Source organism: Lathamus discolor, chromosome 1 (assembly GCF_037157495.1).
Source record: "Lathamus discolor isolate bLatDis1 chromosome 1, bLatDis1.hap1, whole genome shotgun sequence".
Lineage (NCBI taxonomy): Eukaryota > Metazoa > Chordata > Aves > Psittaciformes > Psittacidae > Lathamus > Lathamus discolor.
The window spans coordinates 23,923,847-23,994,534 of record NC_088884.1 but is presented as its reverse complement, the minus strand read 5'-3'; the positions used below and the strand labels follow the sequence as shown (position 1 = coordinate 23,994,534).

The window sequence follows — 70,688 nt, the reverse complement described above, 5'->3', positions numbered from 1 at the left end:
CCTCATTGCACCACCTACCACGGGCACAGTCTCACTGAACCCCACTAAATCCCTTTTTGGTTCTGTATGGAGGTGCAAGCAGAAGACTGCTTTGCAGTAGGTGCAGGCAGCTGTGCTGAGGATGTCAGGGGATATGCAATGAAGTATCTAGCATTTGCTGAGAACAAAGAATACAGTGTGCTTCTGCGGAATGATTATTACAAGAGGTAAACTACTCTTGCAATTTTTAAGAAGCTATACCTAGAGAAACCACACAACAAACTCTGTACCTGGCCTCAGTATTTTAAAGGCTTTTTGTTTTAAAGGCTACGGTTGACAATGTGGCAAATATCTCTAATTAGGGAATACAAGAAAAAAAAAAAGAGAATGAAAAAAGAAAATGAAAAAGAAAAAAAAAGAAAATAAGAAGAAATTTTGAGCTTGATTTTTTTCTCTTGTTGATGTTTGTACTCCAACTAATCATTACAGAAGTATGAAAAAAACAATAGCATTTAACCTATCTGAAACTTATTCTTCATGTGCAGACAAAAAAGAATTGATTTACAGCTTCTTTAAATGAGATATAATAAAACAAGGTATATCTGAAAAAAAATGTAGTTTTACCTAGTAAATGATCTGACAAATATAATTGCTTACAGAGTGACATAAAGTATCTTTGAATCATTTTGAGTAATAGCAAGCACAAATTTATTCCTCATGACCTAGTACTTTTGTCCAGAAGCAGTAGTAATTAAAACAGTGTTCACATCTTTTAAGTGATACAAAACCAGTACATATGAGGGATTTGGGACATAGAGGTGGGAATATGCTTCCAGGGAAACTATTGTTAGAGGTAATAGCTCTATTCATACAAACAATATAATCATACAGAGATCTCGCGTATTATTAGAGCCTTTGAGCACAACCTTGTACCTCCTAAAACTACTGTTGACTTTCATGAAGACAAGATGTGGCTCTGTATTTTTTAAAGCTCAAAGCAGACCTTCTGTCATGGCTGTTTGCCATGTGCAGTGACACATGATAGTAAAAAATTTGCCTACTTCCTCTTCATCTATGTTTGCATAGCAAGCTAGGCTTAGCTGAGCATGTGTGATGCATTTGATGTTAGGGATGCTGGATGGATAAGAAACATGACTGCTAAGTACTGAAAGAAGATTTGTCACATTGTATTTTAAGCTTGAAACTCCCTTTATTCAGAAAAAACAATTAATACAATTAATAAAATTCCTTATTTTTAAGGCTGCTAATATTTTCCTAGCAGCAAGTAGAAATAAGGAATGATATAAAATATATATGTTCACAGAACAAGAACATTGGTTGCTAATTAACCTGACTGGACTAGATGCGATGAACTTGTGAGGATCAGGGCAATTTCTGCTAGTATTTTGAGAAGTATCTCAGATCTGGTTCAGTCATTGCAGACTCACTTATTCAGGCTCAAGACGGACACATTGTCCCTGAGTGGATGAAATTGGTATCATCTCATTTGCATGTGACACATAAATCCTTAATTCATGATGTTCTTCATTTCACGTCTTTCTTTTCTTAGAAAAATGGAAAATGTTGCCGTGAAGTTGGTGAACTGAAGGACCTAATTGCAATGAATCAGGAATAAATGTACTTAAAGTGCATGTCTCATCACTGGCTTGACGTACAGCATTTAAAGAAGATGGCTATTCTACATTTCTTAGTAAAATGTTCTGCCATCCTACTTCTGCCGTGCAGGACCTTCAGCACCAGCAGTGTGTGATGCACTACAGAGAGAGCAGGACAGCTGAAGCTACTCAGAAGAAAGGATTCAGCTGAAAAAGCTGAATTGACTTCTTCATCTTTCTTCAGGAAAATCACACTGTGAATAGGCATTAGGAAGGTATAACATTGGTCAGCTTAGGGCAGTTTTAGCTTTTGCTGTTTACAAAGTGTGCCACGGAGCAGCTAGGACTGCTTTCCGCAGACATAAGCCTGACAGTATCTTTTGCATTGGCTCTCCTGCCAGTGTCTTGTATCTTTAAAGCTTGTCTGTTTAAAAAGGGACAGCCATACTGCTAGAGCTGTGCAATCCCTCCTGTGCAGAGACAGTTTATACAAGAACACAAGTTCCTTTGCCAGTACTGTTCTTAAGTTAAGCCGCATAGACAAAGCAACTGCTTACATGTTTAATGGACTCTGTTTGGGTTTTCTTTGGTTTGTTTGTTTGTTTGTTGTTTGGGTTTGTTTGTTTCTTTTCTAAGCATACTTATGTTGGTTAAAGCCAGATTTCTCTACTCCTAAAATACTTATGCCTGTAGAGATTCAAAATGAAGGTCTGCCCTGGGTATATAATTCAATGGCTTAATTCAGCAATAGCAAGAAAAGTTCTGTGGGCCTTTTTCTTTTCCTTAATGCCTAACACTTTTTAATCAAAAACCCATATCATAGTAACAAGGACTACCAAAAAAATTCCCAAATGAGTTATTCCTTGCTTTTATGTGGCCTGCAGCCATACTTCTCTTTTTTTTTCATGTTATTATTGAAAGATGATGTAGGTTGCCAAAAGTATATGAAAGGCTTTCTTGGCCCTCAGTATTGAAATTGCTTCTTTTACCTATTCTAGATAGCATAATTATGTCAACTCTATGCACTATTACAAACCTTTTACATGACCTTTGAAAAGTCAGATAGGTTCAAAAGATTGATTTCGGGGAAGTTAGATGCAGAATTGCTTTCAAGGATAAGCCTCTGCTGTAGTTCCACAAATACCATAAAGCTCCTCTGGTGCACCCTGCACGCCCGCAGCTCAGCCGTCTGCTCCTGCCCATAAGCCCTCTCTTCACTTTTGGTTACTCTAGAGTTCCTGCAACTCTATAGTGAACTGGAGCAGGAAAGTCATCAGAGTAAAACTAACTTGCCAGGAAAGTAGTTAATTTTAACCTGAATTAACTCCTGGACAGAGCTGACTGTGGCTGCACAGAGCAAGTGTGGCTGTGACAGGCAGGGAATAAGGCCCTGGTGAGATGGCGTCTTCTGGCAGAGTCCCTCACTTGTGCTTGCTTGGTGGTTTGGGAACTGCCTTGTAGGCATGTGTGTATGCCTCAGTTTCTCCTCCACAATATGGGGAAGATGATTCTTTTTCACCTCTCACCGATGCTGTGAAGGTAAACTTTTGCAGGCTTTGTGATCTTCAGTTTTAACAGCTATCAAGGTATATGTATTCCATAGGTAAATTAAAGTTGTAACTCCAAAAAGAAATCTTCAGAAATACAGCAAAAATTTCTTTCATTCACTTTAAGGTTTAAGAGTCACCCTGCTACTCTGTTCCTGATCCTGAACATAAACACCTCAGGATTCTCAGTGTGTGCAAAGCCCTGGGACCTGAATAGAAGTCATGTCTTTATGCATTCATCAAATCAGTTTGTATAACTCCACTGGCAAAAAATGTTGATTGTGTCTGTTACTTCTCAGAATAACTCACAATTATGCTAAAAATGTCCTAATATTGATTTTATGAGAAGAAAAACATGTCTTTTAGAACACTCTTTCCAGAGACACCTGAATCTTTGTGAAGTCTAATGTAAAATGGCCTTTGGGCAATCAGACAGTCACTGCTTATATATATCAATAACTGGCTTCTGTAGCTATGTCCTATAAAGTAGGTCCTCTAAAACTGACATGGTAAAAAATGCTGCCATTTTAAAATTGTAATTGATTTTGGAATGATTCTCAAGAGATGCTGTAAATATGCATTTCAGTTAAACATCGATCAGACCCATACTGAGTTGCTCGTAACTCAAATGTGTGATTATCAGAGAATGTACCCCTTTTATTAAGCACAGAGAGAGCACAGGCTTAAAACCAAAGGACTCAGTGGATCCTCTAAATTCTCTGGGGCTATCCCATCAGTAGTGAACATCAGATGTTCCACCCTGCTAGTCAAGATCCCAGAGGGTAGGGCATGGTCTGCTTCATGCATTAGGCATTTGAAGGAGCATTTAATAGCAGTTACCAAGCTGCTCAGGTTTTCAGATAACAAAATTATTGTTAAAAACTGCTTCATGGCAGTCTTTCACAACCAGTCAATAGGTAGTCAAAACTTTCTCAAACACGTGTACCCATAGAATGCAAATTTTAGTGGCTTATTTTACCTGAAGATCAAGTATGTGAGATTGGCTTTAACAGCTGTGAAGGTTATTAGCGATTTTGGAGAAGCAATAATCATTATATCAGTTCTGATGGAAAATTATAAAGAACATGAAATATTTCAGTACTTGATGAAAATTTTAAGTTCAGCACTGCATCGTAATCGTGCCTCCCTTCTTTGGAGGAAAAGAATGGCCTGTTTTTAGCAAGCATACTTTGCATTTTCAGTGACTGACTAGATAGACAACAGAAAGTCTCTGTTTTTCAGTACCAAGAAAAGGACTGAAAAGTTTTATGAAGGGAAAGAATTCAGGACTACTTTTTACGCAGGTCTAAATTCCTGGTCTATAACAATATCTTTTCTTCCTCGATTTCAGCCTGTGATGGTGAGTCAGTTTCATAGAAGTATCAAGCCCTCATTTTTGTAAAATCAAGCCAGCTGAAGCCATACCAATAAGAATTATTGAAAAAAAGTCTTAATTTTAAAATATTGTCAGACAGCTGTACACTGATGAATTAATTGCATTATAATACAGGCTTTATATTTTATGGATAATCTCAGAATCAATTAAAACACTTGCATAACAGAAAGGATGTTCACAGACGCCCTTTTCATCTCTTTATTAAAATACTGAAGAAGTGCAGGTGTGAGTATATAGAATCATAGAATCATAGAATAAGTAGGGTTGGAAAGCACCTCAAGACCATAAAGTTCCAACCCACCTGCCATGGGCAAGGGCACTTCACACTAAACCATCCCACCCAAGGCTCTGCCCAACCTGGCCTTGAACACCGCCAGGGATGGAGCATCTACAGCTTCTTTGGGAAACCCATTCCAGTGCCTCACCACCCTAACAGGAAAGAATTTCCTCCTTATATCCAATCTAAACTTCCCCTGTTTAAGTTTTAACCCGTTACCCCTTCTCTTGTCACTACAGTCCCTAGTGAATAGTCCATCCCCAGAATCCTTATAGGCCCTCTTCAGATACTGGAAGGCTGCTGTGTGGTCCCCACGCAGCCTTCTCTTCTCCAGGCTGAACAGCCCCAACTTTCTCAGCCTGTCTTCATGCAGGAGGTGCTCCAGTCCCCTGATCATCCTCGTGGCCCTCCTCTGCACTTGTTCCAACAGTTCCATGTCCTTTTTATGTTGAGGACACCAGAACTCTACACAATACTTCAAGTGAGGTCTCATGAGAGCAGGGTAGAGGGGCAGGATCACCTTCTTCGACCTGCTGGTCACGCTGCTTTTGATGCAGCCGAGGAGACATCTGAGCAAACTTCTGTTTTATGTTGTTAGTAAGGCTTGATTACATGCCAGCTGAAATCATTGGAAAGACTAACATTTACCTGAAAACCCTTTGGATAAGCCATCTGTGTTGCAGAATTCCCCTGCAATAGGGAATGGATTTATCATCTTGCGCCAGAGGCAGTTGAACTAAAGCGGGTAACAGGTTTCCTTTCTGCAGGAAACACATTTGGGTAAGGTTAGGTGGTGGAGAACTATCTAATCAGTATGAAATTTTTGTTCTTAAAGGAACATCTAACAAAAGGTGTTTGGCTGATGATTTAGCGATGCAGTCATATAAACCACATAGATCATTATGCACCTGCCCATGGGCTTCCTGTTAGATATTCCCTTTTAGATTGCTTCTACTCTTTTTGTTAAGCCACCTGCCAAGCTGTCATAAGGAAGTCCATCTTTTGAAGGAGCCATGGGTAATCCAGAAACCTCCAATGGTTATGGTGATAGTTTTGAATTGCTATATTCTTGATGCATTTGTTTGTACATGTGCAGACTGATTTTCACGTTTTGGTAGTAGTCTTTGGAAGTGAAAACATAATATCTAAGTTAGTGATTATTGCTTGAAGAATTAACTGTACAAATATTGGATACATTATCGCATGTTGTTTCGTTTGAAATGTATTATAAAAATTTGATTTTACAATGTTGTTTAATAATCTGAGAAGGAACAGATTCTATTTCCATACTACTTTCTTTACTAGTCCCATTGAAATAAAGAGTATGGATATTGTGAGCCTGGAAATCAGAATCTAATGCTACAGTCTTATGTTGCTGTTATATGATGTTTAATTCAGAAATTAAAATTATAGGTTTTGTGTTTTTGTTGTTTTTTTGTTTTTTTTTTTGTCAAGTAGCATTTTCACTATTTGTGTAACATAGAATCATAGAATCATACAATAGTTAGGGCTGGAAAGGACCTCAAGATCATCTAGTTCCAACCCCCCTTCCATGGGCAGGGACACCTCACACTAAACCATCCCACACAAGGCCTCATCCAACCTGGCCTTGAACACCGCCAGGGATGGAGCACTCACAACCTCCCTGGGCAACCCATTCCCGTGCTTCACCACCCTAACAGGAAAGAATTTCCTCCTTATATCCAATCTAAACTTCCCCTGTTTAAGTTTTAACCCATGTATAATACCACCCCAAAACTCAGGGAACAGAAAAATTAAGCTTCCTAAAAAAGTCAAGACTTCTAGTTTTCTATTCACTGCTTCATGACAGCTAATGTGTTTTTAATTTATCACTCAAAATTCATTTCAGAATTCAAACTCAACACTGAAATCACCAGCTGCTATATTAAGCATATCATGTCATGTAATATCAGTCCCTAGCTTTGTCCTGCTAAAACTCAGTATTAAATATTATTGAAGATCTTTGGTACACATACATTACCAAGCTTTGTGCTCATTACTGAAATGGATTCTAGAGTGTTAAATGATGATGCATATTATATGATACATATTACAGCTCATCTTTCCACAGACCAGCATCTGGTTATTTGTTTGCATTTTCATATTTGCTATCATTTTAATAAATACTAACTTTAATAAATCCTGCATTTAAATTATTTTTAACTGAATTGTTTTTCTAAATAGCTTACACATCTTTACACGCAACCTGAATTTGATACATCTATTTCATTCCAACTGATAGAGTAAAATGATCATTAGGATGTCTATGAGAAATTGACATGACTCCTAAAAGCTGAAAATCCTGACTCCTGATCGTTTGGTTAGAAAACACTAGTACATTCTCTCCTTCACCAAAACACATATTTGTTCATAATGGACAATGAAGCTAATTATACAGTATCTCCTTGCATGCTGACTGAAGCTGGTGTGCATGTTAATGTGGAGAAGAAACAGCATTAAGACTGTCAGTGCTGGACATGCTTCAATGTTGCCTTTTAATTAGAAGTTCAAATTTCTGAAAGAATAGATGGAAAAGAATGTACCGGAATCTTACACAAGAGCTCGACTTACAAAACACAGCAGTCACATGGGTTTGTTTCCTGTCACACACTGTTAGCATCAATGACATTGCTGCTGCCAAGTTCACTTGATCTATGCATAAAAGAGATGCTTACTTTTCAAGAGTTATTTGCCCAGCAATAATGAAAACATCCCAAATTCCTTCATAGTTAACATGCCCCACCCCCAACCAGTATTAATATGTGTCCATAGAGTTCAAGGAAAACAAAGTGTTGAGTTGCTGACCTCACAACTTTTCCTGTGGGGTGGGGGTTGCTTTGATTTGGGATGTTTTGCTGTTTCTCATGAGAAGTGTTTTCTTTTTATGGGTGTTGCATGAATGCACATTTTCTGTACTTACTGTCTTATCTGCAGCACTTTGCATGGATTTCTAGATTGAAGTTCCTCTCAATTAATGGAAATTGAGGTAGTTGGCAGTTCTTTCAAAGCCAGATTTATGTCCTGAAAGTGCAACAGCCCAAGGAAACTAATGCCCCGAGTTTGTGATTTAAATCATTCATTTTTAGCAGTGAGTGAATATCAACTTTTCAAAGATAACATGTCAAAGTTTCCCAGAGATATTCATTACAGTGGGTCGCATCTGATTTTCTGTTGCACTGGCATAAATATGAAGGCATTTTCCTTACACAAGTAAGTCTGCTCTGTCATCACACAGCTATAAATTGAAGCACAGTTCACCCACACTTTTTTCATCTTTGGAGCATAATGGCCCTGCTCAGAACAGCAATAGAATAATATTTGCATATTTGGTCCATTTTAGAATCAAATACAATTATTTAAATTATAATTGGAATCCTTTCTTTAGAAAAAGCAGCATAAACAATACAGATACGAATTAATCATTTTACTTTATGAACTTTACAGTTCAATGGAGAAGATCATTTAGCCGATGCAGAACAACTACATTAATCAGCATAATACATCTAAAGTTGCATTAAACAAATGAAAAACTGCCTTTGAGCAAGAAGTGTTTGGCCTTGGTGCAATCTTGCAATATTTTTTTCAACTTAAACTCTACCAGATTATTCTTAAAGTAATTTTTTAAAGAAGAAAACATCAGGTCACATAACAAGGCAGTCTAACACAATGTCCTGCCAATGACCATGGTTGAAAGAGGATGCCTAGAGGAAAGAGAGGGTACACGTGTATAATATTCATTCAACTTGCTTATTGTGTGTTCTTGCGCTTGTGTTCTGTGATTTGGCTTTTACAGTGAATATTGAAGACACATGCTTCTGTTAGCCATTCAAAAATTTACTCCTTCTTACATTTCTTAGTTTGAGCATGAACCTGTCAGCTTCTCCTTTTTTCCTTTTTCCCAAAAATGTCAAGATATTTTACCTTTTCCTTCTTTCTGAACTTCAGAACTAGTGTACACGTTTTTGTTGTATAATGAATGTGTGACAATAACAGCTGATCACACGAAAAAGAAGCATAAGCCAAAGTCACCTTTAGCCTGGTGACCTTTCTAAGATATTTTGCTTCTGAATTCCTCTCCAAGAACTTTTCTTCTAGAGTATCTGAGCAGCCCAGAGGCCAGTTTCTCCTTATAAAAGAGTCTCCAAATGTTAACATTTTATGTAGTTTCATTCTTGCTAGGTATCAAAAAAATGCACTAGTTAACTAACAAACAAAGCAGAAGAAAACTAAGTCCTCACAGCTGTACAGGCTTTTCTTTAAAGCCACTACACTGCACTTTATGCATCTGTCTGAACCACCTTGAGGCCTAATTGCCCTAGGCTTTCAATATGTTCAGTTCATGGGGAAAGGCCACCCATGACTGCAGCTCAGACCTTAAATGATCCAAGGAGTCTTTATTGACTGGTCAGATCAGCTGTTCCAATTGTGGACATATCTTGTTCAAGTGTCTAAAGTTGGATGACATAAATCCAGGCTGTACAGTGGAAAGACAAGTAGCATTAAACATTTTAACAAATATTTGATCATAAATATTATCAAGCTTTTTTGGTGAGTGATATTTACTTTTTTTCAAATTAATTTCCTACAGAAGTTTCAATAGACTTATTTGTTGAAATGTGTGTTTCTGAAAAGCAAATTCCAAAACTTCATGCCCACAGATCACTGGAACATATTTCACATATGCACGTGGAAGAGTCCATGCCAGACACGTTCCCATGCCCAGCCAAACACCAGAGACAAATGATCCCACTTGAGTGATCCGAGTAACCATAACTACAGAACACAGCCTGATTTTCAAGTGTCCATGAATGATTATGGAGTTAAATGATTCAAAAAAACAATTGTTGAAAAAAGCTGGATGACTGACTTTTTTTTTTATGGATTATCTAAATAGATATTCTGCAAGCAATAAAAATGCTATATTTCTCAAACAAAGCTTTTGTTGTAAGTCAGTCCATGACAGCTACAAGCACCAAAAGAAATAAACACACATCAAAGATTGCTTTGTGAAATTTGTCACAATTGACAGCCTTCTGTAAGGTCTCTGACAGAATGGAAATGGGGTCTGTATTATTTGAATAATGTAAGTAAGAGGAATATGTCAAGTCTGTTGAATTTATTCAGACTTCATCACTCCAGGGCCTTCAGTTATACTAAACCAGCCAAATACTTCCTACAAACATTTTGCCAGGGACAGTATTTTACTACTAGATGGGAAACAACAGTTAAAAAATCTTTAAAAATCTTTAAGATAATTTTAACTTTCTCCCATTCTGTTTGTTTTTAAACAACCAAAATAAAGATTAAAAGGTGCACTTAAACTGTATTCGGAGCATAGCAAAGGGAAATAAGCCAAAAAAAATCCTCTTTACCCAGCAACAGAAAAATATTTGGCTTTATTTATTTATTTATCTATTTATTCATGTTCTCACGTGTAAAACGTGCCAGAGAATTATTAATATATTTTGCAAATAATTTATGATCTAAGACATCAGTCAGGGAAAGCACATATGCATGCGCCTGATCAGGAAAGTATTTAACCATATGCCTAGCTTCAGTAGAACTTAAGCATATTGAACGGGATCCTTTCCAAAATCAGGGCCTCAGGCAGTGAGAGAGCTAGCTCAGGTATTGGAGAAGAACATTAGCACGAGTCATTTGAATTACCTTACCCTGCAGAGTCAAGCTGACCCATAGTATTTTTTAAAGGGAACATTTCAATGATCTTATTTACAACACAGGCCCCAAGGAGCTGTGATGGCATGACTGAGCTGGTGATATGCTATGAGAAAAGGGCGAGTGGTGAGGGAAGACTGGGAGCTCAGGGCTGGGTTTGAGGGATGAACCTCCACCATCACGTCTGCCACCACTTGGTTGGAGCCTTACACAGTGCCTCCAGGATGTGAATGTAGTGGACTGCTCCCCAGAAGCTCCAGGTCCAGGCACTGTTAGCCTTGATTTGTTGGATAGCATTTCCACTATCATTCTTCAGTTTGCAGGGGTATAGTTTTGGGTTGTTAGTTGTGACTCTCAATCCCCCACTTACAATCTTAATTTTTGTTGATTTAAGGAATTTTACATACTCATGGTACTTTTACATATAGATGCTACTATCACATATAGAAGCACCAAACTTTATTAGACAAATGTTTGATTGTTCTGAACTAAACTTTTGGCTGATCAGTCATAAAACAGTTTGGTTGAAATTAACTCCTCTCTTTAATGCAATAACATTTATGTGGGTTCACCTTTCCTCCCCCTTTTCCTTGTTATGAAGGACTTTTCTGTGAGAGCTGCTTGTTACAATGGTTGACTCTGAAGCCCATTTTTGCAGCTACTAAGCAAATTGGCTCTGTCGCTGATTTGTATTGAAAACAGCCCCAGAAAGCAGTGAAATCAGTTGTAGAAAGAAAGTTGCAAGATGTTTGAAACCTAAGGACAAACTCAGCATCACCCTTACCTCAGAATGTGTTTCGTGGGGAAATAGTGCTTGGGATTCTTGGCTCTTTCCTTCTTCACTTGGCGTATGCTGAAAACTGAAGAAGCATATTAACGGCCAGGCACTCACTATCCTCAGGGGTCCTGTTCCTCAGGAATACTTAGTACACTTAGGCACCAAATGGAGAATTTTTTTGGTGCTCAAAGAAAAATTGAGTAATTTGGGCATTTGAGAATGTGATGCTGACAAGTTTGAAAGTAAAACAGGGAAGCTGAGGATACAAACTCCTTGATTCTCTTTGGAATCTATCTGCAAATTCTTGTGAACAAGACAAATCTTCTGACTTCTTTAAATTCCCTAATATTTTTCTACAGTGTGAGGTGTTCCTTTGTGAAACTATAAAAGAAAAAGCTACTAAGTCTGTCATTTGAGCCATATTTATTTCAGCTATAATAGAACACAAGCAAACCCTTCTACTTCATAGCCCTGGTTACTCATTCCCACTCTTCCATCACTCCCTCATTTTGTCAGTACAACCATTTGCAGGGCTTTGCAGAGAACTTGATTAGATAAGTGACCTGGGTTAAACATAAATTTTTCTTATTTATTCATTTACAGAGTTAGTTTTTAACCAGATCAACTCCTGATCCAGACGACCACACGAACCCTTATCTGATGTGGATACGAGGTGGTGGGAGAAACGCTTCAGGTGTCTGTCAGGGTAAACTGGCACCGCGACTGGTTTGAACAAGATGTGAAATTGCACCAACTTATCTGCTTTCCTTCCCTGTGGTTGTCAAACATAGACCATTTCCTTTACACCCTCCAAAGGAGCTATTTCTTTAATTTGGTCAATTCTTCAATCTGCTTCATGATGTTACAGCTGGAGAGGCTGAGATGGGACAGTATGTGGGTCTCTGTTTGGGGGGTAAGTGGCCAGGTACTATCGCGTATGATGGGGCCCATTTCATGAGCAGGGTGAGGAAACACCTGGACAAGCAGTACTGCATGAGAAATGAGCAGCGCTGCTACAGGTGAAGAAGCACACAGAGATCTTCCACCTCTGGGACAGCGTGGGGACTAACAGTGAGGGTGGAAAGGAGTGATGGGAGGGATAGCACAGGTTGGCAAAGAAATACACACCAACCCATTCTGTCTAACCCGTCTCAAATTTTGAGCTGACCGCTCTTTATACAAACGCCTGAAGTCAGATTAAGGCACAAAATTTTGGGTTGAATATTCACACTGCAATCTACTGCTTGCTGCGCTTTAGCTCTCTGAATCTAATGGATTTTAGTTAGCTTAGACTAATTTTCATGAGAGAGACCATTAAAGAAAACCCCAGGAGAAGCTGTGTGCTTGAGCCTTGCACACCTTGTGTGACTTCAATACCAGGCTTGCGCTGGCAGCCCTAACTTACGCATTGCTGTACTCTGTTTTGCCAGGCCACAGGCAACACTGCTCAGTCATATGTGAACCAGATGCCACACAAATGGTTTGAGGAGCAGCAGAGACACTATGGTCTGCAAGCAGCCTTGGGCTGTGTGCTGCTGGGGAGGTTATCCAGAGCAGAGCCATGAGGAGGCATGATGCCCAGCTGTAGCCCTAAGACATGGAGGTGACAGCCTGTTCTTCAGGGTTCAACCGAGGTACATTCAGCATGAGATGCATCACTCAAGTGTACTCCTTTCTGACCCTTCATCTCAGGTTTCACAGTGGAGGGTGAGAACACTTTAGTGCTGTGGGAGGTGCTGGTGGGTGCAGGAATCCAAACAATTAACAGTTTCCCAGAAAAATGTGTTGCTCATATTCGAAGAGGACTGAGCCATGAGGTCTCGAATTTCTATTGGAAATTCTCATTAGATATGACAACCATTGTTTGAATTTACACTATTTTCATCAAGGATATTCACTCATCATCCCCTGACTTTTTTTTCTCCCAGGACAGCATTTAGCAGCTAAGATTTCTCAGACTTTCTTCACATTTTAAGAATTATTTTCATTATTTTCAGTTTAATTCAATTAAGATTAATTCAATGAAATAATAATTCAATTCAGGCTGAAGAGTTTTGAGCAGTTTTTAAATAATCAATCAATGAATTTGCTTACTATATGGGATTTTCAGAACTCTTAGGGTTTTAATTAAATCACACAGTCTGTTTGGACATGGTCATCATCAGTGTTAAATTAACTTCCTGAGAGCCATTAACTAGACCTGATAATGTCAGGGTTTTTTCTTGTTTTAAGTGACAGTAGAAATTCAGCTGCTCTGTGCTTGAGCTTAAAAAAACATTAAACTGAAATAAATTGTTGTTAAGGGTTCTTTTCTTTAACCTTTTGTTCGATAAAAACTCAGAACTGGTTAACTCAGCAGCTGAGAACACATTTAATCTTGATTACTTCATTCTAGCATTACTTAATTTAATTTCTTTTATCTTTATCCCTGGCTTTGAAATCTTACTAGCTCTTTCCAAGCCACTGTGATTGATAGTCATATTACTCTCATGTGAATTTGTAGTGAAGGTGATGTTTCTCTGCTTTGAAAGCAATACCACAAATGAAATTCAAAACTATACTTTTAAAAGGAGAAAGAGTATTTGTGATTTGGATAAAATTATCAACCTTGGGACCAATGCAAAAATTGAATTATAAGAGTAGCCTCATTTACTCATATCCTACATTTAATTTACATTTTATATCAACCCTTAAGTGCCAATTTTAATGCTAAATGAGCTGTTACTTTGGAAATATATTACCTGGTTTGATGGAGTGGCAGAAGCTTTGACATCTAGCTCAGCACAAGGGTAGTTGAAGCAAGCCATCTTAAATGTTACAGTTTTCAAGGACAATGGGAATGTATAGCTCTACTCAGAAAACTGCATGCTAGACACATGCTGCTTATGGCTTATATGGACTAAGAAGTGGTAAAGCACTCTACAAGAATTTATCTGATGTCTCCATTGCTCAGACACCTCTGAGAGCTGCCTGGGTTGCTTCTCCAGAAGAACCTGAAATCAATCCACAGTGGAGCTCCAAGTCCTTCCTCTGCCTGCCCAGTCGCATCCCAGTTTGTATATCTGGGCAACTACCTTCTGGCTAAACAGTTTAGAGCTGACTAGGGAAGTACCTAGGTGTCTCCTAACTTCTCTAGGTGATCTGTCAGATCGTGGCTGACACACTGGACAAGCAAAACCTAAAGGTTATTATTTTAATTGAAGAACAACCTCTCACCATCCCTGTAGGCCGACCAGATGATCACCATACTAGAAAGCCTCCATCTTGAGGGGTGTAAGCCAATAGCTCTTACTGCCAAAGAAACTGGTATAATTACTACAATGGACACCAGCCATGGAACTGCATTCCACAGTGTCTAGGCTACTTTGCAGAGAAGAATGGATTTGTATTGCCACAGGGTAAACAAATGAGAAAGATGCATGTGTGTCTGTTAGCACAAGGGGTGCTTACCCACAAAGGAAGTCAGATTCTGTTTTGCTCCACAGTTGCTTGTAGATTTATTCAGTGATTAACTTTTTGATGCAGCGTTCCCAGATTAAGAGCTGCAAAGAAAATTAAACTTATTTGCATAATTTTCATTGCATTAACATCTACCTTGTCCCTGACAAGGCTAATCTCTAATGTTCTAGTCAGGACATTCAACTTTTGAGGCACAGGCCCTAACAGTTTACAATCGCACAAAGAAAATACAGCAGAGTCAGGAAAGGACTGGAGGTTTATGATTTATATGAGTTTAGACCATTATGGGTGCTTTTCCCCTTGTGTAAACTTCACTTAAATTTCAGTGGTTTTGTCTCTGCCATTTTTATGGTGAATTGAAAGGCTCTGTACACACTGAAGCTTCAAAATATTTCTATTTTCTGCCATCATGCAGATATTAGTTCTGGAAAGCATTAGAATGACTTTTGACATAATGAAACTACTCTTTATATCAATAAAAACAGACTCAGAATGAGCTGCATAAACCACGCCATGTTACATTTTGCGTTTGAAAGATTTACAGGTTTCTAAGCACCCAAACTATCCTAAATCTGCAAAGAGCAGTAAAATATCTGCCTCCAAACTGAAAGCACTAATACTTGTGGGAGCTTAAATCTGATTAATAATATCAGTCACTGTAGACATTTGACACTCAGATTTTGACCTTAAACAAAGCATGAGCAACTGAAGAGCCAGCAGTCATCAGTTGTAATTTATAGCTGTGTCTTTTTCTGCTCTTTTTAATAGTCTTCTGAGGTTTGTCAGGATTAGGCCCTGTCACTTTTTTTGTATGAGGCTTTGTAAGAAGAAGAGTTATTTTGATAGTTTGTCAAAATGAAATCAGTGCTGAAGCAATGATATGTGGGCCTTGGAAGTGGTGGTCACAGCAAGAAAGATGTGAACTGAAGCCACCTCTGTTTTGCTTCTAAAGGCATGGGGGCATGTTTTCACATGAGTAGACATGCTAGCTAAGCCATGCAATCTATGCTAGTTTGAATTCGCTCAAACTACAAGAACTCAAATTAGTGTGCTGCATTCACTGCCCTTGAGATTCATTAGGAATAAAATATTATGTATCAATCTATACACCAGAGCTCTTTCTCATTCCTTCATTCTTTGTGCATACTACAAGCTGAGTAAGAAGAGAAATCTTATCACAAGTAGGCAATCTGTCGCTCTGGTTGTCCCTCTCTGAACTCATTTCCAAGAATCAGTAAAACCAGGTTAAATTTTGCTACCAGTGATGCAAAGATTCTCTGTATAGTTAGGTTGCCTGAAATGCTCTCTCTCCTTCTGTCTCTTCAAGAAAATTGTAAAGAAACTCAATAATTCAACTAAAGCTCTTTCTGAGTGAACTGGAGAAGTCATGTTGGAATAGAAATATGTGGTAGGAGATATTAACTTAAACTTCTGTGATATTGACTGGAAGTCACTGTACACATGGTAAGTTTCCTGCTTTGTTTCAGTAGTTTTATATATCACTATCATTAAGCCCAGTTTCGTGGCTACACTGAATGTAGCAGAGCACAGGATGGGCTAAGACTTAAAAACCAAAAGCATGAAGGTCGAAAAGACAGGCTTGTGGAGTATTTACCAGAAGTGATACGAAGAGAAGGATCCTGATGGGAGACAAGGAGGTTGCTGAGCCAGATCCCTGCCTCTCAGCCCCTGCCCTCAGTCCTAATGCCGGTGGAGAGAGCTGCAGGGAGCCATGGCCACTCCTCTGCTCTTGCATTACTCCTGCCCTTACATTGCATCCCTCTGCACCCTGCTGCAGAGAAAAAGCCCTCTTTGTGCTGCTCCATCTATATCCTCCCTACCTACACAAATGGCTCTCAAACTAGAGGCAAGCAGAAATGTGCCATGGATATAGAAGGAAAGGCCAGGAAAAGGTAAAAAATAATTTCAGCTGAGAAGATGAGGACTTACCCCATCTTTACAGTTTGCAAACTGCTTGAATTCCTGACTGTAACTCCCACAGAGCAAGTGAAATTACAGTGAACTATGACATAATTAAGGAAAAAGCCAGGATCTTGCATGATGGTGACCATACACTTCTGTCTGCCAGTAAAATTACACTTTCACTAAAACCACTCATCCCACTTTTCTGCTGTTTTTTTTTCCACAAGTTTAAAGACTCCAAAATAGTACATTACTCTTATTTTTCCTTATCTAGCCAGATTTTCATATACACTTCAACACTGAATGTACAAAGGGACTGTTTTGACAATTATTTGCTGAAAATGCTGCTATAGTTTCTAGCTGTGAAACTGAACTTACATTACCTCAACTGACCGGACCCGTAGCAGACTCTCAGATGGAATGTATGCATCACTCTTTGCCAATTCAGAGGTTATTTAATACGGTATGTCTGGAACTAGCCTTTTTGTTGAAATTGTTTTGGCTAAGAAACTATCCAGATGAGTCTACTGCAAAACTATGTGCTTTGACTGGGATTTTCAAAGTCGGTCTGGAATCACTCCACTCAAAGATGGGCTGTGTTAGAGATTATTTCTTTTCGAAAACAGCTCTTAAACCAAAGGTTTGGTTATGTTTGTTTGTTCATTTTTATTTTTTTATATACATAGTATTAGTACAACTCATGCATGCATGCATTATTACATGCAAAACAACTTTATCTTTCTTCCTCAACTTTGTCACTGTCTGTTAAGATTATGCAATAAAACATCAGCAGAGACGGGGTGATAAAGACAGGGAAGAACTCTAATTTAGTCATGGGGATGGGAGCTATCATTTTGCATTACTCTCTTTAGCCATGTATCATACTATCCAGAAATTGTTAGTTACTGTGTTAATGGGAATAGCTGATGTATTGCAGTAAGTGCTGGCATTTTTCTAGTGTTATGGTTTTCTATTCACACTAATGAGCATTTTTCTTTTAAATTGGTTGCACTGTTTAATTCATTGTTATATTAGTTTGACACCCCAGAACAAATTCTGCCCTCAATTATATTAGTGTAAATCTAGGATAGGCTATCTGTTCTCATCAGTGTTAGACCTTGATTTGTCCAGTGATTTAAACAAGCCTTTAACCTTAAACACATTTCCATCATACACTGATAGTTAGGGAGACTCTGAAGTGTTGAGGTTTTTTTTCCTCCTTAGTGTTGGTGAAAGGAAGAGAGCTTGAGCTTGTGTAGTTAATTTTACCATTTTATAGCTAAATGTATAGCTATATATAGCATAGACTGTACTAAGTAATAGACACCAAACCATCCTTGAAAACAGCAATCGTGGCGAGTGAAATATTAAGCCCAAGTCAATAGGCATTGCTGAGACAGCAGAGCTTGTTAACCTGGGCATGACAACCCCACTGCTATTTGAAAGGTGACTGGAAAGCTATGTACTTTGGCAGGAAGGTTGAAGAGAATTTAGTGAGGTCATGTACAACCTCACCCAGATACCTGCCCCACAGCTGGGCTTAGTGAGACCTGGCACCTGAGGAAGGGGCAGAAATGAGTACGCCAGCTCCTCCCTCAGCCTCTGGAGTTCACAGTCTGGCATATTAATTTGAGCTGCTTTCCTCTGCCAAGAGTTGTCTGGATGGCTTTTCAAGTCCTGCAAGGTAGATTGGATTCAATTTTTCATCCTACTCATCATTAAGTGGGTAATGGGCAGTTTCAGGCTTGTAATGAAACTAGGTCAAACAGTAGCCTGCTTGTGTAAGCTCCAAATGTCTGGTTCACTAGAGTCTGTTATATCTTAAATGGCAATAGATGATATTTTGATGTACCTTGCAGAGCAGAAAAGGATAGATGTATATTATTCATGAATAGATTTTTCTTCTAAAACACGAAGGAATTAATTATGTCCCAAGCCCAGCATTTCACTCCTCAGGCCTTTGGGATGTGGTCAGAAATGCAATTGCAATGTCCAAAATTCAATTTATGTACTTTAAATCCTGGCAGCTGTCACTGCACTAGCTCTAATCTCAGAAAAGATACTTTGAAGTCCAGAATTTAAGTCTATGTGGGAATATAATGCAAAGTAGTATAAAATTTTATACAGCCCCCCTCCTCACTCATTCAGGGTTGCAGGTACTTTGTCTAGCTTGTGACACAATAGATAATACACCATGCAGCTCTCTTTAGTAAAGCTAATGCAAAGATCCCCAAACCAAAACAGTTCACAGTTCCCATTTTTGAAATTCTGAAGAGGTTATCCGTGACCACAGATAAAGATGAGCTCAGAACTTATGATTTGTAAAGTTTGTAACTGCACATCTTTGTACAAGCTTCATAACAAAGGAGACAGAGGAAGGAAGAAATGAATGCTAGACAGCAAAATATCAGATTGCAAGGCAGAGTCTCGGGGTTCTCCTGTGGTCACTCCTGCTGAGCCCACAGCAAGCCACTGAGCCAGGCCCTACTATTTGTCTTCATGCCTTTTGTTTCTTCTGAGCTTCTCTAGGGCAAAGCAGCCTTTTACTTTCTTCTTGTAAGAGTAGATGGTTTAATCAGGAGCTAGATTAAGAATTTTGATAATGGTACCTGGCTATGATAGATAACAGTATATTCAGTCAGTGGAAAAGTGTGGAAACTGTGTAAGGATTCACAGAGTGAAAACGAAGGCCTGGAAGAGTAACAGCAAAGGACACCAGGATATTTACAATTTTGCAGGGAATTTGAATGAGTTACATTCTCAGAAAGTGCTGACTCCCCATCTCCAGGGACCTAGAGTCCTTCTATGTAACCCACACTGTGAACCCAAACTTATGCTACTAAAAATGAAGACATTTTAACTTTCCTGGATTATATCCCCATCAGCCTTAGTCTTGCTCCAGTGCCATAAGTCTCACTTTCCCTTCTGCTCAGCCTCCCACCTTTAGTGTCTTCAGGGCTAGGGGCTAGCCTACATCTTGGGTTATTCCACAGCCTTGCAGAAAGAGCACCTTCTTAAAAATGGGACCTGTGGATTCAAAACTACCACCGGCCAAAACAAGTCAAAAGCATAAGTTTCAGTATTGTAAATGTTAGTCTATTCTGTTAGGCTATTGTGTGGAAGTCAGTGAGCATGTCTAATGGATCAGGCTTCTCCAAGGAGTTAGGGTAGATTTAGCTGCCTCGTGCCTTTTATCAGCTTGCCCTGGAGTATAGGTGCTTTATCCCCTTAGCCAATGCACCTTTAAGTAAGTGATATGCCAGTCCTGAGGAACTTTGTGCACTGAAACGGAGGAACAAATTGATTTCAAGTACCTCCAAGGCTTAGACAGGATTGGAGTGTCAGCAGTCTGAGAGCTGTGGACCTGGTACAGGGGACTTGGGGAGTGAGAATGAAGCCTAATCCAAGGGGCAGGCAGCTGGTCCCTTCACACTTCAAGTGAATGCCTGCACTAACTGCTCACATTCTTGCTTTCCTGTAAGGAAAAATCAATGTATTGTTTTGTTCTACCCTGACCCCACTTATTACTTGAGCTGAGTGAATAATTCACAGTACACATCTTCCCTGACAAACAGTGTTGCTTTTTCTCTTTTTCAATGTGAATCTATGAAACCATCTGCCTGTAGCTATGTATAGATTGCAGTTTCCTCATGTTTATCTGTCTACAAAAATGCAGCGATTTTTTTTGGTTTCCCCAATCTTATTATCTGTATGAATTGATAGTGACCTGATCTCTGAACTGTTTTCTGGTCACAGAAATTACCAGGGTGGTATATTTCAGCTACAGAGAGTTCACATGTGTTGCTATTTGCTACTGTTTCACCAATATTTTTTTGTTTTGATGGATGCTCCCATTTATGATGATCAGGTTTACACATTTCTAATCTGTTCAATATAGTGAGAGCTGGATGAAGATGTAAAAACAAGTGCAGCATAAAACAAAACTGAAAAAGGATGGTTATAGAATATGCAGTTTTCTGAGTAATTTCTGGGCTCAAAGCTGACATGGAAATTTGCAGTCAAATGTGTTCAAAACCTTGCAAATATTACTTTGTAATTAGATTTCTGTTATCCTCTATTGTAGTTATATTTTGTGACAAGCAAGCACAGCAGTGGCAGGGTACAGGCTGAAGAAACCATAGCAGTTATGAATATATTAAAAACCTCACAAGTATTTTTGGAGGGATTTAGGTGCTATTTGGGATGCATTTTGCAATAGTCATTCCAGCCTTTTTTATGCTTGATTAATCATTCTAATTTGTGAACTGGCTAAGGCAAGGGTTACTGCTCAGTGCAAGAATGTGAGTCATCTTGGTGGATCCAAGGCATGTCACTGTCTGCTGTAAAATTATATTTTTCTGTCTTTCTAGAAGTCTGTTGTCTAATTCAGCCCTACAGCTGGATCAACAAAACAGCACTGAGTGAATCATTCGCTGTCATCCCTGTAAGCAAGGTTCTTGCAGCAACTCTGAGTCAAGTCTAGAAATAATGCCAAATTTAAAGTGTGGCCCCATCTAAGCTATTTCTTTACAAGTGTATATTAGAGGTTTGAAGCTTTCTTAAAGATATATTTTTGTCCTCTGAAAACAAAGCTGGGAAAAAAGGAGAGAATTGATACTGCACTGAAACCACGTGAGCTTCAAACAAAAAGGCTGAGAGTAACACATATTACAAGCTTTTGCATCCTTAACATGCTGGACACCTCATGATATACTGACTGCCTTTAGTTCACTAACCTTAATGGCAGTTTAAAGCATTTGATATAGCAGGAGACAATAATCATTTTCCAGGATGGACCCTACCAATGTGGCAGCTTATGTGAAAAACTGTAGTGTTAAACGTGGCATCCTGGGCTTCACATTGAATCTTATTACATATTCAGGCTACTTAAGTGCACCGATCCCTGCCTATCAAGAGGTGGATCAAGGTGTTGAGAAGTGGCTGTTTAATTTCTCAGATTTACATTTGGCAGTGAAGTATGCAACCTGTCCTGATTTTCTACGTACTTCAGCTGAATGTACAGCTATTTTGTATTAAAGTTATAGCTCCTTTCTTATGAAACCTCTGAAAAATGAAAATTATTTTGATAAAAATTTCACTAATTGTTGTTTTCACTGAGATGCTTGAAAACATCTCCATATTTTTCTGTATTTCTTCATTATAATTTGGAACTTTGTTGGCTATAAATAGCTGTAAGTTATTGGATATTTTCTGATTAGCTAACCTAGCAAAATACGTTTTTTGGAAGTTTGGTAGAAATAGTTTTGATTTATATGCCTTTAGGATTATGTCAGGACACTGCAATCACCTCTGAACGGAGGAAGGGGAGGTAATGTACCTGCAGCCCTGTGGACTGCAGCAAAATTAGGGAGAGCAGCTTGTCATCTTCTACTAGCTGTCTGAGTGTATTTCTGATCCATTTTTGTGACAGTTATCATCTCATCATCCCCATACTGTAGTGCTGTACCTTTCTTCCTGTATAGGAAAAATGGCACAGGTTCCAAATAGTAATGCAGTCTAGACAGATTTACTGCATGACTTATTTTGAACAGCTGAGTTGTCTATATTCTTTGCTAATATTAAGGTACAATTTCAATAGTTAGGTTGGCGGGTTTCAGTACTTGTTTATTTTTCTCTTATGTCTGCCTATCAGGAATCTGGCTTGCAATGCACTCTCACTTCTGTATCTAGGACAGTGTGAAGATTTGCATAGACCTTTATTTTATGTTTCTGTTTTCTTTACTGCCTTATAGTAATGCCATGCCAGTTTAGACTCCTCTGTCCTCCTGTCAGTGTAACGTTGGACCAATGCAGTGGAAAGTCTGGCCCAAAGTATACAGATTCTAAGAATCAGTCATTTTTTCAGTGTTTGAGTCATTCTTGAATCATAACACCTTCATCTTATACAAGGTGTCTTGACTACAGAGATGACTCTGAGAATAGTAACTCATGTCACTGAGAGAGTTGTGGTTGTTTAGCCTGGAGAAGACTCCTGGGAGACCTTATTTCAGCCTTTCAGTTCTTAAAAGGAGCCTATAAGAAAGATGTGAAGACACTTTTAAGCAGAGCCTGTTGTGATAGGATGAGGAGGGGGTGGTTTTAAACTAAAGGAGGGAGATTCAGGCTGGGTATGAGGAAGAATTCTTTTACAAGTTGAATGAGGGTGCTGAAACACTGGAAAAAGTTACCCAGGGAGGTGGTGGATGTGCCATCCCTGGAGACATTTAGGTCCAGATGGGATGGGGCTCTGAGCAACCTGATCTAGTTGAAGATGTCCCTGCTCATTGTACGGAGGTTAGACTAGACAACCTGTCAGCAGAAGAACCTTGTAATTTTTCAGGATTTGTCAAACATAGCAATTCATGTGTACCTTTTTATTTTCACAGAAGGTTGAAAGCTGATATGTACACAGACTATGAAAAGACAGTCTAATTCTGTTGTAGTATCAAAGGCACATATCCAGCAAGCAAAACTAAATGATGACAGGCTTTCTTTTGTAATGATATATCTATACAGACCCTGAGGGACCCTTTGGAGAGGAAAACTGCTGCTGGTGAGAAATTTTTATCTGAAAAAAATGATGTCATTGCTTACAGACATAGATACCTAGTCATGGTTAAGAGTTCCTGTGAATTCAGGGACAGATTTTTCTCTATTTATTTATTAAGAGCAGGATTAACTAAATGGCTGGCATAACAGCTCGTCATGCACTGAGGCCAGCCCATTGACTGACATTCAGTACAAACAGTTCAGAGTGTACAACAAAAAAATTACTCTGATATTTCAGGAAATTTTGGGAGAAAACATGTTCAGAAAGAGAACTTTTGTACTTGGAAAGGTCGCACAGTAATGTAGGAGTGGAAAGCCCTCAAATGTCAGCTGAACCGTAGCTGTTTGCTAGAGGACTTTCCAACTCAAGGGACAGGAAGTCTCCTCCCCTGCAAGCTTCTAACAACCCAAGTATGTAAATGTAAGAAAATTACATTGAATTATTCTAACTGAAAGATAAAAAGTATAAAGGAGAATGTCTTCTAGACTTAGCCCACGATAGTCCATGTGTGAAAGATCAAATGGGGACAAAAACCTATACTAGGTATGTTTATAAGTGAATAAACTGCAGACCAGCACCTTGACGAATGCCCCTGCTAGAGTGAGCTGTGAGTAAATTCATTCTAATTTTGCAAAAACAGTTCCTTGAAGAATGAACATTATCTTTCTGTGAGGAGGTACCTGTAAATGTTGACAGGTAAAAGAACTGTTCTACATGTTGCTAGGGTGTCAAAAAACTGCATAAAATTTTCCCCTAACTTTCAGTAAGCAAAAGAAGTGATAAAACAGATGAAATAGATGCACCAAAGAGCTTTCCTTCAGGCTCCTGGTAGAACTAAAAAGGATGGCTTTAAAGAGCTTGTGTCAAGAGGTTCCCTCCCAATAATCGCCCCTATATGAATAGTGACTGTAAGTGAAATATAGTTAATTAGGTGAAAAAAAAATATATAATCGATAGCATGAACAAGGTTAGGTCAATGGTAGAAACTCCTAAAGAATGATCCTATAAGCCTCCTAATCTCTTCTTGAGAACTTGTCAATATGGACATCACAGTAAAGAAATTTTGACAATATAATCTTCAGGTGACATTAGGAAAGATATCCTTACCAAGTTTAATGGGATCATCGCTTTACAAGAGTAAGAAGTGATTAAAAGTCTGAGTTACTTGAACAGCATTTTTTCAAAATCTCAATTGCAATAAAAGGTATCTGACAAAACTACAAAGTGAGATTAGAGTTGTTTTGTGTGTCTAGATGAGACAATTATTTTCTACTTATGTTTTCACACTAAAATCACAAACAACTATGCTAAGTTTGATATTTCTAAACTTTGTTTTGAGTTTCAGTTGTTTTTTTTATTCACCTTATATTTTTATTCCTGCTTGCTTGAGCAAACTTTTAATACTTGTTTAGGCAAAATTTTAATACTAGTTTAATCAAGCTTTCATCCAGTTTAATCTTCTGTTTTCTGTAAATCTTATTGTCTCTATGTGGATGACATGCTGAGCCTGTTCTGCCTAGAGAAGAGAAGGCTTGAGGGCGATTAGTCAATGGATATAAGTATCTGAAGGAAATGTGTCAAGACGATGTGGAGAGACTCTTCCCAGCGGTTCCAGATGATAGGACAAGAGGCAGCGGACATAAAGTAAAACAGAGGAAGTTCCACCTGAACATGAGCAAAAACTTCTTTGTTGTGAGGCTGACTGAGCATTGGAATAGGCTGCCCAGAGAGGTTATGGAGTCTCCTTCCCTGGAGATACGACACAGTCTTGAATAATGTGCTCTAGGTAACCCTGCTTGAGCAGGGAGGTTGGACTAGATGACCTTTGGTTGTCCTCTCCAACCTCAACCATTCTGTGACTCTGATTCTACAACGTACTTGATGTACTTAAATATGATCATGAAATTAAAAAATGCAAATCGTATATACTTGTAATGTAGGGAGAAATGTTGAGGTTTAGCATAGCACTTCATGTTTGAATATCAGAGTGGCTGGGGCATTATTTAGCACACATTTCTAATGGACTTAAATTAGTTCATGTGTAATTTATGTGCTCATGTAGTTCCCTTGAAAGTGATACATCCAGAATGGGGAACTAAGGGACGACTGCATGAGACGGGAAACAAATAAATAGATATTAAGAAAGAAGCTCTTATACGCCCTTGACAGAAATAAACTGCCAAAATACTGCATTAGTCAGTGAGGAAGAAGAATAAAGCAAGATGGAAAACAAATTGTCTTGTGGCAGTTTTTTTTTCTCCCACATATTCTGATGACAATTCAAAGCCAACGACAGCTATAGTTCTACTTTATCTTATGTTGTGGGTAAAAAGACTTAAATACTTCACTTCTAAAACCTATACTCTAGTCTCAGCTTCTCGAGGTATTATAAACAGGGAATGAAGGAAGTTCTGTAAAGGGTGCTCAAGGTTTAAGGGCTATGAGGGTATTTCAAAGAAGGCAATAGGTATTTTCTCCCTCATGCAGAGGGAGCTTGTGGAATTGTATTACAGAAGTTAAAATATTTTCTTCACATAAAATGCAACTTAGAAGCATTGTTAAATACAGTTATAAAGTAAAAATATCTTTTTATCATTTACTTAGGCTTAGATCAGTTAAAAGATTGCATTTTTAAGGAGTTCTATCATAAGAAATCATATCCTCATTGAAATCTAAGACAGAAAGAAAAAGCCCAGTTGGACTACCAGAAGATCCAAAATTAATCTCTAAGAAAGCAAATAGTTCACCGAAGTCCAATCTGTACTTCGGTTTATTTTCAGCTTAGAGTTCAAAAGAAATAGCAGCTCTGTGGTTAAGCAATGATTGAAGAGGTTAGTAATAGATCAAAGTAAAGGATGGGAGAAAGATGGGTAAGCATCTGGAAGGGAAAACGGATAACATTTTCCTTGGTCTAGTCTGAGAAAAAATGAGAATGTGGGGGAAAAAAAGGGGGAGGAAAATAAGATCAAACTTCTCAGGAGAAATACTTTTACTCAGAATGAACAGTGAAAATTTCCAGAGAAAGACTTGAAAGGTGCTACCACCATACTTTAATCCTTCAAAATACTCGCTTTAACTAATTCCACTTTCTAAACCTGTTACATTGTTTCAAAATACCTGGCACAATTAAAATGCCCCAAAAGTCTAAAACTACAGACCACTTTTATTCTTTATACTCAGAGCCCTGCTGTGTTGCACTATATTACAAACATAATTTTTTTTCTTTTTTTTTTTTTTCCCCTGAGCTCTTTCCTATCAATATTAAAGGGTTCTTTTTTTTTATTAACCTTATAGTAGGTCTTTGTTTGCATAACATTCCTATCACTTAAGGGTATATATTTCCCTTTTTTATTAGCAGTTAAAAATATTTTTGCTCCCATATTCAATATTTTAAGTAAGAAGGCAGAATATTCCTTGTAATTTCATGAGAATAATGAGTAGATCTACAGTCATTAGCATTATTCACTATTAAACAATTTGTGCAAAGTAAATTTCTTAGGATAGTAAAGTTTAATTTCAATAAGCATCTAATTTCTATATGCATCCCAAATCTTTGCAAAACATATATGGGTTTGGGATAAGGGAATATGTATTTTTTTTACTAAACACCTCTGAAATAGTAAAGTCTTAGTCTAATTCCATCCTTTCTGTTTTATCTAGTGGATTTTCATTTACATCCCCAGTTTCTTCTGTTGATGGTGCTCCTGCCAGCACATGGTAATCATGTGCAACTTTCTTTGGAAGAAAGTTGTCATCTCTGCAGTGTTTGCTGGTAAGATGTTTTTCCATCTGTGATTTTACAGGTGGAAAATATTAAGTGCCTCAGACTATTATAGCTCAGAATCAGACTTAAAGACAACATTGCATGTTGTCCCAAAACATAAAGGCAATTATTGTGTATACCCTGTCAGTAGGATACAGGCTCTATACAAAGGCAAATCCTGTAGGTGGAATATGCTATAGAGAAGTAAGCATATGATCCAGAAGAATTTCTCTGGCCATTTAGTGGGGGTAATGGACAGGATGCCCACCACTTTTGTAGGAATACTGTACTTGGGCATTTTTAGGGAATGAAGTGATTTTTTATAGGATGAGATCTCTAATCACGGAGCCACTGAATAAAGTAAAGCTTTTCCTTTGGATCAGTTTAGAAAAATCCAAAACCACATAACTGCTGCATTCTGTGCAGAGCCCAGTTCTATGGTTATGACTTAGGTCTTGGGAGATAATCACTCAGTCTGAGCACATGCCCCCATGGTTGGCAGAATAGAGCAGTGGGTTCTGAAGGTCACAATTTTGGACTTAGGCAGAATTTAAGTACCAATTTGTGGGATTTGGAACCTTTCCCAAGATCAGAAGCTGTGGTATAGCAGAGAATGAAATCCAGTTGTCTGGTGTTGCAACCCATAAGCGCTGGGCTCTAGAAAAGACTTTGGATGTTTAATCACTGTCTTAATGCAGATTAAAAAAAAAAAAAAAAAGTTAACTGTTGGGGTTTTTTTTAGGTATTTAAGGATCTAGTCACCAAGTTTTTCTTTTTCTATACTGATAAGAGATGATATTCTGACTATAAATATTTTAAGCTATTGGAGAAACTGCTGTGAGGGGGAGGGTTACTACAGTCTATGACAGGCCTATCAATGGCCTTTAATGGTTATAATTTAAGATTACCTTGTGCAATTAAACAGATGAGGGTAAAGGAATTCAGAACAACAATTTCTTAAAGCCACATTTGTGGAAAAGCATGATGAGAGTAGCTACATTTTTCAGAATGTTATTCTCTGCTTCTTTGCTGGGATGACTAAAAACGAGAGTTTATTAAGTTCAGGAAGGTGGAAAAAAATTACACTGAATGCATATTTGCAAAAAAATTCTGCTCAGCAAAAGGAAAAGAGTTAGAGCAGGAGATCTCTCTGGTACTGTAAGTCTTCATTCAAGTCCATTGTTACTGCAAGACAAATAGAACTCCTGCTGTGCTTTGCTATCTAGCCATGACATTCATCATGATAAAAATGTGTATATTTAAAAATATTTGTGGGAAGGAAGACATGGCTTAAAAATACATGTAATTGTACATATGAAGGGCTGCAGTGACTCCCTTTGATTTGATTTCAGGTTCAGATTCACGTTTCTTGGTAAATCAACCTATATTTTAATTGAGTAAGAGAAAAGGCCCTTATATTGACTTCAAAAAAGGGAAAGCTGCATTGTTAGATTTTTAATAACAGGCAGTTATTCAGCAAGGCTTTTATACATGTGTGGATTGGAGCCATAGTACTGTAAACTCTTTTCTAGAATACCGTTTATTATCCATAAGGCTGCACAATCAAGCGGCTCATCAGTCTTTCTGAAGGAGAGAATGATTGCATCTTCAAGTCACATAGTGGAGACATTACATTTTGATTAAGAACAAACCCTCACTTTTCCCCCATTGAAGGATCTTCACATGTGAAAATGCTCAACTCACCTAAAAACATATTCCACAATGAAAGAAAATTTGAAATATCTGAATAATCAAGCAACAACAGATTTGAAGCATACCTGATACTGCATGAGAGAGTAAGACTACAGCTGTATTTAACAGAGTCTAGTTTAGCCACAGCTAGGGGAAGAAGAGATTATGTCTCCTTTTTCGTGTTGTTTCTGTATAACAGTTGGCCCTGTGATGAGCTGATATTTCTAAAAGAAATTCCTCATTCTGATAAGCGCTGGAAAAGATGTATCTAAGAGCTAATTGCCTGGAGTTTCAGTTTATCTGGAAAAAACAAGGGTTAACAAAATCTTCCCTGCCCTTCAAGTGCTAGAGAATTTTACACTTCTTTCATTTGTAAGAAGAGCCTGATTGAATTTACTTGTTTCACTTTTAAAACTTCCTGTCTTTTCATTCACAAATCACATGTTTGTCTTCTCCCGGAAAAGCTTTGCTTTTGTTTTTGTGACCTACATTTGTAGGACTCCTAATTAGCAGGCAGCACTGGGATCTGATGTCCCTCCGGAGCTCTGCTGCTTTGGGACCCTACGTTAAACAGAAAACATGTTGTGCAATCTCAGTGAAAGAAACTACCTACTACTGGTTGGCACCTTTCTGTGAACTGTGTAAAATGAAAATTCACCATAACTGCAGATTTTCCCATACATTGCATTCTTGTCCTATTCTGGCAGCTATTGAAGTTACCACAAGAAGGATCAAGCATAGGGGTGAGGTGAGGTATATTTTCATTGTCCTTAAAATAAAAAGGTACCAGCATTGTTTGTCAAAACATTCTTCCCTGCATTAGTGTTTGCAATCACTTCCTCAATGTCATTTTCTTTTCCAACAATCTTTCCTTAACCCCTGTAGATAAGCTGCTTATTATTATTACCTTTGTGTTCAAATTATCATTCTGGCTTATGAGAAAGTGGCACAACATCCTACTTAAATAGCATTAGACCACACAAGAACTAAGTCTTCTCTGTTCCAGTTGTCAAAGTAAATAGGAGTTGGGCTGGAGCTGAAATGCAGCATTTGACTCTGCTCTTTGTATCAAAAACATGTTGTGTACTGTGCTGAATTGATATGAACTGCTGTGTTCAACCACATCAAACAAACAGCTCCTCCCATCACAGGATCTCGTTACTTGCTCGATGACATTTTTAGACTCCTGCTATGCCCATCCTCAACAGTGCCATGCTCGTAGCTGGCCGGCCTAATGCTTTGTCCCGCTGAATAAGTAATGTCATTGCCTTTAGAACAAAGTTTCATTTTCTCAGGATTTGCCTTCTGCTTGGCTCCTTTCTGCTCAGAGACACACTCTGAGTTTGCTGTGCTGAAAGGCACTATTTTTCTCTTAGAAATTTCCTTTTGCCTAAGACTTTTCTAAATCTCACTGCATGCAACTTTTCTCAGAATTTATAGGAATTTTATAGTGTGGCCACTGTTCCTCAGAATCGGGCTAAACTGAAGTTAGCCAATATGCTCGAAAGCTGTTGACAGACACGGATGGCGACTGAGTGGCTTCGTTACCCTAGGTATTTAGGCTAGAAAGACTTGTACCTGGAAGTAATTACACTGTATCCCCCAGTAATGTCAGTACAATGTAACCCAGATACTTCAGACAGAAGACAGGTAGCGAGACACCTAACTTCTAAGTAACCTCCCGCCCAGAATGAGAGATGTCCAAGTCTTTCTCTGTTCCAAGATTAGCTAATAGGGCAGCACAAAATTTGTCCAGGTGGCAAGACCAGGTTGTTTCCAGAAACCATTTTCTGAGGGGTTTTTCTACTCTACCCGTACTCCGTCATCTGACACGAGTGGAAGGAATGTGCTGTGTATCAGGTGCCCAGCCTGCACACGTGCTGTTGGGCTTCCATCATCTGGGAGGCTGTAGGATTCATTACATATGTGCTTTAAATACAGAACCTTTTGCAACTTCCAGATCCACTCATTGTTAATATACAAAATTAATATCCTGTGTCAATCTGGTATCTCCTGATTCTCTGTGTAAATCTGGTATCTCCTGATTCTCTTGCATCCGAACAGTAAATCTGGAATACCAACAGGATGCAGGATATGTTGTACAAGGTCAGAAATAGAGCAGCTGCTGCGTGCAGCCCTATCCGAAGACTGTGTGGAGAGGGCTGTTTGCAGCCTGGATGTACATATGCAGTGACTCATCCAGTCAAAAAGGTTGCACAGTGGAGACTGCGGGGAATTGATCCTCATGCTGAGGAGCCTTTACAGTGCCAAAAGACACTTGGCCTAGATATCACTCCCAGGGGCAAAAGGAGGAATTGCTCCTCTTTTATTCAGTAGTCAGATGGTTTCAAGAGGGGGAGATGTAGTCCCAATTTATTTAAATGGATATTTAAGTGTCTTCAGCAACAGTGTAAAATTTCACTAGCAGAAAAGTCTGTTCTCTTAAGGAACAGATCAGTAGATTCCTGACTGAAGTCTCCACTTCTGTCCTTATTTCTAACTCTGGGGCTGCTGGCTATGATAGCATGATTAAACACATACTGGCTTCTCCTGCCTTTCATTCTGTAGTACATCAGATGTGCTCTTCCTCACACAGAAAATCATCCCCTGGCTGCTCAGAGCTTTCAGAGCTGAGATATTTTGGTGCCCACTTTCTGGCAGAAACACAGGGTGTGTTTATAAATCACAGTGGAGTTAAAGGTCTCCAAACGGACGTGCCTGCGTACTGCAGCGTGGTGCCAGGCAGAAATACGAAACTGAAGCCCAGATCAACAGCGTAGTGTTATGGTGGCACTGCGGTCATAGTAGTGCACCCTTCTAGAAGGAAAGGCTGACTGGCTCAGCCCCAGCGCTGCTAAAGCCACTGAACTGCTCTGGTCTCTTTAAGACACTCAGTCACCACCAGCTCAGGGCTTTTTGTGCCGAAGTGATTTACGTAGGCATGTGCTTATTTGCTGTTGTACAGTCATTTAGGGCCCTTGGACTTTACTGATGCTCCTCACAAGGCACTTTGCCAGTGCTAGAAAGATTTTTTTAGCAAATGCTGGCTGCTGAAAGAGAGCTCTTCTTTTGCTTGCTCTGTCAGCTCCTGTAGAGCATCTGTCCAATGCACATCTTGGGTGTAATTTTGTCTCTGTGTCTGCAGAGCATCTAAGTTCTCACTGTAGTCAGTGGAGATCTAGTCAGTGAAGTATGCAGAAATATTCAGCTGATGAGCTGTGAGTGTTTTAGGTGAACTGATTTTGCTCTCCATGTAGGATTTTTAATATGTCAGCCTACAACTTGACATATATCCTTGTGCAAATCCATTCTCTCAAAGTGACAGGTGTCAGAGGAGCAATCCAGGTCTGTGGTTACAAGAATTTCCACTGCACAGGAGTGACGCCTTGGTGTTAGATATTTACCCTGAAGTTGTCCTTTACCCTGAAATCACCTTTCATTCAACCCACACTACAGCAAGAACAAGCAATACTTATCCACGAAATCTAAAATAACACTTGCAAAGGTTTAGAAAACCTGATATGTGGCAGACATAAAATGATCCTTACTGAACTCTTTCCTTCTATGTGTCCAGCAGATGGATTATAGATGCTCCAATTACCAGATCCTATTTAAGGGTCTTTTGTACATGAATGTCAGCTTGTATTTTCCATCTTCTGCAAATTCACCTATAGATATAACTCAAAACCCCTCTTTTTGTCTCCTGCGAAATGTTATTTCTGATTTTTTATAGGAAACAAATGTAAGCCTTTTCTGTTTAGTGACAATTACCACCTCTTTAGAAATCATAAAGTCTCAGTGGAAAGCCTAACATCCCAGTACCCTCTTCCATATCAGCCAGGGGCTTTGAAGCTCTTTACGTCCTTCTTCACTTCCCCTCCTCCTTCAAGAACATTAAACAATTCTCGTGAGGCTTTTCCAAACCCTGAATGTTATTTTGACAACCACACAGAATCTAATGCATAAATGGAGTTCTTGGCATGAATTCTGTTAGTGATTCTTGACTGAGATTAGAGAGAACAGGAAACAGCCACTCGGGAATAACAGAGTTGGCACGGCTCAACATCCACCTTATGCTCCACAGAGACCAGGGCAGCTTCTTAGGTGCTCACTGCAGACCCTAAGCCCTGAAGGCCTTTAAGTGCCTCCCTGAGGAGGTAGCTGTGCTCACTGCCTGCCATTTCAACGCTGGGACTGGATGCCCAAGTGCATTCAACAAGTTCTGCTCTTTTGCATTAGAATCAATTATGCTGGGGGAGAGTAAGCGCGGGTACTGCTGAAATGCACGGCTCACACATGTTAGTTCACAGTAAAGCTAATGTTTCTTTCCTTCCATCTTTTTTATGTCATAGTGCACACAAATGATTACTATGCGGTAAAAAAATATGCACCCTTTTAAACTCTGAAAATAAAGTTGCTGTCTTCCTGTCATCAGGACATTAACAGACACATATATTTGCACACTTGAATGCAATTCTAACTGCAATAATAAGTGGGCAAGTGAAGCAAATTGTTTCAGACTCCAAAACTCAGCAATTTTCAGCTGAGCTGTAGCTTGCAGCTTGATTTCTCCTGTTCCACAAAAGCTCCTGAGTCAGGAGCTAGTTTCTGTTTGCAATTGGACTCAAACAGTCCCTTTCGTAAATGTTGGGAAACAATCAAATTCAGTAAATGTTCCTTCTGTCCCCTGATTCAACTCACAGCATCTCCTGGGCAGTGAATGGCAAATCTTCTACAACAATGGCTCAAAAATCAGAGAAAAATATCCCTATTTTCTTTGTTCCTGTTTAAATAAAAAACACTTTTAATGTATTTGGAAACAATTTTATTTACCACTTGCTGGTAGAAATCTTGTTGATAGCCTTTACTAAAGAGATTTTCCATTAACCTAGCCACATGGAGAGCTTAACTAGAGGATAAGAAGTAGTATATGTTAAGACAGATATTAGTATTGGGAAACCTACAATAGCTACTGAAACATACATGTTAATAAACATATCCAGTGGTTTTCCCTGTGTTTTGTTTGTTAGGTTTTGTGGGTTTTTTTTAAGTGATAGAATTCTGTGTTGTTGAGAAAACCTGAAATTAAAACCTGCAGTTGCTTCATACATACAGCTGTGATAAAGTGCGCAGTAAAACTATCCTGGCAGCAATACCAAGTGTATTGTTTTTTAGGTAGATACTTAGTAAAGAATCTGGGTCCAGCTTGAGGTTAGAAAAAGCAGCCTTTAAGTGCTTTATCTAACAGTTTCATTTTACAGTTGTGTGACTTAAAATACAGAGAAATGGATCTCTGGCTTGAATGCTGTATTTTGGTCTTATATATATTATATCTATGTTTGTAGATAATTTTACCATCAAGATTCTTCATCAGCCTTTAAAACATAAAGCATATTATAGATTTCTTACACTGAAATTTCATGTTGAAGGAATATTAATTTTTCCTCACACGTTATGATGAATGACGGCTGCTTTTGGTAAGAGGAATATATCTGCACTGTTGTGAAGTCTCTCACTTTCACTATGGATCTCACATTTGAATAGCAAAAGATATATCTTCCAGAGCCATTTTTCTTCACAAAGTTTCCTAATTTCTTTGTTTTTTTAAACTAAATTTCTACCCATCCTAGTTTCGGCAAAGACTTTTTCAAAGATATTTTTAATGACCCATTCTAAGTTAAGTGAAGTTTCTGCAAGACAGAGGGTGTGGAAGGTATTGATTGGGAGTGTGCAAGGGGCAGGAAGGAAGAAACAAGCACAGAGTTATCAGGTTTGCTGTCTTACCTTCTTAGATCCAGCTAATATGGTCTTCACACCTGTGAGATCCACGCTTGACAGATTATGGGGATGTGTATTTTCATGTTCTGCTTTGCTTAGTCCACATAAAAACTTCTGCATGTTTAGTAAAGCAGGCTCATAAAACTGAGTGTTTTACATTCCAGGTCAGCTCATCTTTCATCCAAAGTGGATATTTTCACACTACTAGATTTTAATGAGTGAATTAAAAATAATGTTTAGGTGGGTTTGGTTTATTCAGGTTCTAATACTGAATGTATTGATTTTGAAATACAAATTGAATTGCCTTCTCTTTTATCTTATCATGTAAGGAAGCCTACCTATGTTTTGTCTTTGAGTTGACTATTGTTAATAGTATATAATTGCTATTTAGACTGTGTAGTCCAACTGTAAAGAAAACCAAAACCCCATAGATTTGGCCTTTTCTTCTTCTTGAATACTTGTCTTACAAGAAGCCTGACACTGACACTAACACTCCACTGTGTATGAAGCTAAGCCGGCCAGCATCCTGCCATTTAGCAGATCTGGGCTGCCAGACTAATGAAATGCATCTACAGACCACCATCAAACCACTATTGGAGGGTATCTATTGTGTGACCTGGAACAGATCCTGGTGATGGGGCATGTGTCTTGCCACTCTGACAGCAGACCCCTTAGCTGCAGTGTGAATCCCTCCTGTGGTCCCTGCTATAGGAGCCAGGATGAAGCAGATTTATGATGACACCCATGTTGATGATGTGTGATGTCTTCTAAACATGGTGAGGCAGAGGCTGAGGCATCAAGTCCTGGAATACCTATATGAAAGGGTTATGTGACCTACCATGGCCAAAAGACTAGTCTCTAGCATATAAGGTTTTCCAGGGTTAAAGCTGTGATGAAATATATCCCCTACAAAGAAGTTTTGACAAAATGGGTGAAGCACGGTTTTCAAGCTGTCATATTAATTCTTCTCTTCTATAAACAGGTTTTATTGTTTACTTTTGAGTATGGGACCGGATGCTCATCTGATAGATGATCTGGTCTGATTGACACCAGCTGTGAGTTTGATCTGTAGCTTGTTTTGGAGCTGCACTGAAAAAGTCAGTTGAGTTTTGGTCTCCTTATCCCCTTATGTGCAGTCTTTGTTTCTACAGTGTTTTGTAAGAGAATAAGAACATTTCACTACCTCACAAAGAAAGCTTTGATTGGGGCTTGGCTAATAGAGTCCAAAATTACTGTGCTCAGCAATGAAGCTTTGTTCTCTAAATCTTTTACTTTTTCAGATGGAAGAAAGTTAAATATAACCTGTATGGGGCTATTCTGAAGAAATGCATGCCAACATTTGATGAACTTCATTTTTTTCTTGGTCTTCTATGGAACATGATTTGCAAAATTACTCTCTCTGAAACTCTATGCCCAGTCTCTTGGCTAATTTCAACCCAGTTTGACAGGAGAAAAACACTTACAGACAACCACCTTCTTATAAGTTTTCTTCAAATAGATCCTTGCATTAAAGAAATGGGTCCTGAAAGTGTTTGAATGAGCATAAGATCTTAGAATAGTTCGATCTGGACCAAAGATTATGAAGTCTAATACCCTGCTCAGAGCAGGTGTAACCAAATCAACTTGTCTGTTGAGCTTTGAACACATCCAAAAATATAGATGCCATAATGTCCCTGCATGTTCAGTTTTAGACCATCCCAATGCTTAAAAGAAATAAATATTAACATCCAGTTGAAATTTAAAGTGTTCCAACCTGTCCTTTGCCCTTGTCCCGTTGCTGTGCATCTCTGAGAAAAATCTTGTCTGTCTTCTCTGTATTATCTAACCAAATAGTTATAAAAATCATAGAATCATAGAATAACTTAGGTTGGAAAAGGCATTTAAGGTCTTCAAGTGCAACTATTAACCTGGCACTGCCAAGTCCACTACTAATCCATGTCCCTGTGTGTCACAGAGAATCAGAGAATAGTTAGGGTTGGAAAGGATCTTAAGATCATCTAGTTCCAACCCCCCTGCCATGGGCAGGGACACCTCACACTAAACCATCTCACCCAAGGCTCTGCCCAACCTGGCCTTGAACACTGCAAGGAATGGAACATTCACAGCTTCCCTGGACAACCCATTCCAGTGCCTCACCACCCTAACAGGAAAGAATTTCCTCCTTAGATCCAACCTAAACTTCCCCTGTTTAAGTTTTAACCCATTACCGCTTGTCCTGTCACTACAGTCCCTGATGAAGAGTCCCTCCCCAGCATCCTTTTAGCCCTGCTTCAGACACTGGAAGGCTGCTATGAGGTCCCCACGCAGCCTTCTCTTCTCCAGGCTGAACAGCCCCAACTTCCTCAGCCTGTCTGCATATGGGAGGTGCTCCAGTCCCTGATCATCCTCGTGGCCCTCCTCTGGACTTGTTCCAACAGTTCCATGTCCTTTTTTATGTTGAGGACACCAGAACTGCACACAATACTCCAAGTGAGGTCTCATGAGAGCAGAGTGGAGGAGCAGGATCATCTCCTTCAACCTGGAATGAATTGTTTCCGGTTGTTCTTATACAGATATTTTGGGTTAGTGTTTTTGACCCACATGCAGTAAATCTGATGTGTGTATTGAGAGAAAGCATGTCAGCTCATCCTTTTTTAAGATGAAACGTCCAAAGTATTTTGAGTGCTTTCGTAAGAAAGGATTTCCACTCTTTTTGTCATAAGGGTCACTTTTCAATATGTCTTTCACTTTGAATTTTTCTTTTCTGACTGGTGAGATTTTTATGCAGTACTCTTCAAGATGGACAAATCCTGGTAACAACAACAGTTTCTCTGAGCTGTGCTGAAAATGCTACAGCTCACGGATCCTGATGTCATTTGTTTTTCAACTGCTCATCACTAGCAGCTCCCAGTAATTCTCTGATCAACTAATAATCACAAGTGTAATTTTTTTAACATTTTTTCTTAAGTTTTGAACTCTTGTATCAGGCAGAAATTCCAGGTAGTAGTGGCAAGAGTCCAAATTCAACCTGCCACACAACACACTAAACTGATGACATTCATTGTTTCAAATTACCCTCCATAACACCTGCCAGCAGGGTGAACTCAGGAGACCAACTGTCCTATCTGTCTTAGGTGGTTCAGCTAAGTACCTAAAATTAGGTGGGATGAATCTATGCTTAATAGTACAATCTTCTTATATAAAAATAATGAATTTTGCATTTTTAATTATCACCACAATAGGTTTTTACAAAAAAATGAACTTACATCAAATCTTTTTGATATTTAAATACAGGTTTTCAATAGTCAAGCCATTTATTTTAAGCATTTTCATGACTGATAAAAAATAAATGTTTACTCGAGCCATTTGAAAGATGGAGGCAAAAAGAAATTTGATATAAATTCTTTATAATAGGAGAAACTTTTTAATCTTATTTCAGTTTATAATTTCATTCACTGCACTCCCACATTAGTTTCTCAGTGGGACTGAAGATCTTTGTGACTGTTCTTTTTCTCTTCTTGTTGTATTTTTCTCTGCATACCTTTTTTCTTACCGCAATAGCTGAAAGTAAGCAAATTATTAATACGTTTTGAGGTCTTTCTAACGTTACCAGATTTTAAACTTCTTTGCTAAATCTCACCAACATGCACTTAGTTAATTTCACTGGAAACTTCTTCCATTATTTTATAATATGGGAAAAATATTTTCTTAATTCTTAGCAATATTTTATGTTAATGAGTGTCTAATAAAAAATGACATTTGGATACCTCTGAACTTCTTATAGGCTGATGCTGTTGATAAAGACTGTGGACAAGGGTCCTATTTTCTGTCAGAGAAGTTGGACAGTGTTTTTTTTTTTAAAAACCAAGTGAATTCTTACCAAGCAAGAGGGATTTGTATTGCTCTGTATAATGGAGTATTCATTTCATTTGTATTAGGATTGTAAATATGAGTTGGTTACCATCCCTCAAGGGAGCGTATCAGCATATTCAATATAATACTGACTTAAACAACTGTTTTTCAGGAGGGAAAAGAAAAAACCTAAGGTACTTGGAAAAAAAGGTGCTCTTTTCACAGTCCCTATGCCCTCCACACTCTCTTTTCATGTCAAAACCAGATGCAGTGTTACAGATGAAAAAGATGTGCATGATTTTGTATAAATGTGCCGGAGTCTTTGTAGGGAATCTTAGCCTGGTTGAAGCCAAGGGTATTGCCAGGCTGCAGCAGGTCATCTTTCAATATCAGTCTGCTGCTTCCCTCTTTACCAACATGATGACTAACACAAGGAAAGAGATGAGGGTAAAAAGGTTTATTTGAAGGACTTTTCCAAATATTTCCAGGCACATGGGAGGGAATGGTGAGAAGCCGTCTTTTTAAGAGAAAAGGCCTGAAGGGAAACTGGGACCTACATAAGAAAGTCTGTAGAATACCTTTGGAGTTGCATATGTACTTTCAAAAGCAAAAAAGCAATTTAGGGAAAAGAGCTCTGAATGTCGCTGGTCCCTAATAAAGACAGCTTCTGCTTCAGATTTTAAAAATATTGTCATACTCGACACCATTCAATAACTCTAATTTGGCCATTAAATTCCAGTCACCTTTGCCCTTTCCTAATGATTGTGACAAAATGCTGTCTGCAATCAGCAAGACTCAATCGTTGTGGGAATAATTTGAATAAATAATCAAGTCTGCAGCTCATCCATCACCTTGACTGATTTCTCTATTCCCTGTTCACCTCCTCATGACATTAGGCAGGTCACTCGATATAAAATATGCTAACAGTGAACTGAAATAGCCCAAGTCTGCTGAAATATGCTGACTGAACCTATTGTCTTAAAATAGCTATTCATCCTTGCATGGCAAGCACATACATTTTCTGTAGGCTTCTTTTCCTTGCCACCTTTATTTCAAGTAGGATGATATTTGTCCCCTTTACACTCATAGGACTTGTACTTACAAGCCCATCTGTCTCATGTGAACACAGGAATTGCCTGTTCAATTTCTTGGATAGTTACTAAAAGATAAGAAGAAAGGAAGAGTGAGCAGGAAGAAAGGCAATGGTAAGGAAATCAAAGGACTGAAGAAAACAAGTAAAGGAATGTGGGGTGGGAAATTAAACTGATGAAAAATAATATGCAAAAATTTATCTTCTGTTTTAATGAAATAAGTGTAAATATTTTTAATAGGGTTAAATAGGCCTAAAATTGAGTTATACCAAGGGTACCTCCAGATGGGATCATCTGAGTATTTCCAGGGCTATTTGGGAACTTAGTGACAGACTGCTATCCACCTGCCTCTCGGCCAGACTTGCTACCCCGGCTGTGTACTGGGCATCAGCCAGTACACACCAGCTTCCCTGCAGCCAGCTGCTGCAGAACTCAGCCTGGTACACAGCACAAAACTAAACTGGAGTTGGTTTAAAGCAGCATGCTGGGCTGCGAATGATTGTACTGAGGTCTGGGCATATGCTCATTTCCACCAGCTGTGTTGTGTATGGCAAAAGGCTCTTCTGGCAGTGAGGCAGGATATCAGCTGGGAATAGCAATCTCCAAAACAGTCAAGAGCTCACCTGGAGGCTCCTTAGGACTACTGTCTCTACAAGTAAAGTGATCTGAATATCGCCCTAGGAGAATGACATATAAACATAGTTTGGTTTTTGATTACTTTTTTTCACTTCCTTACTTAGACCATTCTCCTGCTTCTTCCTCTTTTCATGGGCTGCATTTTCCCATGCTAGTATGTTTGTGTGTATTTATGTTTCTTACATGCCTATGAAAGAAATAGAGACAGAGTCATGTTGGGCTAGCATTTAATAAAGCTCAGCATCAAGTCACTTTAGACTATGGGCCTTTTCTGTTAGCTTCTGTAAGGAAGCCTACATAATTAATGGTCAGATCTACCCCACCATGTAATCAGGAATGATTCTTGGTCTGCACAGGTACTGGAACTTATCAGTGATCACCTGTGAAATACCTTACCTGTTCTCGATAAGCAGTCCTGATTCCAGAATTTAGGGTTTAAAGTACAAAACCAGACTTGTTTGGGGAGGTACAGACAGTGATTTCTCTTCTTGGTGCAACTCAAACCAACTTTTTCTCTAATAGGACAGACCAGAACTGATCTTACTTATTGACTTCTGCCTTTCCTGTCTGGGTTGGTAAGCTCTGTTGTGACAATTGTATTATAAACCAAATACATTCAATGCAGTAATTTCAAAATAAGCCCACCAAAGGAGGAGTACTTGGAAAACCTTCTTCAGCACTCATTTTTGTTATCAGCACAGACTCATTTATGCCATTAAAGATAATACTCATGAAGCTACATCTTCAATCATGGAGAGTAGTTACCCACTTCTGTCTCAGCAGGTGTTTGTCTGGCTGCTCATTTCTGTCCTCTTGCTACCACGTGCACTTCAAAGATACAACCAGAATACAGGACATTAAATATTTTCCAGCTAAAAAAATAGTGTGTCCCCCCACTTCTTTCTTTTCTAGGACACTTTCAGCCAAGCCATATCCAATACATCCTGCTGCTGCACAATCATCTGCATGTAAACGAGGAACGAATGGGGAAGATTTCTTAAAACAGCTGAAGAAGTACCATCTTTAAAGTAATAACATCGACTGAGAAGTGGGATGAGCTCCCCCAGCAATGGCAGTATTGTTACCAGGATACACCACAGACAGCTAAGCTGCTTTGTGTATGTCTAAGTTACATTGCAGTATAGGCATGCACAATGTATGAAGTTGTTTGTTAGGTCAACAAAGAAAGAATATATTCTACTTTTGAATTATTTGACTTTTATTATGTTGGATAACAAATCTGAACAAACTTTCACTATATGAAAAAGATGCATATACATAAAATAGTAAAATTATTCAATAATTTTATACAAATGGAATTCAATATAATGTGATTTAAAGTAAACATGCTTTTAATCTTCAAAGTTTCCATCTCCAGGTATTCCATGATGAATTGTAATAAAACTAATTAAAAAAAATAGAAGAAAAAAGCCTATTTCTTTTGAGAAGGTGTGTTCATAAAAGCAAAATTATAAGCTAGTGAGGTATGATATACATCTTGAAACAACTGATATCTTAATAAAAATGACATACACTTTCGTTTGACAAGCGTTTTATTGCATGTCTCAGAGCTATTAAATAATTCCCAGTTTAATTTTCGTTGTGTCCTAAACAGTCAATAGTAAAGATTGTATTCCCTTGGTCTCTTATATTTTCATCTATATTCATAAAGAAAACTTCCAGGTTTTCTGTTGGTTTCTTTTTCATCTTGTATGCAGAACCCAGTAACATTTTACCCTGAGATGCAGTTCTTAAGTTATATGATGACAAACTTTCAAGCAATTAGATATATGTCCTGCATCTTTCACCCTCTCTTCTAGGCCACATAACTGGAATGCATGAGAATAAGTAAACTCATCATGTGCAGTTAAGAGCCCATTTTTTAATCTCTTTCCAATTTCCTGTAATGTGTGGTGAGCTCCTTAGGCTAATTCTGGGTCTTATCATCATCATCCAGAATTGTGTGGTTTCCCTTTGAAGGTACCAAACCACAAAGATTTATCTTAGAGCAGTTGGGTTAGTCAGATAGTGTACTGGAGTATCAAGGGGTCTTCCCTGTCACAGCAAAACATAAACACCTGGGAGACCTGCAGAGGCTATAAGCCTTGTCACTAACACCACTTGACATTGTGCTTCTTCTGAGGCACTCCATTGCTACATGGTAGGGGAATACTCCTTATAGCTGATACTTTAATATTTTGTGAGTTTTGTGGCAGATAACAGACAATCTTGCTGATGTGTCCCTCGTGCACCTTTCCTCTGGTCAGTGTGTCAGGACTGCTTTGAACTCAGGAGTCCCCAGCTGTGAATCTGTGTGCCACCCTGCTGCGTTTCTGGACCCTGATCAGATGGAGGCAAGAAATAGAAACTCAGCTGCTCACTACATGGTCATCCCAGGCATGTGCAAAAGCATTTGGAGAACTTTCAGGTCAAATTTGAATGCCTCTTATTAGGGTAAGTGACTGAGCAAAGTCTTTCTAGACTACAGTGCTGAACAGGGACCTCGCTTCTGTTCTGGCAATATTTTTCAGCATATTAAAGCATAAATGTATGTGACTAAACAGAAATGAAAGAAGTCTGCAAATGCTCAATCTGATTTGTTCATAAGACTGTTTCTCCTGATTCCAGCAGAGATAAAATTAGATTTCAAATAAGTAATTAAATAGCATGAACCTTGGAAGCAACCTTTGTCTGCAGTGAATTATAAACAGTAGTATAATGCACATGGAAAGAAACTGACCCTTTTTTATTTAATCTTAATATAACTCTGTAACACTTGACCACTTTTCTCTAGCGTGACATGGTTAAACATTTATCAGATTGTGGTTCCATAGTTATTTATTACTAGATTTATGTATCACTTCCTAGTATAAAACCAGTCTAAAATAAGGCCAGCATATGCCAGCCTTGCAGTTAGATCAGGCAAAATATGTAATATGCCATTTATAGAAAAGAGTAGAGAACACCTGATGCAGGACAAAACCTCTCAGAAATTCAGGTTGGAGTCTGAACTGCCAGACTGATACACTAAGTCAGAGCTGTAGTGTGGCCATAGTGGTTGTGCTCTAGTACTAGGATCCCTTACACTGGATTTACTGTACTGTTGATGCTGAGCCACATTGTCTTCCCTTGAGAGAAATTAATGTAAGAATGAAAGATTTTATTTTGTAAGGGAAGACAAAAAAATGTTATGGCAGGAAGCATCGCCAGAAAAGTCAATAATATATTTTATAGTTCATTTGTTTGAAGTCTTTCAACATCATATTGTAGCTCTGTCATCCTTCACTGCAGTATATTTTAAAGCTCAGTCAGGTGCTTCTGGCTTGATATCAGTATCTCCAAATGTTTGCTTTCCTAGTCTATAATGACACTGAGAGAAGAGAAACTGAAAAGAAAAGATACAGTTATCCTATTAAACAGGTATATACTCAATGTTTGTATATAATTTCAGTTAGATAATTAATACTAACACTATTTCTGCTGACAGAATGATTTTTATAGTCTGTAGCTCTCAATTTCTGTTACAAGATACCACAACCTTTGTCTTGCACAAAGCAAAACTTAGAGTCAAAGAAGCTTAAATGACTTGTTTATACCAACACAGTGAGTCAGCATTACTGCCAAGCACGAAATGAAGACCTTCCAAGTTTCCATGGTGCTACATAGTCTGCTACAAAACATTAGTACTCTGGTCAGTACTGTATGTGTTACAATGCCTCGTTTGATTTCTGTTATCTTTTCCAATACACTGCACCTGAGTCATGTTGCAAAGATCTTTCAGTTACCTCTCCAACAGACTTGTGTAGTAAAATACAGAAGTGAACTTTTTCCACCCAGGTGACAAACCAAATAATCAGTGTACTGAATCTGTCCACCCTGGTACTCACTGATGTTACAGTATTGCCCATCTCCCCAGCATTTCAATATGCAGCTTGCAGCAGAATATGAAATTTAAGGTTGCCTTCTGGGAAATGGGAAAGCCAAAAGTAGTATCACTTATAAATTTGCTTTCACTGGGGAGATTAGGGAGTTTAAATGCAACACCTGTTTCCTAGAAGTAGCAGGAAAACTGCTGTGCTATTGAGTTTCTTATGTTTGCTAACGTCAGTTTAGCTTTTTCTCAGTAAACGGCTGTCCCAGCACCATGCTCAAATTCTGGGTGCAAAATGAAAAATACTGTTTGCTTCATGATTGAGTTTTTTTAACTCTTTTATTTGTAAATGGGGTATTTCAGAGCTCAGACTTACAAACTGAGCCCTTCAAGTAGTTAAAGTACAATAAAGATATCAGCAAACTGTGTGATGAAGGTGGTAGCTTTCGCTAAGGACTGTCAGGAGCATGAAATTTTGAATCTAGCTGTGGTACAGACTCCAAAAAAATCATACAAACTGTATCCCAAGAAATATTTGTTATGATGCATTCCTCTAGTTTTATATATTATGAGTTAAAAAACCAAGGGTACTAGTTCCAGAAAAGATAGGTGGTATTTTCCGAAACAAATAATCGAACTTGTTCTACAGAAGGCATTGGCAGCTCCCCTGAAGCAAAATTAAAGCACTTTTCATCCACTGTATATATGCAGTGTTAGCATGTCCGTCCTGGGGTTTCTCTTAGAGGTTCACATAAAAAAAGACAAGCAAGAAAATTGCAGAAAATAATGTGATGCTTGTTGCCTATGGATCAGTTTTGCATGTAGGAAATGATACAGTAGCTCACATGATATATTCATTGTCAGCAAAAGTTCAGTGAAGTTTCTGCTATCTTAAATTAACTAGTTGTTAAAAGCTACTGCTGATAGGATTGTCAGCAAGAGGAAATTATTTTGACTTTGTCCAGAAATCAAATCATTGCAGGTGGAAAACACTATAACCTTGAAGACAGATGTATTTCTTAAACCAGCAATAAAATTTATCAAAAGTTGGGTTTGGACAACCATTTTTGATAGAGTTTTGTATCTGAAGTTAATGTCAGTGTCTAAGGCATAGGCATCATGGAGACAGCACCACCTTGGCTTCGATAATTAAAAATGTAAGGAATTAAGTCTAGTCAGAAATAGAGTCTGGCAAAGCATCTACAGTGAAGACTGGGGAGTGCGATCACATATATAGACATTTTGGCCACTTTAAAAAAAATCAGTACAAAACCTAAAAACCTTAACTTCTGACATGGAAACATTCTTATTTCTTTGAGAATACAGAGACAGTATTGAAAATTAAAAGTAGCGCTAAGCAAATTGCACAAACATCGTATGCAACATTTAAACTAAATTTTATGTCAAGTATTACTAAACTCAGAGGCACTCATATATCTGAGAAAAATATTTTTCCTAGCTGTCTTTTCATGTTGTCCACCGGTGTATCATTGTTATCAAAGTGAAAGAATTAAAAATTAAGATATATCTTGTATTACATAAATAACAATATTACATGAATAATATTTTAATTATAATTTATCAACATATAGCGATGTAAGACTAAAACGTATGAACTGAAAATTATTTTATATAGAGAGATATGTATCATATACATATATAAGTATTCACTGAAACTTCTGGTCTGCAATTCCCCATTAATGTCAATGCAAACTGCTCATATTTGTCCCAGCACATAGTCTGCTTTTTCATCCTGTTCTTTTACAGAAGCTTGTAACATAAAGACGCCTCTCCGCATCTCTTGTCATGAAGAGCAATGTTCAGTTTCCCCCTGGTTTGTTTTGGCTTTCAGCCCCACTTCAGTTGTACTCTCCTCATGAAGACAGAGATGTTGAAAGGACTTTCAGAGGTCATGTAGGCCAAGGTGGGAACTACTAAACCTACGTCACTGCTGACATTCATACAAAATAAGGGAAATTTCACATCCTCCTTGCACAGTCTGCTACAGGACTTAACTGTCCCTGAGACTGAGAAGTTCCTTCCCAAGAACTGTGTTAGATCACTACTGCTGTAAACCCATTTCCTAAAACTCTCTGCACTGGACAAGGAGAACAATGATTTCCTTTTTCTTTTCAGCATCTTTTCATATTTGAAAATTATTATCATATCACCCTTCAGTCTTCTCTTTATTCTGAGCAACTCTGCTTCCTTCAGTGCTTCCTGGCAGGCTGAATCTTCTAGTAAAACTTACTGCTCACTTCTAAACTTGAACAAATCCATTTCAAGTGCCTCAGAACAGAGATATTAATCGAACTAGTCCTAGCCAGTGCTGAACAGGGTGGAAAGAATAATCCACGCTTTGCAGTCTGCACTCCTGTTAGTAAATCCCAGTATGAAATCTGAGTTTTTCATAATAGTACACTATTATCTGTGTTCAGTTTATGATCCATTAATGAGGATCTTTCCTTAAAGAATCAGTATAATACCAGCTGTTCTGTGCCTGTGTATTTTGCAGTTAATAATTCTACCTAAATTCAGAACCTCATATTATTACACATAGAGTTGAAGTAGCTGAACATAAACTTTTCTGGATCCAGGACGCCATTTCAAAAATCCTAATTCAAAAAATACATCCTTCCGGTTAGACTGTAGATTAATGGCAGCTTCAGTTGTGGTTTTATATAATTTTTTGACACCAGTTTTCCTCCAGATCTTTCTAACTTGTTAATGAGAATGCCACATGAGAATCAAAAGCTACATTAAAGTCAAGCTATATTACAGCTCCTGCTTTCCTTCTGTCCACAAGATCTGTTACCTTATCATAGAAGAAAATTAGATTGATTTGACACAATTTGTTCTTGACAAATCCATGTTGGCTGTTGTTCATCTCCCCTGTTATCTTCAAGGTTCTTATAGATAGCTTGATTATTTGTCCCAGTGTTTTTCCAAGAACTTAAGTTGAGTTTGTTGGTCTGTAATTCTGTTTCTGTCTTCCTCTTGTTTTATCTTCTGTCTCTTTCTTTCCCTTTACTCCTTCATTTCCTCCTTATTTATTAAACCAGATATTATGTTTACCCTTTTTAGTATTTTGAGAACTTCATCCCTTTCCCTGAGTTCCCAAAGAAAACAGGTAACAGCTCAATTTTGTATAAGGGTTAATATGAATATGTGTTCATATATTAATAGGAATAGCCTCTTCTGAACAACTAAGTACTGGAATGGAAGGACTCAGGACTAATTTAATATTTAATTTACCCCCACAACCAACTACTTAACTTCATACGAAGGTGCGTTTGAATTGAGAAGTGAAACCATTAACTGAAGCAGCTGAAGCTGTTTTTTCTTGTTCTATTGTTCCTGCTGCAGGGACAGTGACCTGGAACAGAAGTTCAGACTGACAAGCAAGGGGCTTTATACTCATCTGAGTTCAGTGTTACGAGTCCAAAGTATCGTTAAACCAGTGCTGCACATTGCAGCTAAAGCCTCAATGAAGTGGAGCAACACAAGGCAACTCTCTTGCCCATCCAGTGACATCTGTGACCAGAGTTTCATCTCACTTAGTAGTGAATCAGCTCTCCACTGGATTTTCCACATGCTAATAATGTATTTACAGATGTTTTCTTTTTCCTCTTTGTAGTCTTTTCTGATTGTACCATATTTCATGGCTTGGCTTTTCTAATTTTGTCCAGACATACTTACACTGTTCTTTTATCCTTGCCCCTGATATACTGACCTAGTTTCCAATTTCTTCGTGCTTCCTTTTTTGTGTTTGAGGTTAATGAAGAGCAGAAGATTTAGCCAAGCTGATCTCTTGCATAAGAATAGTTTATGATTGTGATCTTAATAGTGTTTCGGTAAGGAACTGCCAAATTTCCTTTTTTCTTTACCTTTGTTTCTCAGGAGAACTAACCTAATAATTCTCTGAGGGCAGAGCTTTTCTCAGAAGCTTTTAACTCCATTTATTTTCCATTAGTTGTATTTAAAACAATCTGTCCTGCTTCAGATGAGACAAATGGGACAAGCTGTCTAAATAAAAACACTCAGGATCCAGTCCATGAATGAAATTCAGCTGACTGTGAAATAAGTCTTCAACATAAGGTTTTTCAGGTAGGTTCTGGTTTTAAAACATCAGGGTATATTTCAAAAGTAAAATAAGAAACTGTGACTCATAATGGCTGGACTCCTCAGTTTCACAAGAAGAATGTACAAATACTAGCTTTCCCTTTCAGCAAGTTTATAAAACTCAGTATTACAAGAAGGAATGCGAAAAATTGCCCTGTTGCAGAAAACAACTAATGCAACTCTGCAATTCATGTTCTACATTAAGAAATCGCTCTAAATTTTATTTTCCCTGAAATGTGTGAATTTCTTTGGGCTTTTGTGTCTTTACAACAGCTGTAAGGCTTTAAAAGAGATCACTTTTTAGCATTAAATCCCATTATGCATCATATAAGCTTCTTTGATGTAGGATGTAATTTCAAGTATCCGTATACAGGCTTATAGCTTGCAGCAGTCAGCACCGCCACTTAGAAGTTATTATCATGGGGTTTACATTTTGTAACTTTCTTTTAATCTTTGAAGTGTCTCTAGGGAAGTCAGTCATGTTTCTCAATGAAAAGTTGAAACAGTAGCAACCTTCTGAAGTTATTATATAGATAATTTCAGTATTTTTAATAACATTGATTACTTAATTGCACTTCAAGTCCTAATATAGGCCTTTCCAATTTAAGGTAATGGGCTAATGGATTGCCCATAACAATGTGTAACTAATGTTTTTTATTGCTGTGAAACACTGCCCTGAACCCAGGCAATCTGTCCTGAGGAAAGAAGAAAAATAAAATCTATTGCTCAGATACAGTCAAGGCCCAGAGAGTCACTCACAGAAGGTTGCATAACCTTTCTTGCACATAAGTAAAGACCTTGTTTATTCATCCATCAGCTTTAACAGTTGTTATTCTAGGTTACAAATACTTATAATATCAAAATCATATTTGGGAAGTTCATTATAAATTATCTAGGATTGAGGACAGGTTTTGGAGGTGACAAGAGGAAGTGTATCTGGCATTTTGACCAGTCAGAAAGGAGATGAATCTGATTTGTTTTGGTCCAAATTCTATCGCAATCAGAATATTGCAAGTATTAGCATTCATAGGGGTCTTGTAATATTGTTCTAGTGAGATTAAGACTTTAGCATGCAAGATGGAAGTGTGGATCATGATGTATTTATGGGTTAACTTCTGAATTAATAAAAAATGCCTCTGTTACAAAGATAATTTGTTATATACAAGAGAACTTATAACTTTAAATTAGTATGTACTTCTGTAAGTTGCACACATGTAAATAATAATCAGATATCTACTTTTTGTGAGGTCTTTGAATTTTCTTGACCTGTAAGATAAACTATTGACCAAAGCTAAGCTGAGGTCAATATTTTTTTCAAGGGGCAATAAATCTCCACTCTCCCTGTAATATAATCAATTCAATGTAAAGCTTACATTAATGTAAAGGTAATATGGCTATCACAGGCCCTGGAAAATAAAGTTGTTTCATGGGGAATTTTTCTTTCAATTGTACTGTTTGTTTTACAGATTAGGAACAAATAATTGTAATGAAAAATAAAAACTGGGAGGGTAACTATTGTGGCACTAATAGACTCGTACAGCTGTATGTTAATAATTTATAGAATGTTAAACTCACTCTCCATAATGGCAAAGTAGCTACAGTCTGGTAGTTATGAATTTGACAGAGGATAAAGCTCTGACTTTGTGTGTGTAATCCAGACCTGGCTTAGCTGTCTCTGGTCTCTTCCTGATGCTCTGCTCTGGTAGCTTCTGAGATTGCAAAATAAGCAATGGTTTATCTTTAGTGTACTGCTGAAAACTGCAGCAGTTCAGAAGCAGATCAGCAAGCTGCTTCACATCCTGACAGCTGGAGCAGAGCGTAACACCTGCTGTGGAAACCTCCTGGGATGCCTCAAACTAAACTGCGAATGTGCTAGCCCAAAGTAGGAGGAAAATTGTTGTTGTGTTATTTTGTTTGACGTCAGACATGGATTTCATTTTTCTAAAACCTTTTTCATTCAGATGTGTGGGCTTTTCATCAAAGTGATAAACTCTGATTTGCTGCTATTCAAGAGGTTTCCAGGTTGCTTCTGCAGCTTCTGAACTCCCATCAGAGCTGACATTTCTTGTCTGAGCTCCTACTGATGTCACCTTGAGTTATGGCGATGTATTTCCATGCAGACAAGCAGCTTTGGTCCCATGAACTCTGAAAAACACAGGAAAAACCTCAAGTGTTTCCAGACTCTGTATTTAGTCAGTCACTGTTTATAGGTACATGGTGGTTGCAAAAGAATGAAGTTTGACATTTTTGTGGCAGCAAAATAAAAAATGTAATTTTTTCCATCAGGCGGAAGATATAGTTTCACTTGCTTTTGCTTGATGAGACTCAGTATAGTCTGCAAAACCACTAAGGATATCTTCAAAGGAGTGATGCTGTAATGCTGGTAAGAAACTAAACCAGCTTGATTTTCTGTGTTTGAAGGTACAGTAACAAAATTCTCTCTGAGAGTATCAGCAGGAAAAGGTGAAATACTTGGGAGGAAAGCTGGGACTCAATGAGTGTAAGCCATGCTGAATGGGAACTACGACTTCATTTAATCAGTGGGGCCATTGTTTTGTGAATGTTAAAGCAGCAGAGCTGACATTATAAAGATACTCCCAGATGTAATCCTGACTGGAACAGGGCTTTGTAGATTCCTGAAAGTTTGCACTGGAACAGCAATGTACAATGAACAGAAATGTAGAGTGTCTACCCTTTCCCAGGCAAGTTGTGTGCCTAAGTTACGTGATTATATCAATGGCCTCTTCTAGGGAGTCCAGTCTAGCTGGTTTTAGCTTGTTTTGATAAACACCCACAAAGTATTTGGAAATCTACGGTAACACATTTGGAGTTACACAGTAAATGAAGAGCAGAAAAGATCATAAGAGACATTGACATGTAGAAATATACTAGGTCAACTGTTGGGAGGGCCTGACTATGGCAGATTCACTTGGTCAAGTTCAGAGTATTAAAGGTTCCGTGCATTGCTGTGAATGGGGCATAGGCTTCCTCTGCCTTGGTACCCAGCACCTGCAAAGCTGAACATGTACCTTGGTCTGACAGCCTATCTCCCAATGCAAGTGTTGTTTTCCTCTGAAGTCAGAAAAATTGAGCCCCAGTCCTGGTATATGTCCCATAATGTCCATGTCCCATAAAGACATATATCCCTTATGTCCCATGTATCAGGATAATGTAATGAAAATATAGTTTTGGAAGTGCAGGTGACAGGATGATTCTGGTCGTATCAGCAGTTCATTTCAAGATTAGTCAAACGAGAATTACTCAAAAGTAGTTACAATGTAGAACAGAATCACAGAATAGTTAGGGTTGGAAAGGACCTTAAGATAATCTAGTTCCAGCCTCTCCACCACGGGCAGGGACACCTCCCACTAAACCATGCCACCCAAGGCTCTGTCCAACCTGGCCTTGAACACCGCCAGGGATGGAGCACTCACAACCTCCCTGGGCAACCCACTCCAGTGCCTCACCATCCTTACAGTAAAGAACTTCTTCCTTATATCCAATCTAAACTTAAGATTAAATCCTATAAGATCAATTCATTGTTCAATTAACAAGTTAAAAATACCAAGTGTCTTTCAAAAGTCTCCAGTAGTCATCTACTAATTCTATAGCACAGTCACTTATTTTCATTAATCTAAGAAAAAACCTAAACACATAAATAACTGCTATACTAGTTTCTGGCAGTAAGACCTATATTACTGAGGTCCTTTTTCAAACAAATAAATACTTATTGTATATGCACTTTTTTACATGTTCATGAGGGTATTTAGACCTGCAAACACATCTACACAAATGAAGCCCTTAAAGAGTTAGGATGGGATTATCTCACTGAAATTCATCTTTTCGAAACTTCTATATGTAGCAGGGTTATCTAGACTTTTTCCTAATACAAACAGGCATCTTTGGATGATGTCCTCTTTGTCCCATCCTATTTTAAGTGCCTAAAATAATTGAAATAATTTGCCTTCTGAAGACATTTCTGTTTATTGTCTATAGGGAGATCCTAAGCTATAGCATAACACCATCAAATTGCATGTTGTCTTCAGTACAAAGGCTGGCTTAAAAAGTCCTTGTCCATCACTGTCCACTCCAGCCATGCATTTATGTTTATGTGAAATTACCAAAGCCACTGTCATGGTTTAAGCTTAGCCAGTAACTCAGAGGTGACAAAGAGAACAGCTCTGGACTAAACATGACTGTTCAGTGGGTGGAGGAAGGCATTTCTAATCCTCTTTTGCAGAGATATTACAGATCCGATAACAAATATACCAGCAACACAGAGACAGAGCTACAGAGAATAAATAGTATTACCTTAAATCAGAACGACAATCCATTATCCTAACTCATTTGCTAGGATATCTCTTTTAGTTGGCTAAAATGTGATTAAATCTACATTACTGAGCATAAAATACATATAAGTTAATAATTTTCTTTAACTTATGTTTTTAAGCAAAAAATAGTAAAATTTTTAACATTCAAAACACTGTTAACAAATCTGTTTGGGTCTTTTCTTTTTTGATACCTGTTATTTTTATGGTTTTCACATAGGTTGATGCAGGAACATCGCAATTCTGTAGGATAAAATTTAATAAAATCAGCAGGACAAGAAGAAATGAACAGCAGCACCTTTTCAGTTACAGCTCCCCTTGGGAGAAGTAGACAGTGTTCAAAGTGCAATCATTTTTATTGGATTAGAAAATAAATTATAATACAAAAGCTTTTCAGGACTGACAATTGAAACAGGAATTGCAGAACTCTGTAAAGTTATAATTGGTTTGTCGAATTAAATCAGAAAGTAAAATATTGGGTGTCACAACCTCTTCTATAGACTGGCTATTAAACAGCCATTTTTTATGGGATTCATCTTCTGATGAAATGAGACTCATTTCGCCAAACTTTAAATATCTACTTCATAGCATTCTACATCTGAGCTAGTCTCCCTAACATCCCTTTATGTCAGTTTTATATCAGATAAAAAGGTCAGTTTGGAGTTCAATTAATTTGATTTATTCTGGTTGCCTACTTTGACATGAGTTGAATAGCACCCAGGAAGAATATGTTTTTTTCCAGAGATTATTAAAAAAGCCATGGAATTAAAAAAGGATTAGATATTCATGTGTACATTATGGAGCTGAGTTTGGGTAAGTTCATTTGCATGGTCCACAGAACATCATTTTCATAAACATTTATTTCAGTTACTGGAGTCACTCATCAGGTGATTAACGGCTTGTTTGAAGGTAAATGGTTTATCTGAAAGAAAAGGGTATAGTGGCACAGAAAAATTGTGATTGGTTGGTTGTTTGTTTTTGCAGTCTTCTGAGAGCATTTAAAGTATTTTTACTCTCATTTAAAATTAACTGCAATAATTCTCTACCTGTAAAGTTGTATGTATTTATTCACTAGGCTTCATTGCTTGCATAAGACAAACAGGCTTTGAGATAATCCTACAAGAGTAGTTTCAGGGTTTCAAAATACAATGAGAGTCACAAGAAGCCACAGTTGTGGGGTAACATCTTTTATTAGATCACGTAATATAGGTGGAAAGGGAAGACAAGTTTCCAACATACCGTCTTGCCATATGCTTGCCTTCTTTTTTGTTCATATTGTGTCATCTCTGGTAGACAACAAGAATCTAGTAAGAGCTGGGGACACTGAGCATGTGAAGGACACCTTTTAATTGCTTACACAGGGAAGAATATAATGATCACAGGCCTTGGGATGCAAATCAGAACTTTTCTTGTTGTGAACAATGTTTAGGATACCCCTTTACTGATACATCTGGGGTTTCTTGTGTATTTATTAGGTGAGAATTGTGTGTGTTTTGTTTCACACATTAAGCAGCTGTGTCTTCAAGCTTTGCACTAAAACAAGTTATTGATTTTACAAACAGAGCTGGAATGTTAGGCACACAGATTTCACAATTTCCTCATACAATATGCTTTCTTAGATGTTGTGGCTCCCTCGGACAGTCTAAGTATGTAGCTTCTTGATACAAATGTCTATACATCATGACAAAATGCTCTAGGAATTTTACAGAACACATTGAAAAAGCAGTGTCTACACTCAGAAAAGAAGAAGCAAGCTGCAAAGAGCTATCAGAAGGAAGAATTTTATTGAGAGTTTCTTCATTTTTATAAAAAGACATTAAGATTTATTTGTATGGTTTCATGTATGTTTAATTCATTTTCTTCACAAAAGGCAAATCCTAAGGTGATTTTCCTTTGAAACCAATGGGATTTCCTTCACAAATTAGTACTGCACAGAATTTAGTAGTGCCATAATCAATCCATGGGCTTTTGGCCCTTTGTGGATAGTCACAAATTGATGTGCCTCATTCCTGAAGCTCATGTTCACCGGTTAGGTTTCTGGTTTCCCGAATATCTCACTAAAGTCTGCTTGATGGCTGCTTCAGCTCTTCAGTCACCACATATAGGTTTCTGTGTGCCATCTTTCCCTACCATGCCCAGATTCCTCCCTGCCTAAGGATTTGAATCTGGCATGCAGCCTTGAGAGGAAGTTTCACAAGAGAGTTCCTTGAGCTAGCAGTAACTCTTGATGAAGACCGCCTTTGTAGGGGTTGTTACTTTTGTGCTTGAAAGAGAGGCAGCTACTCAAGAACACTTCAGATACACTCAGCTATTTGATGGTGATCAGGACAAAGCAAATATGCATTACTTATCTGGAGAAGGACAGAGAGTGTGCTTTGAGCATTGGTTTATTTTGTACATAAAGTTTAAAATACGAAGGTAGAGGAAAAAAAAAATTTGTAAGAAAGGCTTCTCACACATTTCTGAACCTCAAAGTAACATTCTTGCATGTAAAAAGATCATTCAGAGGAAATTTAGGAGAGTGTTCTTATGAAGCTTAAATTAACCTTAGTAGTATGAGAAATGTCTATCAACTTTCATCAGCAAAGACCATTCTTTCTGCAGGGCACATAAAATCTTTCTAAAAAAGAACTCGTTTCAGATGAAAACAAAACCTGAGCTGTTTGTTAGTCTTGCCACAAAATTTTGGACCAAGAGTATTTAGTCTCCCTTAAACAAGAAAACAAATCAAATGTTTCATAAAAGTAAATAACGTAACAGTAATGAAAATCTGTGGTTTTCTCCGCAGATCAGGTCATACTGGAAAAGTGAAATAAATTAGCTGCATTTATTAAATAGAATACCAAACTTCGTGTTAATCTAGTGATTACAATTATAAAAAGAATCAGGTATCCAAATGTACTCAGCTGTTTGTTTTGGAAATATGATTAATGTTTCAAAGAACATTCTGCTATTATTCACCAGTGGAAAATTTTCTCCATGTCTGTAGCTTGGAGGAGCCATTATGTGGTGATCTTTACTACAGCTAGGTATTTACTATAATTCCTATACTTAGAGTGGAAATTATGGTAAATTTTTTAATGAGGGATAAACACCCAGACTGCTCTCACTGTTCTTTCCTATATCTGACTTTCTAGGCTTATGATACAGGCATAGAAAAGAATGACATGAAGAGACTGCTATGGTAGCAGAAGCTATTCTTAGCTAGTCAGCACTATCTGCAGAAATAGACTGATTCACTTTGATTGCCACTCAGCAGGACTGAAGGTAAAAGTCATATGTAAATAGATGGGCTAGAAATGGATGCCTGTATTCATTAATCTTTCATTAGACTCAATCTCAAAATTACCCAAAGGTTTTACAAGGACTTTTCAAACTCTAATTTGGCCCCTGGCCTTTAAACAAAATGAAAGCTATTGATTGATGTTCTGGCCAGGATGCAAATGAGCCCATCAGTTCCCGAATCAGGCTTTATTGGTTTAGATGCACTTTCTTATATCTGAACAGGAAAGCTACTTGGAAATGAAAATTTTTATGAAGCTTCATAGTAAGGTTGATGCTATGTTAAATTAACTAATTAAGCTCCGGTGAAAGCAAAGACTTATTCTATTATTTCCAGAAACATACAAAAATTTGCTTTACTGTTCTTTAAAAAGAGAAGGAAAAAAAAAAAAACCAAAACACAAAAACACAGCACAGTTTTTAAAGACAGTAAATACATATTTTCCTGGTTAAATTTTAAAAAGCACAGATTTCTGGATGTAACAGATCTTACATTCGTATTCCTTACAGAATGATCTATACTTCTAAAGCAAGTACTGGCGTGCCCTCTACTATAAGAAGAATAGGTGTCTTCAAATTTGGAGCAGCAGGTTTTTATTTATCTATTTTCCGTGATGAAGTGTTAGGATATTTTTGTTACTGTTGTATTTTTTTTTTTTTGTTGGTTGGTTGGGTTTGGGTTTTTTATTGTTAGGAGGACTTAGTGCTTCTCTGTCTCTGCTCTGCTTGAATAACCAGGCAATAGAAAGGCTCTGAGGAAGGGACCTGGATTCCCAGACCCTCTCAGTATGAGAAGGTCTAACTCTCCTTTTCTAGGAACTAGCCAGCCACCAGTCTCCAGGTTGACCTCATCAGCAAATCAACTACAGCAAAGAAAAGAATGCAAGAGAAAGCAAACAAAAGAGTTCTAGCCCAAATTAAGAGCAGGGAGGTCAAGTTACCTGACATTTATTGGGCAAAAAATGCAAAAAATAGTAAAACATAAAGATTACCACCATCTACAGCTTTAGTCTCATCAGAATGTCTCAGACACCAGAGGAGAGCTAGGTAGCCCCTAGGTGAGTGTACTTCCTCATCGTGTGACTCACTGAACATAGTGTGACCCTGAACAAAGACACAGCCAGGGAAGGAAGAATGAGCTCAGAAAAACTCAGTGTCAAAGGTCATTCCTGAAGAGTTGTGACATTCAGTAACCCCGAATTCAGATCTTCACACCATGAAGGAATATTCCAATACATAAGATGGCAGTAGTAGTCAGCACCATAGCTGCATTTTCAGGGACCTTCAGTGACTTACTGCAGGGTTTACCCTCCATAAACTGAGTACATCACCTTTTTTGCTCAGAGCTGGCATATGAGGAGAGCTACAGACAGCACTCTGTGGTATTTTAAGCCAATCATGGAGACACTTCATGAGGTTAAGAGCAAATAAATACAAAAACTGGGTTGTTATCAAAAGTATGGATAGTTTCTGAATACAGACAGATGTTATAAAGCACTAAGATTACTTAAATAGGTCTTGGACCAGATTTAAGCTCCTCTTGTGGTTATGAAAACTTATTACTGCACAACTACTTAATGTGGTTGCACTTGAACTTCATAGATTCTCCTCTGTGTGACCCCAAGCTTTGCTACGCATGCAAAAAATGGATAGACATACCTTTTCTTGACATGACTGAACAACCCAAAACCTATTTCAAAGCTCAGTCGTATCAGGACTTTCAAAGTATGGTCTTGCTTCCTTAATCCAGGAGAGTTCAGTTGGGCTATAAGGAAGCTGCAGGTTGTCTCATCCTCCAGCTGAAACTGTGTCAATATGCTTTAAGAAAGCAAGATAATTAATGCCCTGCCTGTTGAAGAATGAAAGAGAGACTTTCATAGGGAGAAAATCTTCTGCAGAGAGAAAGTATTGACTGCTAGTACCTGTTGTAGGCACTGTCTATGTTAGATTCAGTGATCTGCTGACATGACACTCTGGAAAAGCCTGGTTCTTGTCAGAATTTATAACACTGGGAAAAGACATTGCTTTCAGTTCCAGTCAATGTTACCATTAAGTCCTGCAAGAGCATAATAAATCCAGAAAGTAAAAAACGCATTGAATAGAACAGTAAAGGGAATAAACCAGACACCATTTGCACTCTGTCTTTCTTTTTCTTTTAACTAGAATTTGTTGCCTAAAAAGTAGTTGAACCTTATTGGTTAAAAAAAAATATATATATATTGACCTCAGAAGCAAAGGCAAAGTTGAGGGGATCCATAATGGGCATTGGTAAGCCACAGACATATCACAGCTCTTGGCAGGTGAAACTCTACAGCACGAAGTATCTGTGAAAGTATAACACAGTCCCTGAGAGCAATATACCTCTGGCCCAAAAAAGGCTTTTTTAGCCCTGGCATTTTCATATGCCTGCCTTACATGTAGTTGACACCACTCATCTTGCTCCAGCCTGGAACCCCAAGTCTCTCTTCTGTCTTGTGTTGAGAATAGGTACTGATTATTTATGAGTCGTAGACAAGTGAAAATGGGCAATTATAGAAACACCTGAGTGATGGCATGAGTCCGATCTACTGTGAATATTTATGTGATCCAAACTTTTGCCATGAACTTTGGAAAAGGAAAAAAAGTCTACCTGAAACAGGCATATATACCACTCATGAGATTATTTCCTTAAAGTTTAACCTTCAGGTCTTACTACAACAACAACCAAAAAATCACAGATATAGAAACTGAATGTTGCTCATCACAGTCATTGGATTTTCTCATACACAGTGGCAGAAGCTGGTGGAGTTGGTCTCTGTCCTGTGGATAGCTGTGGTTTGTAGAGCTGTCAGTCTGGCATCCTTCCACAGTACTCAAAATTCATTTTGGCTTCTGGGTGTGTTTTTCTGTTAATCAGCTGCCAATATCATTGTATAAATCTTTCCAGCCTATTTTATATGAAAGTTTCCAGTCTAGCAAAGTGGGGCTCTATAGGCTATTTCCAGACTTGCTGTCTCAGTTGCATTGGCAGGATCCCAAGCTGTGGACACCGAGTGGCAGAAAGCCTGCTCAAAAAACGGGGGCAGGAGGAAGAGGAGGGCAATACTGAGGCTTCAGATAGCTATTACCACTGAAGAAGAAGGAGCTAAATTCAAAGGAGTTGGCATGACCTTGAAAATGGGTAGGACCATGTGGAAACAAGATGGAGCAAAGGAGCTTGGAATAATCAGGAGTTTTCAAGGTGCTAGTCCACCCTTCCTTCCCATTAGGGTAGTGGCAATGCCACCATCACCCTTAGTTTTAGAGGATAATCCTTCCTTGGCAGTCACTTCCAGAGCCACAAGCAATAGGGAGCAAAGAGACCGTTGCTTCCAGTGCTGGAAATCTTAGTCTGTTGAACAGATTAGGTAAATGCCTGTGCAGGAAACACTGAAGAGACTGAAGCCGTAAATTCTTGCTTGAGTTCTCTTAAATAACCCTATATAACAGTCTGTTATATCTTTGTAAGAATAGCCATCCCAAAAGGCATGGGGTGGCAGACAGCTGCCTTTCACAGTCACATCTTCTGGACTATTATTAACAGGTTAGCGTGTGCTGTTTTGTTTGCTTGAAGTTTTATGTTTTGAGGAAACTGATCCTGCTCCTTTTCAGAATCATAGTGCGCATCCTCTTACACACATCTGCACATGCATGTGCACATCTATTCCTTGGGAATAGACTGCATTGACTGCATATGCCACAGAATATAAACCTTGGATTATAAGATAGGCAAAGTCATATTCTGAATGCATTTTACAGGTGTAAATGTTAATACTGTGAGATTTGGGTTATTTTTTGTCTTCACATAATAGAAGTATTAATTTCAGACTTTCTGTAAAACAAAATCACTTTAAAGCTAGGATGGAACTTGCAAAATTTCAGGGTCTAAAGTATTTGCTTGCCTTTTGTGTGGTGTATGTCAGACAAGGGTAGAAGAAGAAGGACCACAGCAGGAAGCACAACTCTGCCTTAGTGCATTACTTGCTGTTTTCAAACAGCACATTCACCACTGAAATTTCAGTGACCTTAGAGATCTACCAGGAGATCTCTGTCTAGTTTTAGCACATTTACATTTAAACACATATTAGGACCCTCATTATGTCTGAGAAGGTCTTTTCATATTAGCTTGTAGTTACATGTTTGTTTTTTTCTTTTACTTAATTAAGCTGAAGAAGACCGACTGCATGCACTGCTTAAAACAGAAGCATGGTATTCAATACTGTAAAACAGGAAAGGTTGCCCAGGGAAAAGGAAACATCTTACAATTCCGTTGCATTAGTAACATGATAGCTGTATCCTCAAAGATAGTAAATATCACTCATAAGACATCCCTTTGATGGCAGTTTGACAAATAAACAAGGTTAACAGAATTCAAGGTCTTTTTCCAATGCACACTGAGTATCCATGGTTCTTTTTGTAACGAATGTTTTGAATTATATTTAATTTACAAACTGCTTTGAAGTTTTTGTTGTTGTTGTTGGGGGTTTTCCCCAGGGGAAAAAAAAAAAAAAAACAACAAAAAAACCTGCCCACATTTACCTACATTTACCCAAACATCTTCTGGATATCAGTCTCTCAGGTGTTTTTGCCTTTCTGTTGTTTGACAATCCAAGCAGAAATTCTACTCAGCTAATGGAAAACAGGGGCAATTTCCACTGATGAATCTTCAGTCATAGATAAGGTTTATTCTTGTCATCCAGGGGAAAAGAAAAACACTTCCTAGCAGTCAACTTTCATTTTGCCTTGAGTGCACTACCAATTTCCTCCCCAGATATTTGTAACTTCTAGCCATTAGGTGCATGTACTTTGATTTGCTTCATCCTATTTTCTTGATCTAGTGATTAAACATACTAACATTTATATTCAGAATATATCTTGGAATAAAAACTTCTTCCAGAAAGGATTGGAAAACATTTTTTTATTATTATCTGTATACAAAAATCAAGTAATAATTACTAGAGACATGCACCTAAATGCTACAGCTAAACCAATGTAAAATAGAGAAGCTATAATTTGGAAACAGAAAATACAATTTCAGGACTTGTACTGCCAAAAACCATGGTAGCCAAATGATAACAGAATGCTGATACGGAATAAATTCCACCTGGCTGTTTGAATTTAAGTGTTGACAGATTATTGTTGTACTAACAAGCTTTGTGCTGGATCAGGTATCATTTGACTGTGGCTTAGGTTTTACGAGCATAAAGTGTAAAGCCTACATAAACTCAGTGTTTTTGCTAGTTTAAATTCATAATAATAAACAATTCTACATACAAAGTGGCTGTAAGTTTTAATTAAACTGAAAGCTACTCTGTTAAATACATTTTTTTTCCACTTGAAGATTAGCATTGGTGTAATGAAAGTTCTTTTCTAACAAAACTGGTATCTTTATAGAAACACAGTTTATGTATAGCTCAGTCTAAACAGACAGCGTGTCTCCTTCTATAAACCCTTTGAGTGATTCTAACACAGCTGATTTTCATCTGCCACACCTGGGTAAATCTCAGAAGCACTTGCTATGTTCAGTGAGACAGGGATGTCAACTGGAAAGCAATCTTTTGACCTGTACCTGAAGTGGGACACATAATAAAACTTTGAAGTGAAAAAATCTTTTTTTCTTTTCTTTTTTCCTTTTCAGAATATTCATAAGCAGATTCAGAAACTTTAATTTTATTCTTTTTAATTATTTGAAAATTATTCAAAACTACTTCATCATCATTCTGTTGTGAATATCAATATTCCTTTTTCACAATTTCTATGCCATTGGCTATTTACACAACTCACATGTTAATGTCTCTTTCCTGATGGATTGATCTGTTTAATCAAGCATCAAATATCAAGGAGTAGAAATGAAAAGAAATAATAAATATGTTTCAGCAAACATTTTAGCTTAAATTTATCCGCTTTTTTTTCAAATATGTCATCTTTAGAAAGCTTGATCCCTTGAACATTTTTTTTAAATGAGCATGAAAAGATGTAAACACAGCTGAAGTGACATTTTCCTGACTCAGTACTCACAGGATACAGAAAAGCTGCTGATGCTGTGGATGCCAGCAAAACACATTTCATTGTCTCCTAGAAAGCTAAATGCCCATTTCGACACCATCAAGACAGCATAGTCCCTTTTACCCTGGGCTAAGTTCACAGGACAGAAATATGCCTTATGAATTCACATTAACATGGAAGAATGTTATTATTTCAGCAATGAAAAAGAAATGTATGGAAACATCTTGACTTACAGGACAGGTGAATTAGACTTGGGATACGTCTACAATTTATAAAGCAACCCTATAAATGATGGCTCATTGAAGTGAAAGCAAAAGCATGTCATATGGCAGAGTGCACTAGCTTTATTGCAGCTATGTGCTGTTCAACACTCCTGAATTGCATTTTTTTTTCAACATGAAAACAGGTACCATCTCACTAGTTGCTCCTACCTGGAAGTCGAATATAACTAAAGCCTTGTGGCTTTGTACATCACTCCATGGATACACCTTGGGTGAGGTAAGCTCAAGGAAGACTAAGTGCTGACTTGGACGGTGTTTATCATAAATTGTGCATCTTTTGGAGACGCCACTCAGAAACTTGGTCACTCACTTTTTGTCTCCTTTCTCAAAAAGTTTACAACTTGGATACTGCATTTCTAGCATTCTATTCTGAATACTTGCATTATGTTCATGGTATTATTTCATAAAGAAATCATAATGAGTAAGTTGGTATACTACTATGAATTTCTTGATTAAATTCTGGAGCTGAATCTAATTTTCTGCTCTCTATAACCATTGAAAATATTTTCTGTTCGTTCTCATTTGTACTCTGAGTATGTGGTTACACAGGTTTCCTCTGCTTTTGATGAGTACTATGTAAGTGTCAAAGCTGCTTAATTTCCTGCTCAACTGTAGGACTGGGAACTACAGACACAAAATATAAAAGTCTTATTCTGTAGCGGCACCAAAGAGCTTGGGTTTGAAAACTCTGTTCTTCACTCTTTCTTAGAGTATGATTTTTTCTGTAAAGAACATTCAGAGCTTTTCAAAAGCAAGTGGGACCAGAGCCCAACTAAACTCTGTTTCTTTTGCTTCAGCATTACAGCCTGCTGCCATGAGTTTAAATCTTTACTGGACATTCAAGACCACAAGGAATGCAGAGTTTCATGTCACTGGTTTTGGCTTGGATTAAAGCTCAGTAGTAATTGAAGACTCTTGTCATGACAGGGAGAAAAGGTCTTTCATGGTAGTTCAGTCAGAGATGGATAGATCAAAACAGTAATAAATATAGAAAATACTGAAAATATAGGAAAAAAATACTCTGCTGCCTCAATAAGGAAACATGCTTGCTTCCTTCTATGCTTACTGGGCAAAACAAAACAAAACAAAACAACCCCAAACATTTGATCTACATTTATTTGTGATATCCAAGATACTGAAACGTGTTCTTCCACGTGTTAATTTCTCTCTTTAGAAATAAGTCTCGCATACCTTTCATGCTGTTTTATGCAATGAGCAGCATAGCCTGCTGTTCCCAGATGTATCATGGAATACGTGCCTCTGAGTTTTAAGGGCTGATCACTGCTCAGTAACTTTTTTCATTATGGTATGAGAGTGATTTGGAGTAGGTGATTCTGATTGCTAGATGGACAGAGGGAAAATCCAAGAAACTTGAGTCCAGGAGTCAGTAGCAGATCAAACTGTTGATATTGAAGCTATATGAATCACCTTGATCTGCTTGCATGGTCTCTGTCTGCTATTACGAACAAAGGTATAAATGCTGGCTTGATACAATTTTTAACTCGTCTCCCAAAGGAGGATGATTATGAAGTTATTAAACAAGCCTTGATGATGAAGTTACCATTCACTACCAGTTCTTGGTCTGAAACAATAGGGATCTTCCTGAACTATAGTAAAAAGATTATATATCAGATTACTTATATTCATCAGTGGGTCAAGAACTTAAGTAGGTGATCATCATGAAGCTAATGCTGAGTTCTCTCCATATCAAACAAAGCAAGCAGTAATTCACTGTCAGCCACTGACCGTAGAAAACAGGACTGTTAGCAGTCAGCAGCCAGTCTATTTGGATTTGGAAGATCTACATCTGGATCTGCTTTTTGAGAATTTAGTGTCATAAAGAGTTTTTCACACCCATAGATCACACAATGTACTGCTGACTTTGTACAAATAGGATGGCTTAGCACTTATAGGACTATCCATTTGTATCAGGGATTTCCCCAGCATGCATATGTCCATATAGTGCTTAGACACTTGTTGAAGTAATATACCAGTAAGAAAAGATTTTTCTCTGCAATTTTGCATGCCTTGCATACTACCAGGGCCATTTAACTTCCCTCAGCTGTATATCACCAGGTCAAATAATATGACTCTAACTTTCTACAGCTCCTCTGTGGATGCAGAAAGGGAAGTACATGCATTTCTAGCTTTTTCCTATGCAGATAAATAGCTTGCTATTCTTATCAGGATCTGATGAACTGTGCATTCCTTTAAGGCTCCTGAAGCCAACTGAGAGAAGTTATCCATCTACCAGCTGAACAGCTGCAGTGTGGTGATGGAATGTGTATCTGGCTGGTGGCAATCTAACTAGCAACTTCTGTGTCACTTATCAAAAATACACGCTAAAGTACAAGCCTTATCATATGGTTCTTGTTAGTGTCTGCAAGAGCCTATTGCTGCTGTGTACAAGTATCATGTGTCAAAGAGATGATACCGAAGCAAGCAAGCCTCATTTGGATAGCAAGGTCATAAGGGACATTGTGAAAGGGTAGCTTAAATCTGAGATGGAGAAATCTCACATGTATGTTCTCTGTTCTTCTCTGCCTAAGCACAGTCCAGAGCATATATCCTTTCCCAAAAAAATGTACACATGGATCCAGCTAAAAGTGTGGCACTCCTGAGAAAGAGATTTGTGCTTGCTGAAAACCTAAAAAGACAGAAATTAAGAACGTCTCCCAAACTCAGTGCTCTTGAAATCTACACCTAAAGTTCATCAGCTCTTTTGGATAGCAGTTTGTATTTACAGAAGTGCCAGAAGAGGAGAATGTGCGTAAGACTAGGGCTTTGGATTTTGGCCCAGTGATAATCAGGTTTCTAACAAAAGCTGTTTACTGAACCTTCTGAAAGAAGCTATTACCTTAGATAAAACAATATGGATGGACATAAGTGGCCAAGAAGCTAGGTGGCTCATAGAAGCTTTAGACCTGGACCAAAGAGGAACAGAAATGAGTTAATAACAAATGAGGTCAGGTAATGAAAATACAAGTATCACCATATGGCAGGAATCAACAGACTTAATCTTTGAGTAGTCACACTGTAAGCAAGTGAAATCACATAGCCATTAAAAAGCGCCACTCACTTCTTTTCTTCTAGCCTATTAATTTACCCAGACCTAGCAGAAGTGGACAAACCTTTCATATCAGTAGAAAACCAGACTTCAGGGCTTAGAAGGCTGAGCTGACCCTGACCTCAATGAAGATGTGAAATAGAATTTTGGATGGTAATAGGTCTGAATTGCTTTCATATGGCAAAAGTAGAGGATACCACAATGTGCCTCCTGTTTCTATGTGAAGTAGGAGAGCTGGAAGTCAGTGTCCTATGGATAATAATATTCAGCTACTCATCAGTTTAATGCTAGAATGGTCACATTGTGTTTTACATGCATTTTACACATTTACTTCATTTTTCCCCTTAAACAATCCAGTTTCTAGGTATGGTTACATACCTTCATTCAACACAGCGTTATTTCCACCTGAAAAAAAAAAAAAATTGCTCTGGTTCAGATCACAGTAGATTTGTCATGTTCCACCTTCTGATTTATGGCATGTTCCTAGCTTTGCATACATAAGTTTTGTTACACTGTGATCATAAAAATGGTCACAAAAGTGGTTTGAAGACCAAATAGTGATTGGAGAGCTCAGATTGTTCAGGAACTTGACATTCCTAAGACAGGTAGTAGATCCTTAGACATTGTTTGCTCATGAGTCAAACACTCAGCACCCATACACAGGGACAGCTGTAGGATAAACAGAATAGTAGCATGCTTCTCTAGTTCCTAGGAAACCCCTAACTATTCAGCAGAATAGCATGCAAGCCTCCTGAGAATATTGATAAGGAGGAATACAAAAATTAGGCACAAAAGTAATAATGAGACTAAATGATACAGTGCAAAGTAGGCAGGAGTAAATATACCAGGAACAACAGTCATTCTGATTTCATCTTGCTATTACGAGGGGTCAAGAAGCCAAATTTATGGTGGCTGCATGGTCTGTGACAAGGACAGTGACCTTTTTTGGATTATTTTATTTGGTAAAAGAGTCATGCTTGTGAACCAAGTATCAGACTACATTTAGACATATTGATCATATTTTAGAATAAGGGATGCAATTAAATCTTATGTTGCTATATATAATTAAAAAGCAGGTAAGCAGTAATATTAAGCTGTGGGCATTGTTACTTGACAACATCTAAAAAAAAGGGAGCATTAGTGGCTTGGACTGAAACTAAATATGACTAATAGACTAAGTTCTGCTTTTAGAGATAATGACAATCTTCTCATAGGAATATTTTATTGCAATTATAAATTAAATAACCTAAACCAAAGATTTTTAGAAATTCTGAGCTTTTTTTTTAAAACAAAAAAAAATCATAGGTGTCCATGCTAATGAAACAAGAAGCAAAAGTAACATAATTCTGCAATTCTCTAATGCTCAAATGTAGTTTGTTATTTGGACATTTTTTCTGTTTTATCTATCTACTGAATGTATCAGGTTTGTAACTTCGGTTCTTTTGTTGACAAAAACTTTCCACATGCTAGCACTTGCACATACATTTTGGTATACTCTCATCTCTATGTCTGACTGAATTATTGTTACAGTTATTAAGCCTGGGTATGAAATTCTAATAGAAACAAGTTTGCGTACGTTATTTTGGATGCAGGAGCAAAACCATACAAAAATCTTAGTAAACATTTTCTTTCTATACTTGACTGCCAGTTGAGCAGGTGAGCTTTCCTGTTTGTGAAGAAAGGGAAGCTTGATGTCAATCACAGAAAATTTTTAGCACTATAATCACAAATACTGGCTACATGATTGAGCTATAAGAGTAATGTTAATTAGTGCACATCTTCTACATTTTTAATTTCAACTGTTTTTTCCTTGTAGTTAACCAAGGTAGCTATTTAGATGGCAGAAAAGCAGCTGTGTTCTCCCTTCATGTAGAAATAGCAGGGAGGGAGCAGGAGGGTGCTTTGCATCACAGAGCTCCCTGAGTTGCCTGTGCTTCATTCAAGACTGAAAGTGCATTAAGAGCATAGTGAGCACCATGACTACTGAAACTCTCACAAATAGCTCATTTTGAAAGAGTACGTATTTATAATAATACTTTGAGAATCAGTGTACCATCCGTTTCTCCTTACAGAAGACAATAATCTGTATTTTCCATCAAAAATTGTGCTTTGGGAAAAAAGGAAGATCAAGGTGGTTCAGTTAAACACAGTAGAAGATGTCTAGCCTTTATGTATCATCAGGTTTGGAAAGATCACACAACAAACTGTGATGATGATGTGGGGAAATGGAAAGAAAAATTACAGTATTTTTCCTAACTTAATTACTCAAAGTTACCTCTATATTACCTTGGAGACACAATTCAAAGCAGCATGATTTCTCTACTCACTGAGCTTTGAGACATTAGGAATATGAAATGTTTGTTTTCCTAGAGTGTATGTCAAAGAAATTGGTGCATGAAATGTGGTGGTTTGCTGTGGCAATCACTTTGAAGGCTGGAGTACTGTAGACCATTAGTCATCACAACCTTGTGAGTACATGATATTTGGCAGCTTTACCCAAGAATGAGGTTTATACCCAGGAATTGCAAGGAAGAAATAATCTTTGCCTTGGAGTCTGTTTAAAACCAAAATGGAAGTGGAATGAAATAGTTAAACCATTTTTCACTTTGTCTTTTGATGAAAACATGTAGATATATCATACATATTGTAGTGTATTGCAATTTTATGCTGGGTTTTAATTTTCTTTTTTGTTACTTATGCTAAATTCTTTTGTTTATTCTGAACCTGCTAAAATAGGAGTAAAAACCTTTGAAAATCCTCTGATGCACTTTTTGCACATATTAAATAAGAGACAAAGACAAGCTTATTTTTAACAATCTCTTGCAAATCACCTTTAACAGCATTTGGCTTTTTTATTTTAAACTCTTTCTTTTCAGTTACTCTTATCTTAGCCACTGCTATACGTGCATCCAGCAAAATATGTGCTAATAGACTCATAAATTCTTGCCTTAATGCAGAAATGTGGCAAAGCAAACAAAACATTGTCTTTTCCTGCCTGATAAGTGCCATCATAATGTTGCTATTTATTCTCAAAGAAGTTTGTCTCCTGTGTGGTTTTTCTTTTCCACTTGTGGGCCACTTGTAGCCTCATGGAACATCTCAATTTTGCTTTTCCAATAACTTTGACAATGACCTTCATCAAGGAAAATGAAACAAAAGCTTTCTTGGGCCGTTTTAATGTGCCTTGTGAAGGAACCATTGATAATAAAAATACACGTTTCATTTGTGTTTTATGGTTTACCTTTATACAGCATACTCTAGTTATAGTGAAGGGTAATCAAGCTGGGCTCAAGTAAAATCTTTACTAAAGGTCAGACTATCTAGGCTGGTACAGCTAGCCAGTGGTATTTACATTGCAAATTTATAGGGACAGGTGAGGAAACATGCAGGAATGAGAAAATGCATGCCTTTTAAGATGTTGTTTTAGGAAGATCATCTGTATTCCTCTTAAACACTCGCCTTACACATATAAAAGGTGGTCTAGGTTTGCAAAGTCTTAATGTTGGAAGTGTAAGTAATAAGTAGGTTAGATGGCTAACCTAGCTTTTTTTTTTTTTTTTTTTTGAGAATGTCTTTTTTTCTTCAAAAAAGTGTCATTTGGATTCTGCTTCTGTCTCTGTAGTAATTCTGCTGTTACATGAATAAAAATTGTGTATTTCGACTTAATTATACCTCATACTCACTGCTGAAATGAGCAGGGTATGTTTTAAATAAAGAGTTTTACACAACAAGAATGGTGTGTGATTTAATTTACTTTTAAAAACATTATTTTTTTTTTGCTGGTAAAAATCTCAGTTGGCTCTAGGGCAGAATTCTGCATTAGTCAAAGTGCATCTTGTCTTGGAGAAAAAAATCGAAATTAACACCAAGAAAAGCAATTCTGTATAGAGATAATAACAGCAAAATACATTATTAATTATTTTTATTGTGACACTTCTCTTAGGAGAAAAGAAACCCAAAACCCTCACACACCTAAGATGCTGGGAATTCATATATTTTTAATTGTCTTGCAGATCAAAAACATGACTAGACTCAGCTATTGAAGTCTCATTTACCGCCGGGTGCTTAACGAACTGTCACTGTCTAGACAAAGCTCTTGAGGGGAGGTGGGAGTCACCTCCCTGCAGAGCCGCGTGTGGCAATGCTCCTGCGCTCAGGAGCCCCGACCTGGCTTCCTTTCTTAATGCTCTGCGGTCTCTCAGCCTAATTGTACTTGAAGCAGTGAAACTGATGTGTTCCATGTGACATGTGCAGGGAACTAATTGAATTATCTTTTTTTTTTTTTTTTTATGAAATTTCTCTGAGTACTGAACTGATACGCAGGGATTTATTTTCTTCCTTTTTTTTTTTTTTTTTAACATTTAGTAGCATGTAATCATTGATCATTTTTCCTGGCTTTTACTATCTAAAGATCCAATTCCACTGCAGCTATTTGGCTAGCAGTTAAAAAGTCTAAAATACATGTGTGACCTTGACATTCAGAGATCTACTGCAAATGCAGGTTGAAGGCCTAGAGGAATGTATCTCTAACTGTTTAATAGTACAGAGAATATTTCTATTGACTGGAACTCAGAAAGAGATTACACCTTTCCTCTCCAGGTTTCTATGATACCTTTAAGTGGAGGTAGCAAAAGTAACAAGTGTTACATAACAAGTGTTACAGCAATAAGAAAAATTATAGAATCATAGAATACTTAGGGTTGGAAAGGACCTTGAGATCATTTAGTTCCAACTCCCCTGCCCACGGCACCTTACAGTAGACCAGGCTGGCATTGAATGGTGCCAGGGATGGAGCATTTACCACTTTGCTGGGCAACCCATTCCACTGCTTCACCAACCTTAGAGTAAAGAACGTCTTCCTCATATCGAATTTAAACTTCCCCTGTTTAAGTTTTAACCCATTACCCCTTGTCCTGTCACTACAGTCCCTAATGAAGAGTCCCTCCCCAGCATCCCTATAGGCCCCCTTCAGATACTGGAAGGCTGCTATGAGGTCTCCACGCAGCCCTCTCTTCTCCAGGCTGAACAGCCCCAACTTTCTGAGCTTGTCTTCATATGGGAGGTGCTCCAGCCCCCTGATCATCCTCATGGCCCCCTCTGGACTTACCCCAATAGCTCTATGTCCTTCCTATGTTGAGGACACCATAACTGCACACAGCCAGAGGCCATTGCTTTTCCAATATATTTTGGCTACTAATGTGGCACGTGGCTTTTGAAATGAGGAAGAAAAATACATTATACATATAATCGAGTAAGACAAAACCTCAAGTTTTGAATGAATGCTTTTATAATAGAAATATGGAAACTAACCAGTATAGAACCATTAATGTAAATGTGGGGTCTTAAATTGAGTGGCAATCAGATATATTCATTGAGCTGCCGGGGAAAATGTGACTTTCTTGATTTTGTAACACTTGGGTAGGAACATAGGCTATAAAATGAGGCTGAGAAAGTTGAGGCTATTCAGCCTGGAGAAGAGAAGGCTGCATGGAGACCTCATAGCAGCCTTCCAGTATCGGAAGGGTGCCTATAAGGATGCTGGGGAGGGACTCTTCATTAGGGACTGTAGTGATAGGACAAGGGGTAATGGGTTAAAACTTAAACAGGGGAAGTTTAGATTGGATATAAGGAAAAAGTTCTTTACTGTAAGGTTGGTGAAGCACTGGAATGGGTTGCTGTCATGGTTTAAACACAGTCAGC

General features: G+C 38.0%; 1 long non-coding RNA gene across 2 annotated transcripts; it reads left to right on the top strand.

Moving 5' to 3' along the window:
- The first annotated feature begins 18,161 nt into the window (after positions 1-18,161).
- On the top strand, positions 18,162-41,561 carry LOC136007083 (uncharacterized). 2 transcript variants are annotated; one of them, XR_010609462.1, is made up of 3 exons: positions 18,162-18,356; positions 26,883-26,994; positions 40,926-41,561. It is a non-coding gene; the product is annotated as an uncharacterized LOC136007083 (long non-coding RNA). The 2 variants fall into 2 exon arrangements; XR_010609461.1 differs by lacking the exon at positions 26,883-26,994.
- Positions 41,562-70,688: the final 29,127 nt, after the last annotated feature.